The sequence below is a fragment of the Nelumbo nucifera genome, chromosome 5, assembly GCF_055504915.1.
Source record: "Nelumbo nucifera cultivar China Antique chromosome 5, China Antique-T2T, whole genome shotgun sequence".
Classification (NCBI taxonomy): domain Eukaryota; kingdom Viridiplantae; phylum Streptophyta; class Magnoliopsida; order Proteales; family Nelumbonaceae; genus Nelumbo; species Nelumbo nucifera.
In genome coordinates this window covers 59,872,957-59,945,045 of record NC_142653.1, presented here as the reverse complement: position 1 = coordinate 59,945,045, position 72,089 = coordinate 59,872,957, and the positions used below count along the sequence as shown (strand labels likewise).

General features: G+C 36.4%; 1 protein-coding gene across 1 annotated transcript; it reads left to right on the top strand.

Annotated features, from left to right (window-relative positions):
• The first annotated feature begins 17,095 nt into the window (after window positions 1-17,095).
• Window positions 17,096-64,132, top strand: LOC104586209 (ran-binding protein M homolog). Its single transcript, XM_010243370.3, has 10 exons — window positions 17,096-17,923; window positions 20,763-20,909; window positions 21,163-21,249; window positions 21,553-21,598; window positions 31,225-31,301; window positions 33,882-34,044; window positions 49,975-50,043; window positions 58,295-58,354; window positions 62,937-63,023; window positions 63,541-64,132. Exons 1-10 carry the CDS (start codon window positions 17,577-17,579, stop codon window positions 63,817-63,819), a joined length of 1,362 nt encoding a protein of 453 aa, XP_010241672.1. The 5' UTR covers window positions 17,096-17,576; the 3' UTR covers window positions 63,820-64,132.
• Window positions 64,133-72,089: the final 7,957 nt, after the last annotated feature.

Here is a 72,089-nt window from a genome sequence, read left to right as displayed (position 1 = left end):
TAAAATCAAGCAATGGAACTGGGAGGTCTTTGGGAATGTTCATCAGGCTATCAAGGAGGCAGAAAACAGGGTCCAATAAGCTGAATTGAATCACTTATAGATGAACTCTGTTGCTAGCTTCACGGAGTTAAGGGAGGAGAGGGAGAAACTCCATGAAGTTCATAAACAGGAGGAAATTTTCTGGAGGCAAAAATCGAGAATTAAATGTTTGAAAGAGGGGGATAAAAACTCAAAATTTTTTCATCTGTCTGTTAAGCTGAAACGAAAGTGGAGCAAAATCAGTAAGATTAAAAATTGTACAGGTGATTGGATTTCTACCCAGAGGAGTTGAAACAAGGTGTTATAAACTATTGTTGTAGTGTTCTCTCAAAGGAAGGAGTTGTTAGTGATGAGGAATTGTTGGATATCATTCTATGTGTGGTTAATCAGGAAGACAATGCCAATCTTTTGGTCGTACCTTCTGAGATAGAAATTCAAGAGGTGGTCCATGCCATGGATAGAGACCGTGCACTAGGGCCGGATGGTTTTACATGACATTTTTTTGTCTCATGCTGGGACATTATTGGAGCGGATGTGGTAGGGGCTATCCAATTCTTTTTTCATGGTGGCCAGCTTCCGGTGAGTTACACTTCCCCCTTTATTTCTTTGATACCAAAACGCAAGGTCCTTGAGAGTTTCATAGATTTTCGTTCCATCAACTTAGGTAATTTCTGCTACAAACTTATTGCAAAAATCTTTACTAAAAGACTGGCTAGTATTTTACCTAAGTTAATTTCACTATAGCAGGGTGCTTTTATTCAAGGGCGAAACATCATGGATAATGTAGCTTTGGTACAGGAAATGGTAACGGACATTGACAGAAAGGTTGTGGGGGGAAATGCTGTGTTGAAACTAGATTTGGCTAAAGCTTACGACCATCTTCAAAGTCCTGAGACGGTTCAGTTCTTAGTGAAACTTGGATTGATCTTATTAGAGAAATGGTTGTGAATTATTGGTTCTCAGTTCTTCGGAATGGAGGAATCATAGGGTTTTTTCAGTCCACTAGAGGCTTGCGGCAAGGGGATCCCCTTTCGCCGTATTTGTTTATCATTGCAAAGGAGGTACTCAGCAGAAACTTGTCCAAGCTAGGCATACAGTATCCCGCAGATGCTTATGTGACTCACAGGGGCTGCCCTCCTATCACCCACAGTCTCTATGTTGATGACACCATTATCTTCACAAGAGGGTCCAAGCAGGTGTTAGAGAAAGTAATGTCAATAATCCGAAGGTACAAGCAATGTTCGGGTCAATTGGTGAACAAGGCGAAGAGTTGTTTTTTCACTTCAACAAAAGCCTCTTGTAGTAGAATCCAAATCATAACTTCAGTCATGGGCTACATGCATAAGCCTCTTCCCTTCACCTACCTTGGGATCCCAATTGGTAAGGGCCGCATGAAAGCAGAAGAATTTGATGAGATTGTGCAGAAAGTGGCAGCAAAAATTTTGGGCTGGAAAGGAAAAATAATTTCAGCCGGAGGTAAGTTGGTCCGAATTACACATGTGATAAGCCTATATTTGTACATATTTTCATACCTCTAAATTCATGATTTTGGGTAATAATGTTTTTGGAATTAGCATGATATTACACTAATTATGATGAAATTGCCTTGCAAGACGATTTGGAGCTTAATTGTGCAATTTTAAGGAGGATTTCGATTTAATTGATCAAGGTAATCATAGAGGAAGGACCATGCAGCAATGATTCTCAATGATGTAGCCATGAAGGAGAGAATCCATTGAAATCGGATTTGATATGTATGCACAAAAGTCAGGAAATTTTCTGTTTTGATATAGTTCCCGTATTTTAGGCATAATTTTCTGCCTACAACTCGGATTGAGGTGATTCAAACGGATAATTAAATCTAAGAGATAGGGCTACAAATCTTGTGTTTATCACTCAAAGTAATTCCACCGGAAAACAAGTTCAATTTGAGCTTCATGTTTCGGGTCTGCCAGTTGGCAGTGCAGAACATATAGGAATTCAATTGAGATAAAGACTAAGAGACCTAATTTGTGTTGAATTAGGAGTATGCATTGAGAAGAAATTGAGGGGAGGCTGCACTATAAAAAGGACCATAGACTCAAAGCAAGGGGGCACATCCTTAGAGAGAATTCAGTAGAGAAGAGAAGAGGAAGCAGTCTCAGCACATCAGAAGAGAAGAGGAAGCAGTTTCAGCATGCCAGAGAAGGAGAGGAAGAATCCAAATTCAAGAGGGAGAAAAGCTTAGTTGCTGCACTTGTCTTCTACCTTCAAAGGCTAAAGTTTTCTTGTTATTCTATTCAATCTTTGATGTGTTCTTGCTGTGTTTCCCCTTTAATTTTCTTGAATATGTTGAATTTAATGATGTCTAGCTAAATTCTCTTAGCTAAGGTTTAGATGGATTTTGATCTTAAGATTATATAGTTATTTGTTTAATTCAATTCAAGGCCTTTATTATTTGCACGAGGAATTTTTATAGCTATGCTTAATGGTTTAAAAGAATTGGCCAATTTTTTAGTGATTTGATGATTCATGCATGACTGACCAAGGGACTGTTATGAATTAGATCCCTAGGCAATAAAAATCGCATGATAGACTATGATATCGAAAGATGATTAGCTCATGTGTGGGAGTCAAGGAAGCTTACTGAGTCAAATCCCCTTCTACGATTAGAGGTTTCCAAATAAATTAATGCTTATTTTTCCTTTTGACAACCACTTAGAAATTTGATGGTAGAGTTGGATTAATATGACTTGAGAAAGCTTATTAATTAATTTAGGCAAATCCACCATCACATGCAAGTAACTTTAATATACCTTAGGGTAATTTCGGTATTGAGTTGGATTAAATAGATAATTATATAACCTTGATTTAATGAAATCTAAACCCTAGCTGCATTCATCCATCAATTTAGTTTTTATTAAGTTCTTGGATTTGCATTTATTCATTCAATTGATTCACAAGTTCAACTTAGGTTAGTTTAAAATTGATTTGGTATTGTGATCTAGTCTCTGTGGGATCAACACTTTTCTCATCATTATACGCACATTTGACTAAGGTACACTTGCCTGAATTAACTGTGAATAAATCACACACAACATGTTTTGAGCAGTATTCCGATATACTTGATGTCGGCAGTTGCAACTCCCAAGAAGGTTATCAAGCGCCTGGGTTAGTTGATGAAAGGATTCCTTTAGTCTAATTCGGAGACAAGTAGTCATCACCATTGGATAGCTTGGAGGAAAATTGTGAGACCTTTTTCTAAAGGTGGGTTGCACATTAAAAGCCTATCTAATGTCCAAAAAGCACTCAGGTTGAAAGTTTTATGGCGAGTGTTGTTTCAAAATTCTTTGTGGGCTGAATTTTTTAGAGCCAAGGTGCTGAATGGTGATCACTTCTATACAGTCATCCCTCCGTGCTAGAGGGGAAGGCGAGAATATGAAAAATTGGGAAAAGAGACAAGCAGGAGGGTGGGAAAAGGTTGTATTTGTCGGGGTCAGTCAATCTAATCTTTAGCGATGGTTTTCAATAACTGCCGCTAAAGACTTAGAATTTCTATAGCATCCCCCCACCCATGTGCCAACTAAAGAGCTGCCACTAATACTACTGTAGTGAATCCTTGGATGGTAATGTATGTGAGATAGGAAGCGAATTCATGAAAGACCCTACCAAATCAATTGTCCCTTTACAAGAGCATGTTCGTAATTAGATGTCCTCTCCAACTACCTTGGGCCTAGAGGCCCTTTCTCTTGAGGTTTGTTAAGCTGTAATTCTCGAACTAGGGGGTCAATGCTTTCTACCCTGTGTCTCAATCCTAAAAGCAGTTTTTGTACTACATTGGTCCAAATGAAGTGAAAATCCTTTTGTTGAACTATGAATGGCTTGATCCCCCTCAAAAGGGTACGTAGGCAGCCTCGGTTCTTAGCTTGAGCCCAACCACTTTTTTTGAAAAATCTCCTTTTTGTCCAATTCCCATATTTATTCCTCATTTTCATCTTTTAGGAACTTGAATCCATCTCACCAGCCTATGACTTTGACCTTGAGTTAGACTTTGCTCTCATGGGGATAGAGGAGGAACCTCTTGAGGAGGAGATCCCTCAAAAATATCATTGATCAGGTTGAATGGCAAGAGATTAAAAGACCATAAATTGACTTAGAAGAAATTAATCTTGAAACTGATAATGATCCAAAATTGGTAAAAATTGGGAGCCATTTAATCCCATAACAGAAACTTGACATAATAGAATTGTTAAAAGAATTTAGGGATGTGTTTGCATGGTCCTACAAAGACATGCCAGGATTGGACACCAACTTGGTGGTACATAAGATTCCCATATATCCCAATGCAAAGCTAGTAAAGTAAAAGCTTATGAAGCTCCATCCAAAGTGGTCTTTGAAAATTCAAGAAGAAGTCAATAAGCAATTTGAAGCGGGATTTCTAGAAGTGGCAACCTACCCTGAATGGTTAGCCAACATTGTACCAATACCTAAAAAGGATGGGAAGGTTAGGATGTGCGTGGATTTCTGGGATTTAAACAGAGCTAGTCCCAAGGACGATTTTCCCTTACCAAACATTGACATTCTTGTTGATGACACGGTCGGATACGAAATGTTCTCATTTATGGATAAATTTTTGGGATATAACCAGACCAAAATGGTAGAGGAGGACAAAGAAAAGATGGCCTTCATAGCACCATGGGGAACCTTACGCTACAAGGTCATGCCGTTTAGGCTTAAGAATGCTGGGGCAACTTATCAGAGAGCAATGCCAGTGCTCTTTCATGACATGATACATAAAGAATTGGAGGTATACATGGATGACATAATTGCCAAGTCCAAGAAGGAAGAGAATCATTTAAAGGACCTCCAGAAGCCCTTTGAAAGACTCAGGAAATTCCACCTTAGGTTAAATCCCCATAAATGCATATCTAGGGCATCATCAAGAAAGCTATTGGGCTTTATTGTTAATCAAAAAGGGATTCAGATTGACCCTGCTAAGGTCAAAGCCATTGTTGATATGCTTCCTCCCCAAATAGAAAATGAAGTCAGAAGTTTTTTGGGAAAATTGCAGTATATCTGTAGATTCATAGCATAACTCATACCAATATGCGAGCCAATTTTCAAGTTGCTAAGGAAGAATACCCCGGTGAAATGGAATGGACTATCAAGAAGCATTTGACAAAATTAAGAAGTACTTGACCAACCTACCAATATTAGCTCCCCCTAGGCCTGGGGAACCCTTGCTTATGTATTTGTCAATACAAGAAGATTCTGTTGTATGCATACTGGGGCAACATGATGAGATAGGTAAAAAGGAAAGAGTCATTTACTACCTAAGTTGGAAATTCTATGACTATGAGACAAGGTACACCATGCTAGAAAAAACATGTCTAGCCCTTGTTTGGGCCTATCAGAAGCTACGCCATTACCTGTTAGCTCATTCAGTATTGCTCATTTCTAGAATGGACCCCACCAAGTATTTGTTCGAGAGACCAGTAGTTACTAGTCGAGTCTCCCATTGGATCATGCTTATTTTTGAATATGACATCAAGTATGTGACCCAAAAGGCAACCAAAGGGCAAGCCATTGCAGACCATTTAGCTGATAACCCCACCTCAGAGTATGAGGCAATCCTAACAAGTTTCCCAAATGAAACCATTTGGAAATACAAGTGGGGAAAAGTGGAAGGCATACTTTGATGGAGCATCAAAACAAAGTGAATGGGGAGCGGGAATGGTCGTGGATGTGGAGCGGGAATGGTCCTTGTGGACCCTTAAGGCACTCACTTTTCTTTATCTATCTGTCTGGACTTTCCCAACACCAATAATAAATGTGAATGGGAAGCATGCCTAAGAGCAGTTAGAATGGCACTAGACTGGGGCATCGATGAATTGGAAATTTATGGGGACTCTTTCTTGGTCATTAGTCAAGCTAAGAGTGACTGGGAATTACAGGATGAACGATTAGCATTGTATCATAACTGTTTCAAGGAGTTGATCAAAAAGTTTAAGTGCATTTCCTTCAATTACTTGCCTATACAAGATAACTGCTTTGCGGATGCTTTAGCCTCCCTTGGTTCAGCCATGCGTTTACCTCCCAACATGGCAGTAGAACCAATTAATTTAAATTGGGATAATAAGTCTGCCTACATGAGTAGCATACTAGCAATCACAATAGAAGATGAGGAGTTAAATGGTAAACCATGGTTCTATGGAGCACCAAGTATTTCTAGAAGGGGCAGATCCCAAGGTGAGAAGAACTATAACCAAGCTAGTAGGGCATTTCATCATAGTAAGAGGGATATTGTATCAAAAGTCCCCAAGATTACTTTGTTTGAGATGTTTAGATGAAGAATAAGCGTAAAGAAAGATGGAAGAGGTACATGGTGGCATATGCGGCCCTCACATGAATGGGCATATGTTGGCCAAAAAGTTGCTCCAAATGAGATTTTATTGGATGACAATGGATGGGGATTATTGTCGACATGTGCAAAAATGTCATGCTTGTTAAGTCTTTGATCGAAAGATAAGTGCACCTCCCTCAGAGCTATATTGTTTCACTATACCTTGGCCTTTCTCAATATGGGGAATTGATATGGTCGGTCCACTGCAACTTGCAACAAATGGGCATAAGGTCATCTTAGTCACCATTGATTATTTCACTAAGTGGGTAGAAGCAATGTCCATAGCCCACCCAATAATGACCAAGACAGTTTAATTCATCAAGACCAACATCATTGCTAGATACATAGCACCTTGCGAGATCATCTCAAATAATGGAAAGAATTTCATTGGAAAGGAAGTCACTGCCCTTTGTAATTATTTCAAGATTAAGCAGTTATGTTCATCCCCTAATCGACCTCAATTGAATGAAACAGTAGAAGCTGCAAACAAGAACATTGAAAAAATTATGAAGAAAATGTCTCTTACCTACAAGTCTTGGCAGGACATGTTACCATATGCTCTCTTGTCTTACAACGTGTCAGTCAGGACATCAACTAGGGCAACATCATATTCTTTAGTGTATGGCATGGAGGCAGTCCTACCAGTAGAAGTGGAAGTGCCATCTTTACGTGTGATATTAGAGTCAAAGATCCCAGAGACAAATTGGGCCCAAGCACGTTATAAGCAGTTAGCATTCTTAGATGAAGGATGACTAAGAGCTATGGCCCATACTCAAGCCTATCAAAGGTGAACGACACGTGCATTCAACAAAGGGTATGGCCCCGAGACATGCAACCGGGTGAATTAGTGCTTAGAAGAACCATTCTAAATCAACCAGAGACAAGGGGCGAATTCACTTCCACCTATGAAGGCCCTTACATTATTAAAAAGAGGTTATCTAGAAGAGCACTAATACTCAGCAGAATGGATGATGAAGACCTCCCAAAGCCAGTCAACTTAGATCAAGGGAAAATGTACTATGCTTAAATTGTAATCCATTCCATGTATCAATTTTTATCAATGAAATGAATGTAGACTATCTTTGGTCATTTTTTGTTGCCTTTTCTTTTGTCCAGTGCATTTATAATAATTCACTAATTAGACAGTTGAGCTTTGTGACATTTTCCTCGAATGTCCTAATATTTGGATACTAGCAGTCCTACAAGGTATTGCAAAATAAATGAAAAAGAGAAAAAAAAGAGGAAGAAAAAGAAAATAAGAAAGAAAAAAGAAAGAAAAAATGAAGAAAAGGGGAAAATTAACAAGGTTTTAAGAATTTTAGCTTCCTGGGCCAAGTTGTGATAGTATCCCACATACTCTTGAGCCTTAGCCACATTTCGTCCTACTACTAAACCTCCCTAATCAAAGATAAAAATAGGAACGCAGAATTGGATGACAAAGAAAGCATCTCCCCCATCCCCTTGTGGCAATGATGGGGGAAGGAGTGAACGGAGAGAAAGGGCAGAGTGAAAACCTGAAAGGGCGCTCTGAGTAAAAGTATCAAGTTGTGGCAAGATCCAATTTCGCCGACTCGGATGAAAACCAGTAATGGCTCCAGTGCACAACGATTAGGCGACACCCAGGCTTGGTGAAAACTCAAATCAGGGCACTAAGGGAAAAAAAGGGTAAAAAAAGAAAAAGAAAAAAAAAAGAGGAGTCCAGCTTATCAGTAGGTCGGGGAATCCTATCAATAATAGGTTTTGTCCTCTATTCGTATGAGTGCAAAGTCTTCTCCTTTAATTCTCTAAGAACCTTATTTTAGTGTTTGGCACACCTCCTAATTTCAAGAATTACAACGGGACTAAAGTTAGACCAAGATTATATAAGGGCTCATGACTGGACAAAGTTAACCTTAACCTTGCCCCTCTTCTAAGGTTATGCACCTGCAACTTTCTTCCAAAAAAAATCAAATACCATGATCAAAGATCAAAAATATCAAATTCAGCAAAAGTTATCAATTATCAAATATCAAATCAATATCAAATCATCAAATATCAAAATCAATCATCAAATCATCAAATATTAAAATCAAATCATCAAATTCCTCAAATATCAAAATTATCAAATCATCAATTCACCAAATATCAAATCAAAAGTCAAATATCAAATATCAAAATCAAATCATCAAATTCATCAAATGTCAAAATTATCAAATCATCGAATAATCAAATATCAAATATCAAATATCAAAATCAAGTTATCAAATTCATCAAATCTCAAAATTATCAAATCATCAAATAATCAAATATCAAAATCAATTCATCAAATATCAAATCGAAATGAAATCATCAAATATCAAAATATCAAAATCAAATTATCAAATATCAAAATCAATTCATCAATCAAAATCAAATCATCAAATCATCAAATCATCAAATTCATCAAATATCGAAGTCATCAAATCATCATATATCAAAATATCAAAATATCAAAATCAAATATCAAATTTATCAAATCATCAAATATCAAATATCAAATATCAAATATCAAATATCAAATCAAAATTGAACCCTCAAATATCAAAATTAACAAATCATCAGATCGTCAAATATCAAATATCAAATCAAGATCAAATCATCAAATATCAAAGTCATCGAATATTAAACTTCAAATATCAAATTATCAAATCATAAAAAATCCAATAACAAATTCAACAAACATCAAATCAAAATCAAACATCAAATTCATCAAATATCAAATATCAAATATCAAACATGAAAAATAAAAAATATATATATATCAAATTCATTAAATTATCAAACACCAAAATACCAAATATCAAAAATCAAAATCAAATAATCAAATTCATCTAGGTTATCGAATAACAAATTCATCAAATATCCAAGCGATCAAGTTTGAAATTATTAAATCAAATTCATTAAATAACAAACCTCGAAATTATCAAATTAAAATGATCAACAGAAGTTACCAAATATAAAAAATCGAGTTAAATCAAGAATAAGACTCATCAAATACAAAAATTCATTAGATGATAAAATTCAAAATCACGTATCCCAAAGTCACAAATATTCAAATCAAATTTAAAAATTATCAAATCTAGTCAACATATATCAAAATTATCAATGACTTATTCTGGGATGACACCACTTTACTGTTTGTGTGATGGTTGCATTTACCCGCTAAGGCCAAGGATGGTACCATGCCCTCTAAGCGAGGGTATTGCACTATATCAACTTTGACCTTGATCAAAATTCTAGCAGCTAAATCTCCTCCCCTAACCTCTTCTCCCTCACAAAGACCTTTAGATGCTTCTTTTTTGTCTTTGTTGTTCAGCAGCTCGCTACCTCCAACAAAGAGGGGCAACTGTTAGCACCCAATTTTTGTTTGGTCCCTTCTTTGACCTAACTCCTACATTCCGGATGCCCAACCAGACCACACCAATCACTTTAAAACATGCCTAAACCCTAAGAAACCAAATTTTAGCCCAAATGCCCATAAATCCATCGTTAAATCTACTTGATTCCCTTTTAATGGTCTTGATTATGCCCCGTCATCAGGCCTGATCCCCAATCAAAATCCATCACGTGAAACAAAATTCTCAAACAACCAATTACGCAAAACTTCAACCCTAAGTTCCTAGATTTAGCCAATCATCCATTAGAGATCCCATTTCAACACATATAACACTATGACACTCCTTGAACCTAGAACTCGTGATCTGTACATACCTAACACAATCAAACCCTTCCAACAGCCTTATAATCCCAAACTATATCTACCCACCAAATTTTATCCCAAAATTCCCTCATTTGACCTAACATCAAGCTTTGAATATGTTTTAGCGAATCTTATTGATGAAAAGCTCACATGTCACAAACCTCCATCATCCAAGCCTTATTTGACCAATCAGACCCCACCACCATGTTCAGATACCCAAAAAATCCCAGCACGTCAAATTTTAACACTAAACACCTCCATCTAACCATTGAAAAAGCAAGGTTCCATTCCGGACCCTCTCATTGATTGAAAAACCATAAGCTAAAAACATGATGTGAACTAAATTAGTCAATCCACACCTCTATCAAAGATCCATCACTTCCATTAGATCAATATGTTTGAAAATGCCTACCCACCAAATTTCATTCTAAAATTCCCCCGTTTGACCCTTCATCAAACAAAGATTTTATTTCAACAAATCTTATTGATCCAAACTTGTCAGCCATAGATCTTAGTCTTCCCAAGCCTGTTTGTCCGATCAAACCTCACCACTGTGTTTAGAGACCAAAAAAAACCCCAACACACCAAATTTCATTACCAGATTCATTTGTTTGACCGTTAAATCAAAGAGATACCTTTTTAATGCACCCAATTGAATCGCCACATCCGCTGTCTAGCCTAGGATCTTAAGTGGGTGGGGACTGACGTCAGATCCTTACTTAACCCCATTAAAATACCTAGAGCAATTATTTTGAGCCTAATTAGGCTTAAAAAGCCAAAAATACCAAATAAGCCCCCACTTAAAACCAATAAAGGACAAAACCACTTTTTAAATCTCATCAAATTTACGTTTTTTACCACTGTCAACCCCAAATACAGGGCTGCAACGTATGCTATGCCCCAATCTCTCATTGGACGCACGAAACCCATGAGAAACTACACAAAATCAAGAAGATTTGTTGCACAAAGAAGGAAGGGTCAATTGCAAGCCCCCTTCTCTCAAAATCCTTGCCTATTTCGATGAAAAAACTCTGCTGAGCTAGAGACACTGTAGCTGGATGAGTTTTACACCCATCTCCCTCCATTTTCTCTATAAATAGAGGCTCAGCTCGAGCTTAAGGAAGGAGGAGAGCTTTCCTATAACACACCTAGCTTGCTCGAAATCCTGGAATTCTTGAAGCTAAACTCAAGTTTCATCTCCTGTTCTCTAGACTCAACACCAAAAACGCCGAGCCTAGCTCCTACGTTGTTCAAGTTTTGTTTGAAGTCCTTTCAGCTGTTGGAAAGCTTGTTTCAAGGTCGTACGTGAGAGGTAAGCCTCTCATTCCACCATCTCTATTTTGAATTTAGTTTCAAGTTGCTTAAAGCCCTGAAATCCTAGGAAATTTGCATTCCTAGCTTCCTTCAGATTAAGAAAAAGAGGTAGAGAGGCAAGGGTCTTAGGGAAAACAGTACCTAAGACCCGATAACATCACCTCAAATCAATTATGGGCGAAGTTGGGAACGTTTTCACCGGATTTTAGAATCTTTGAGCAATCCTATTTGTTTGTGTTTTGCCAAAGTTTGAGCCTAAATTACTCCAATAGTGGGCTGCTATAGCAGCTTGGAGAAGAGTGCCTAACACCTTCCCTCTCCCAATCCTTTAAACCCAAGGCCTTTCGGTTCAGTACCTTTCCTTGGCCGAGAATGGAGTCACTATCAAGGCCAGTGAACTGTTTCCCAAACTCGAAAGTGAGGGCCCATTTCCTCTAAAAAATGGGTGGCGACTCTAACTCTTTGAGCCGGCCAAGAGCTTCCCAAAGCTCACAAGGGAGTCCAAATGAACGAATACTGTTGGGTGTCTTCAATTTTTTGGTTTTTGTTTTCTTCCAGCCTGGTTGAACCAGTTAATGGGTACTTAACGTTACGGCAACGAGGGAGTCTTGAAGGGGTGACGTGCACGCCTCTTATTGGAGGGTTCACACGCCCCGTGAACCCAGGGGTCCATTGAATTCAAACTCCTGACATTGTGCATATTTGAATAAGTTTGTATTGGTGTAATAGATGGCACCCATATAAGTGCATGGGTTCCACTAGAAGAGAAAATACCATATAGGGGAAGAAAGTTACAATACACCACATATGTATTAGTAGTGTGTTCATTTGATATTGCTAATCGCTTAGTTCTAGAATGACATGAAGTTGGATACGAGTAGATGTTGGCCGAAAACATCTCTCATTCACTTGGACATCATGTTTGACTATACACTAAACATTACCGTGATATTATAATATTATGCATTGTTATCCCTAATTATATACATGATTTATAATCAATATTTGGTGTTAATGTTATACTATTAAATTAATATTAGGGATGGTTGGTCATGTGCGTACACCAATGTGTTCATGTGGCAAAGGGTCGATGGAATTTGTTATGACAAGAACAAATGCCAATTATGAACAATGATTTTTTTGCTACCGAAAATGAGATAACCATGTTAATTCCTCTTTTTGGGTAGATGAATTTAACGAAAATGATGCCATGTGTAGATTATGTTTTTAATGAAAACGATGCCAATTGGATGCCATGTGTAGATTATACACTTCGTCACCAATATGTGGACCATCATGAAACCAAGAGGCATATTCATTTATGCAAAGAAGATATTGCCATATTGTTCTACGTCACTCTCCTACTATGTTTAAATCCTAGTAGTGAACTTGTGATACCATTTTAGAGATGTTAGTAAAAGCATACTTAATATAGATTATTGATGGTGAAACAAAATTTTAGATTTTAAACTTGGAAGAAACTATTCGTATTTAACTTGTAAACCTACATGTATCTTATTATATCGATTGTTGGCTATATGTTGTTAATTGGCAACTGAGCAATGTTTGATCGTAGTTATCTTTAATATTTTAAATCATAGTTAATTAATTTTATTTTATTATTAGTTATTATTGACGATGGGTGATTTGGTCCTCTAGTGATATCATGACACTTGACACTATAGAACCGTCAATTGGCATCTCGGTACCATGCAAGCAGACCTTGGACACCTCGCACCTGTCTCAACCTCCTCAACCCCACCTTGATAGGATGACCTACGAACAACCTAGGAGATGTTATGTCAATGTGAAGAGGCACTCTGCCTCCGTCGACCTAGCCTAGATCTAGTTATCAACCTGCCCAATGTAACGGGCAACTTCCTTCTTGAGCAGGTTACCGTCTTTGAATCCCTTGGGATCATGATGACATGATGACGGAGCCAACCTTGCTCCCTCCCGCTTCTAATGAGACTAGATAAGCATTATCAGCTTACGAGGAATCCGTCTCTAGGAGTGGAACTACCTTCGAATTAGATGGGATAGTGATCTCGGACATGCTTCATGGAGCTCACGGTAATTAGCCTATATAAAGGCGTCATCTTCCTTAGAGAAGGTACGTGCGATTTAGCTCTCAAATTCTACTAACTTTCTCACTTCCTAAGCTATTAATCAATTCACTAACTTAAGCATCAAAGTGCCCACCCTGGGTATAGCAACATGGATACTCTGACACTATTCTTTGCAACTCAACCAGGCAACCTCATCAACCCGGTGTTTGAGTTGTTTGCCAATAGGGAGCTACTACATCGCGCAACATCAATTATTGTATTAGTCCTTTTATGTATTTGTTTTATATTTTTATATTATTTTTTAAATTTATTTTTAGTATTATTAATTTTTAATTACTATTTTATTAATAATAATATTAATGTTTCAATTTTCAAATTTTTATATTTTATATTTTTTAATTATATTACTTTATCACATATTAAATTTATTCAAATGATTGATTTGCGTTTTGCTTAAAAACGCCAAGAAAATAGTATTCTTGATTGACGATGTAGATTACCTACATTGTGTATATGAGATACACAAAATCAAAATACATGGTGTGGCCTGAACTACAGATTGCAAAACACTTATGTAAGTGTGGTGTTATTCAGGCTACCAATTTTTTATCACAACATAGAATGCTTATTCTACTATGGTATGGTGTGGTTAAGAACACACCACCCAATTTCTCAACCACACTCCAAAACAAACCCTTAATCTCTTAAGAATCATTGTATATATTTTGCAAATAATTATTTCAAAATCATATTATAAAATCCTACAACAAGGACTAATTATTTCAACATAAGCAATTAGTTCTTTTAAAATCATATTATAAAACACATGATAAAACTAATTCTTTCAATATATAAAACTAATTCTTTCAAATAAAAAAATCAAAAAATATGACAATCAAACTATTTTTTTAAACAAGTTTCAAAGTCCCATGACAAAATAAGACAAACAACTATCTTTTTAAAACCCGGGTTGCAAAATCATGTGATAAAAGTTAAAGATTAAATGCATATAGATTATAATCATTTCAGATTTGCACTTCACATTTAATTAAAAAATAAGTAAGTAGCCACATTATGTTCTCATCCTTAGCTTAGAACAAATCAGATTGCTAAGGAAACAAAACAACCTTTCTATGAGATCATAAACTTCATCCTACTACATGGACATGATAGAATATTGAGAAAATAAATAATCTATTTGTCATTTTCAATTCTTATTTCAATGGTTAACTCAATTCAATTCACACTCCCTAACTTTCACTTATTTAAGAGACAATCTGAGGTGACATTATGGTGTACACTAAATGGCAACCAATGAAGATAGGAAGAGAAATTTTATTCAAGTATTTGATTTAACCATGTAATGATCTCTTTAAATGATCAGCTTTTGTATCATAATCATCAAGTGAATGACATTTGTAAGCATACAAAAAACTAGTCATCCAATGAAAGCAAATGCCATATCATGATAATTAGTACCATGCAATAAAATTGATGTTTAATGTTCTCCTTTTGGACAAAATAAAATAGAAATTTAAAAGGGAAACTGGAGAAATAGACTAACATTGTAGAAGCTACAATTACAAATGTGATTCAAATTTAATTGCCACCTGGCACTTGATTTGCATAAATTCCATTTATTAGTTAAAATTACAACATGTAACCCAAAACCCCAAGCATACAATGAAACTAAATCAAAGAAACAAAAACCTAAGTCTGAATTTTAAATTACAAATCCAATAGTAATAAAGATCATAAATAAACAACAAAACTAATAACAAAGTCATAATATTAACAAAACTAAAAAAAAAAAAAACATCTTAACATACATCAAATTCTGGTCATCATGAACCATAAATGCTAATTATCATTTGATTTAACCTAAAGGAGGAGAGATTGAGAGAGTAACTGATGGGGGCTGACCTACCTATAAACCCCGAAACAACATTTGATTAAACCTACAACAAACAAATTTTACAAAAATTAATAAACTATTAGAAAGTAATGGAGAGAAGAAAAAAGATTAATACCAAAAACCTAGTATTTTTCAAGCAAAACTTTGCAAAAATAGGTAAAAAAACACAAAGAGAGGTATACAATTCCATTTGAATTCATTTAATTGGGAACAAGGAGACATTATTATGAGGGCTTCATTTTTTTCTTTGCTAGTGGCAAAAATGGAAGAGCAAGAGGTATAATGGCACTGTGGGTTACAACAGAGTAGTCCAGATTAGTTGAACAAGATAATTGTTCAATTGGCTATGGAACAAATCATAATATCCCACACTAGTAATAAATTCATTGGCTCCACTATAAAAGGTGTTTTATTACTGGTGCAGAACATTATCATTGGTTCCACAACCTGCTAAACAGCCATTTCTCGCAACCGAGCACTAAGAGAGAAAAAGGTTGAAAAGTAGCAAGCTAGTGATTTCTTGATGCAAAACTAAACAATGTATTTTGCTTTATAAAAGTCAGGCTTGTGAGAATTAATTCAAGCCAAATATTTTATTAGTCAATTAGAATTGAACTCAAATCAAGTTAAATTAAAGCTCAATTTGATTACGTCCCAATCATATAATTGGGGAGTTTTTTGGAGTTTACTTTGGTTTTTATCAAAAGGTTGTTTATAACTATAATATTAGGATAATTATAATTGAATCTCTTCACAAAAAACTTCAATGTATGATGTGTACGTTCATGAAAGAACTTTGGCTGTCCACGTTCTGGTGCTTTTCACAAGTTGCCATTGCAATATGTCAAAGGCTTTTGAATTCATGGTTTTGGCACGCGTTAATCTTGTTGCAGCAAAAGTGGATAGTCTCTTATAATTCATTTCATGGTTTTCAAAATCGGACTGGACCGGACGGTAGGACCGGAAAAATCGGGAACTGGTCAGGTTTTATTTTACCCCCAGAATTATTATTTTGCCAAAAATCGTTAAATTGTTGACTTGGGCGGTTGAACTGTTTGAACTGTCCAATAGTTTTGATCATTTTTTATTTTTTTTTGTCAGAACAGGCCATTTATTTGATTTGAATGGTTGAACTGTTTGACCCGGGAACTAAACCCTTGACCGGTTCATTATCTGATTCAGTTTTAAAAACATTGATTGATTCACGTAAAACTTAAGTGGTGTTTGGTATTGAAGCAGTTGTTCAAGTTTGTTTAAACAATCAGGAGAAAAGCTAAATTTGACATAAATTCCCAAGTTTTATTGTTTATTTCTGTTTATTCCCGTCTCAAAACACATAAACATTATTAAATCAATAAATTCTACGTAAGAAAGCTGCTTTTCGTAACAAGAAACTTGAAAAAACGATTTTCAAAAAATGTGAATTACAACCAATTTGCTCCAATACCAAACACCTTCTTGAGTATGCACTATTAACGTGTCACGCAGGTAGAGCTCTGTGGACAGGCACGGGCTTTTCGAACGTTTGATTTAATACAAGCCTCTGGGCCTAGGCCAGGCATAAGAAGCCAGCGCAAGCCCAACCAACCGAAACTTGGGTTGGATTGGGTTTGGCCAGCTGGGTTCTTCCTGTTCAATTCGGCCCAAATCCATGTTTCATAATCGCACCATTTTTTAATTCGTTTCAAGATTCTTCTCTTCTCTCGCCGCTCGCTTCAGCAACAAGAAAAGTCGTAAATTTTTTCCTTCGTTTCCTTCTCAGTCCCGGAAATCCTTTCCTCTGCAAATTGAACATTTTTATTGGAGTTTATGCTAATTTCTCTTCCACAATTCGATCTATGCAGAGAGTTTTCTGATGAGGGTTTCTTCCACGCAAATGTCCGCTTAGTCACAGCCGTGAATTTAGGGTTTTTGATCCACTTCACACTCAGAACAGACCTGAAGTGCAATCCCTGTGAATCGGTTATATTCATCGAGGAGAATTTAGAGTCCTAGTACTGTACATATTTCAAATTCTATTCCGAGTTTCTGTATCCTTTCAATTGAAATTGGTTTGAAGTTAAGAGTACGGGAGAGGAACAGTTGAGATTGTGATACTGGAGAGAAGTAATAGGAGGAAGAGATTGGTGTTCTATTCAAATGGTAAATAATCAAGATTCGGGTGGTTGCTGTATTGATCTCTCTCAGTTCGGAGCGGGTCGAGGTGGTGATGACATAGACATGGAGGACGAAGAGGAGGTTCCCAGGTATCTGAATACTATAAATAGTTCCGGTGGGTTTCTGATGGTGTCTACGGATAAGCTCTCTGTTCAGTATACCAATGTTAATTTGCACGGGCACGACGTCGGTGTGGTACAGGCGAATTGCCCGGCACCAGTGAGAAGGGTTGTTTATTATTTCGAGATTTTTGTAAAGAATGCTGGGGCGAAGGGACAGATTGCAATTGGTTTTACCACTGAGCAATTTAAGATGCGAAGACAACCCGGGTGAGCATTTCACTCGTCTCTTGAAGTTTCTATATATTTTTCTTTGCCTTTTTTTTTGTGTTTAATGTCATGATCCTCAAATAAGAATTTTCTCTATTTCTATGATGTAATTAATAGGTCTACTGATATTTTTTTAGAGAAGTTGCTTACTTGACATATTTGTTGAAAGTTGAGAAAAGAAGTTGACAGTTAAGACAAAAAATGATTAAACATGTTGCAGCTCCTAGCGGAGATAAGATGGTTTGTGTATAATTATATATTATTGTTATTATTATTATTATTACTACTATTATTATTGTTTCTTTTTTCTTTGCATGCTTTACATATATTATTATTATTATTATTATTATTATTATTATTATTATCCATAGTAACCAACCATCAAGTAGAATGTCCCCCCTTGATCTATATGTCCCCAATACATTGTGTTTCTTGTAACCCCCTGTTTTTTCAACCCATCTGCTTTTCATTTCTGCTCCAGTTAAGTCCTCCTATACGAATAGGACCAGAGTAGAGAAGCAATATATTCCCCAAATGATTTCTGATCACTCCTACACCTGATGGACTTGGATTGCCCAAGCAGCTATCATCAATGTTCAATTTAAAAATTAAATGTCTGTAGTGTTCACCAGTTCACTTGTACTATTGGCTTACTTGGGGCAGATTCAACAACCTCTTTCCAATTTCTTATAATATCATCAGTTGTATAAGAGTCAAATAACTCTAATGTTTGTCCCAATGTGCCGCTTGATGGAGATATTGTCAATGGTTAACTTTTTTTTGAAGAGTAAAGGAAAACTTTCATTAAAATAAAATAAAGAAACATTACAGACCGATTGGTTGTCAAGATGACACACCAAAACATCTAATACAACTAATCAAACTGAAAATGAATCCCCATTACAAGGTTGCAAATCAAGAACATTCCAGAAGTTCTCTAGCAAATCAGATATATTAATTGGTCGAAATCTGGAAGGACCAAAACCCATTCTATTACAAGTTTACCCACTGCTTCTACAATTAATTCAATGCTCTTCAATTTATTCTCAAATAATCTTCTCTTCTTCTCATTCCTCTCAAATGGGTCATGATGTCAGTTAAATAATGAAAGTTTTAATATAGAAAAAAATACAAAATAGCAAGGTTCCAACCAGCTGGTTGGTAAGGTCTCCTGCTGGTCGTAGTGGAGACTTGGGACTGAATCCCGCTTGCACCTGGGTTGGGGGATGGGCTACCCCCCATTGTGCAGCCCTTCAAATGAAATAAAAAATAAAAAACTAAAAAAATTGGGCATGCCTATGCTATTTTATATTAATCATGGGTCAAATGTGTCAACCTTTGATATCATAAATAATAAAAATCTAAAAACAGATTAAAACACAAATAAATGAAAAGATACATAAATTTTGCAAAAAACATTTGGGCACATCTCTAATATTGTATATTCATCATATCAAACAAAAATAATTGTGATAAATAAGAATTATTTTTATACATATAGAAATATGAAAAATTGTAGAAAAACTGAAAACATCTATATCTATCTATATCTATATCTATACTACAATTAAAAGTACGAATGAGTTTATGGAATTTTTTGACTAAAGTACCCCCCCTATTTTTAAGTTTAGTCCTCTCCGATTATGTGATCATAAAATGTAATTTGAACTACTAATTTTCATCTGTTTGAATTCTTTCTTACAAAGTCTTATTTTTAAGGAATAAATCCCATTCTATCTCATTAAATCTTATATTTAAGGTATTTTTCTCACCAATAAATTGTTTTGATTAGATCCTTATCCAATACTTTTGACAATATAATTACCCATGTTTTTTAAAACTGATAAAAAATGAAACTGTTCTTCTTGACCATAAGCATTCAACTATCCTGGTCAAATGGGTCAACCCATGATGTCATAATTGAATAATAAAAATAAAAAGATAAAACATAAAAAAATATGAAAAAAATACATATATATTTATATATATATATATAAATTCATCATATTAAACAAAAAATAAGCGTGGTAAATAATAATTATTTTCATACACGTAAGAATACAAAACTATTTTGGCATTATTAATATCATCATCTTCTAAAATTGTCATGTGCACATTTGCTAGTACATTAAAATTTACAAGACAACAAGAGCATCCCAAGATGACAGGACCCAATAAACCCATCCTTGCACACCCTGCCTAGCAAGAAAATCTGCTAATGAATTGGCTAACATTGATTAATAAATTTTTTGTTCATTTATCAAAAGAAAAAAAGGCTAACATTTAAACCCATTGACTGAGATGTTCACTTTTAGTGGCAAGCTTATCAAGAAAATAGAGGCAAGGTTACCAGTCACAAAAGCATAAACAAGCCAGCAAAGTGATGGTTTTGGTGAAGCTTCTGCACCTTTTTTGTTTTTTTTTTTTTGTTTCTCATCAATGAAATTTTACAGAAATAATTAGGGTAGGGAAAAGAACCAGTGATATTTGTGCATGTGGAACTCTAACTTCTCTTTTCTTTTTTGACTTTTACAAATTAAGCAGAAAGATGAAAAATGAAATTGCTAGTAGATAAGCCTCAAAGAAAACAAAAAAGAAAATGATATTAAGATAAGCATGGTGTTGCTCTTGATTTTGTGTGGATTTTAGTGCTAGTACTTTGGTATTTCTTGGACTATTATCTTGTTTTCTGTAGGCAATTGTACTTCGGGTTTCCTAAATGTTATTAATACTCACTATATATGCCTGTTTTCTTTTGTTAGGATCATTTCATGATGATTAGTCAGATCTTATTTGTTATGATAACACTGTACAATAATCTCTGCCTTTCATATGACAGTTGGGAAGCAAGCAGTTATGGATATCATGGAGATGATGGTCTACTTTACCGTGGACAAGGAAAAGGAGAAGCTTTTGGTCCTACCTTTACATCCGGTGATACAATTGGCGGTGGCATTAACTATGCCTCACAAGAGTTATTTTTCACGTACAATTGCTGCCTATTGTGTTAAACTGTAGTTGTTTCTTTGCTGTTATTATAATGGTGTGTCTAGTTTCTATAGATAATTATTTCATGTCAACTTGGTTGAGTTGTTAGATCTAATTTTGATGGTCCCTAATCAATCTCTAGTCTTTGGTAGCTGGATTTAATTTTCTCGTTCATAGCATTACTAGTTTTATTTTTCTGTTAATTCAAAATGATTCTTATGGATTCAAATGCTGCTAATGTTGATGCACAGCAAAAATGGAAAACTGGTCGGAACAGTGTATAAGGATGTGAAAGGTCCCTTGTTTCCTACTGTTGCTGTCCATAGCCAAAATGAAGAGTATGCCCCACCTTCTTTAGAATGTAACTATGTTCTTATTTTTCTTCTGTAATCATGATACACCTGTTATTAAGGAAATATTAGAAACAGTGGAGGCAGTTTTTTTTCCTGATCAGTAACATTGCAGTCATTATGTGATAAGAATTGGTTTATGTGAGTTTTCATTTGAAATGCTCCTTGAACATGATGAATTTGTACACCGTTGGATACTGATTTCAATGTCACAGATTTCTTTGCAATATTTTGAAATTCAAAGTCTCTGGTCCAGTACTTATATGTGTATATATGGTGCTAATTTGTCAGGGTAAATGTCAACTTTGGGCAGCAGCCATTTGTTTTTGATATTGAGGTAGGCGATAACTATCTTTCATTTTAGTCCTGATTCTCAGTTATAGCAACTTATTAGCCATCTTCTTTTATTTATTTTTATTGTTCTTAAGCATATTTTGTATACAGTGTTTAAAGCAGTCACTTAGAATCTTTTCAAGGCTGAACAAATACATATGGAGCTAGTGCACCTTCTTCTCTGTATGGAATAATTGTGCCATTTTTTTGTTCTGGATTCTAATACAAGCTACACTTATTTTGAGTTTTTTTTTTTTTTTTTTTTAATTTCTTCATTGGTAGTTCTACCTAAATTATTCAATCTTTGAATTTGGAGGTCTTCTGCACTTGAACGGTTATTTGATCTTAACCTCTTTCCTCCTTCTTACATGATTAATAAAAAATAGTTGATTTTTTTTCCCTTGGTTTCATTAGTATTTGTTTTCCAGTTACATCCAGTGTACATTCAAGAGAGACAAATTATGGATCAGATCCTCATTGCAATGAACATGTCCATGAAATGGTTAGATCTGGAAACAAAGGCTTTACATGCAAATTAGATTTGGAGAAGCCTTATGATAATATTGATCGGTCTTTCTAGGATTAGGTGCTTGGACTAGGTGTAGATCTTGGATTAGGGTCTGCCTTAGGACAAAAAACATTACTTCATCTTAATTAATTATTTGGCCAAAGACTTATTTCTTGCTATGTGAGGCCTTTAGCAAGGAGATCCAGTGTCATCCTTATTGTTCAATTTGGTGGTTGATGTGTTCAGTAGGCTCACCTTCAAAGATAAGGTGGATTTAATTAGGTGTTTTTGAGGGTGGTCTTAGATAAGAAGCCATTACTTGGTGTAATGGTAAAAGCTTGGGCTGACAAGTGTGACAACATAGGTTCAAATTTGTACTAAAAAATGCCAATTGTTAGGTCTGTATCAAGTCCACCCCTTGCAAAACCCTAGATAGATGGGACCAACATTGGGTATTGGTCTTTCAGAGCATGCTCAGAGAGAATGCCTATTTCCCACCTCCTACTTGCTGATGAGATTATTATCTTTAGCCAGAATTGGGGTGAACAAGGAATGCTAAATCTTGTAGCACCAATTCCGTGTTTTGAAAAGGTTTTAAATTCGAAAATCAATCTTGACAAACATGGCAGGGTTAAAATAAGGGAATGAGTCAATTTTATTGTTGGGATATACTATACCTTAGGTTGTTCAATCTCTTCTTGGCCAATGAATTATTTGGGACTTCCTTTAGAAGCAAACCCTAGATCTTTATACCTTTAGGGTCTTATTCTTGAGAGAGATGAAAAGATTAGCCTCTTGGAAATGAAAACATGTCTCTTTGGAGGAGGGTAACACTTGCTAACTCACACTCTCCAATTTTCCATGTATCTTTTCTTTTGTTTTTTAGTCTCAATATAGGTGATTAGTATCATTTGAATATAAACTTGAGAGGTTTCCTTTGGGAGTGGGTAATTTGCATAAAGTTCTTTTGATCCAATGGGAGATGATGTGAATGAATGAATAGGGAGAAGGTGGTCTTGGGCTGGGTAGATTAGCTTTAAGGTAGTGGTTTAAAAGGTGTGTCCAGGCACACCTAGGCCCAGGTGCAGCACCTTTCAAAGGGTGCTTACCTAGTGCGCCTTGCATCTTAGCGTAGGCATGTGCCTTGGTTAAAATTTGTGTTTTTTTACCTGTTTCTTTAAGCATGGTGGTTCTGCCCCTAGACCCCCCAAAAATGCACCTTGAGGCAAGCCCAAACATGTCCATGCTAGTCTTTTTACTGATGTTGTTCATTCGTCGTTATTAATACAAGACATTTTTTGAAATTAAAAACAATCTTTTATGTATGAATTAAGAATTCAAGACCCAAGCATAGACATGTTTGGGCTTACCTCAAGGGGCTCAGTACAAAGTGGCTTGTAGAATTAAGGTAACGCACTTAAAAGAAATAAAAAGATTGAAAGTATTTCATTAATATAAACAAGAATATACAGAGAATTACAACCGGGGTATGAGTACCCCTAAAAACAGATAGAACAACTAAGCCCAAGACAATCATTCCCTACCCATCCCTTGCTCACAGGAGCAGGTGAACACTTGCTCCTTAAAGCAGCTGAGACCAAAATAATTGTTCCCTTTCAACTCCTTGCCTTGCTAGAGAATCTTATATCCCATTAGTGGCCCTTGAAACCCACTGAAAAGTATTGTTACACCTCTCAGATGCCACACAGTGTTTTAAAAGGCATGGGAGGCGTATGCCTGAAGGTGCACCGCCAGCTGAGATGCTCCCAAAATGTCCTGAGGCGTATGCCAGAGGCGCTGGCACGTCTGAGGCGTACACCTTAGGTGCAAAAGGCGTACGCCTCATATGCTTTTTTCATGAGGCATGCTAGAGGCGTACGCCTCATGCACACCTCATATAAAAAGACAAAAAAAAAAGAAAGAAAAAAAGAAAAAAAAAGGAAAGGAAAGAAAAAGAAAGGGAAGGGAAAGAAAAAGAAAGGGAAGGGAAAGAAAAAGAAAGAAATAAAAGAAGAAAAGAGAACCTTCAACTAATGCTATGCGTTTTCATTCTTAATATAAAAGATTTTTATTAAAAATAAAAAAAATGAGATCCTCTTTCCTCTTCTTCCTCTCATCCCCCTCCTCTTACACCTCCTTGTTTTTGGGAGGCTTACGCCTCTTGTGTTCTGAACCACCTCACGCCTCTAGGTAGTGGAATGCCTCGTGTCATCCCTCCACGTTTTAAAACGTTGATGCCACTTTGAATATATTTTATATGTTATGTTTATGTATTTTTATATGAGCTAATAGACTTTTTAAAACATTTATTTTAAAATTTATGTATGTATCTTTTAATTAATAATATTTTAATATTTTTTGAATATTTTAACATTTTTCATTTTGAAAATTAAAAAAAAAATTGTGCCTCATTTCAAAAAGGCATGCACCTCAAGTGCAAAATGCCCTTTGTGCTTTTAAAACACTACTTAAAGGAGTACTTTCTTGATGGGTAAGTAGCTTCAAAGATTTCCTATTAACTCATACAATGTATGGCTCAATGTAATCACTAGTATTAGTGATGCTCATCCTAATGAAATGAGACATAAAATTGGCCTTGTTAACTATGGCCTTCCTTTGGAAAATTATTCATTCCATCCTTGACCTTTTCCATATTCATTAGATATGGACCAGAGAAGGGCAATTTGGTTAGATTGTGGGAGGATCTTTGGTTAGGAGAGTCATTATGGATGCACAAATTACCATGGCTTTACTCTCTTTATATGAGAACATCCCTATAGCCTACAAGTGTGTTGATGATTGCATCTTTGTAGTTACTTAACACCTCTTTGTAGTTGTACTCAGTTCCTTTTTTATTTTAATAAAATTTTTCTTTTACTATTAGAAAAAAAACCTGATGATTGGAGAATTAATAGTATGGTGCCTATTTTAAGAACAAAAGTGGCATACAAAGTTGTAATAACTATCGAGGGATTAAACTCATGAGCCACACTATGAAACTTTGGGAGAGAATAATTGAACAAAGATTACGACTTGAAACAAGTGTATTAGAGAACCATTTTGGATTTATGCTAGGGGGATTAGCCATGGAAGCTGTATTTCTTTTTAATCGATTGATAGGAAAGTTTAGGTAGAAGAAGAAAGATCTTTGTGTGGTGTTCATTGATCTAGAAAAGGCTTATGATAGAGTTCCTAGAGAGATAACATGGTGGGTCTTGGAATAGAAAGGGGTTCAAAATAGGTATATAAACCTAATTAAGGATATGTATGAGGGGGCAACAACTAATGTTAGAACACTAGTGGGAGAGACTTTGGGTTTTACAATTATGATGGGTCTTCATGAAGGTTCAGCACTTGGCTCTTATCTATTTGCATTGATCATATTTGAATTGACTAAACATATTCAGGAAGATGTTCCATGGTGCATGTTTGCGGATGACAATGTTTTTAATTGATGAAACTAATGAAGGATTAAATGCAAAATTAAGCTTATGGACAGGTGCCATAGAAACAAGAGGTTTTAAAATAAATAGGACTAAAACAGAGTATATGGCATGTAAATCTAATAATAATAGGAGTGGAAACCAGGATACACTTAGGATTGGAGACCAAGAGACAATTCATTTTGACCATTTTTTTTTACCTTGGTTCAATATATCATAACAAGGGAGAGATTGAAGAGGATGTCACCAAAGAATTAGAGCAGGTTGGGAAAAATGAAGGGGTGCATTTGAACTTTTGTGTGATAGGAGAATACCACTTAGATTAAAAGGAAAATTCTATAAAACAGTTGGAAGACCAGCTATGTTGTATCATGTATAGTGTAGAGTGTTGGGCAGTCATGAAACATGTTTAGAAAATGAGTGTGATAGAAATTTGAATGCTAAGATGGATGAGTGGAATAACTAGAAACGATAGTATTGGGAATGGAGCCATCCATAGAAACCTAGGAGTAGCTCCAATAAGTGATAAAATGAGAGAGAGTAGACTAAGATGGTCTTGTCATGTGCATAGAAGACCACCAAGAGCTCCAATTAGAAGAAGTGATTTGTTACAAGTGGAAGGGCCTAGAAGAGCTAGGGGTAGATCATAAAGGACATGGGTAGTAGTAGTAGTAAGAAATGATTCAAGCACTAACAATTTAAATAGTGGATATGGCTTTAAATAGAATGGATTGGCGGAATAAGATTTGTGTAGCTGACCCCATATGGTTGGGATAAGGCATGGATGATGATGATGACTCAAAAGAAAAAAGGTCCTCTCCTAGCTTATGTTGTTCTGTAGCACACATCCTTCTCAAGAGGTAAGGAATTAAGATCCCAAGTATTGTTGGATTGAAGAGCATGGAATTCTTCATCCATCGCATTCTTCTAGTTAGGAGATGAGAGGGCTTCTTGTATAGAACATGATAGGGGAACAAAGGATAAAAGGGAAATAAATCCTTGATGTGAAGGTGATAAAGTAGAGGAGACATACCGAGAAAGGCGGTAATCTATGCAAGCATGCTTACCCTTATGTTGAGCAATAGGAAGATCAAGATCTAGGGGTGATGGATCTGTCAACGACAAAGACTCTGGTGGTGGGTCAAACACTAGAACTAGATCAACTGCTGGTGATGATTCTGGATGTTGATCATGTCTGGTGTACACCCTTACCCTGTGAATCGATGGTCGAATAGTTTCCATCATAGGAAGGGAATAAACACATCAATGGAGTCAAATAATCCTTATAAAGAGAGTTAAAGAAGTTTCTTAATAGAGTAAAACAGTCACCTAGAGCTTAGTTTGAAAGATTTCAGGCTGCCCTTTTCACCTTTGGATACACATAGACTTAGTTTGACCTTTCTTATTGTTTATGCTGATGACATTGTGGTTACTAGTAATGATGTACAAGAAGTTCACAACCTCGAGAAGTTCTTCAACACTAAATTTGAAATTAAAGATTTGGGGGAGTTGAGATATTTTCTGGAATAGAAGTTGCTTGGTCTAAGGAAGATATATTTATTCCTTAGCAAAAGTATGCCCTTGATCTTCTTACCAAGACTAGAAATCATGGAGCTAAGCTTGCATCTACATCTATAGATTTTAATTACAAACTCTCGATCACCGATGGTGAATAATTGATTGATAGGGGAGTGTTTCAGAGACTGCTTGGGAAGTTATTGGATCTTTGCATGACTCAACTGGGTTTTTCCTATGCAATAAGTTTAATTAGTTGGTTCATGCATTCTTCTAGAGATACCTATATGACGACGGTTGCTGAGAGAATTTTGTATTACTTGAAGGGAACTCCATGGAAAGGTATTCCTTTTGCCAAACATGGATATGTGAAGCTAGAGGCGTATACAGATGTAGATAGGGCCAGCTGTATTCACCTTAAGTTATTATGCTATGGTGGCAAGGAACATTGTTTCATGGTGGAGTAAGAAGTAGTCTATGGTAGTAAGATCTTCTACTGAGGAAGAGTGTAGGGCAATGACTCATAGTGTCTGAGTTAATGTGGTTTAGATCTCTTCTAGAAGAATTGGGCATTGATTATGAGAAGTCGATGATGTTATACTATGATAACCAAGTGGCCATCAACATTGCTCATAATCCTGTTCAACATGATAAAACAAAGCATATTGAGGTGGATAGACATTTCATAGGGGAGAGAGCCACTTAAGGGGAAGTTTGTTTCCATTTATTGCTTCTTAAGAACAATTAGCTAATGTCTTGACCAAGGGAGTTCCAAAAGGGAAGCTACTACACTATACAAGCAAGCTAGGCATGATTCTATACTCAGCTTGAGGGGGAGTATAGGGAGACTGGGCCGAATGGGCCCCAGTCCATTTTTATTTCTTTTCTTCTTTTATTTGTTATGTTTATGATAATGGGCCTTGTCCATATGGGCATGTTAACTGCTTTTTACTCTTTTTATGTTATGTTTGTGAGCTGGCTGTCCCATTAAGGGCATCTTTGTATTTGTGTCCATTGAGATTAGATTAATAAAAGTGATTAGGAGAAAGGCGATAGATTAGATCAAACTCTATTCTCCTTCTCCCTTCTTCTTTCACCATCTTCTTCCTCTTCTGGTTTCTGCTATCTCTTCCTCTTTTCTTCTACTTTCACATTGAAATCCTTATTTTTCTTTTGGGTTGATTTTCATCTTTAAGGAACTTTCTAGCACCTAAACTTTGATGCAGGATGATAATGCAGGAATTAGAAGGGTGGGCTGGGTTCCGTTTCTTACAGAAGTTGGAGTTTCTTAAGCGGAAGTTAAAAATTTGGGGAAAAGAGGAATTTAAAGCTTTCACCGAGGAAAAAAGCAAACTGATTAACGAATTGGATGAGCTAGATGGGAAGGAGCAAAATGGGACTTTGGACGACGAAGCTAGAAGAAAAAGAGTGGCAAGTTCAAAAAGATTGGGAGAAGGTAGTTAGGAGGGAAGAAGTGTACTGGAGGTAAAGATCTAGAATAAGATGGCTGAAGGAGGGAGGCTAATAGATTTTCTGTGGCAATGGCAAGGGAGAGGGCTATGTCAAAGGGGTAAACTCTACTAGAACATGGTGGCCCAAGCAATTGTTTGGGGTGTTTGGGAAGAATGAAACAATCACATTTTTAACAACAAAGCTAGAACCTTGGAAGACCTAAGCTCTCATATCTCTCACTTATGCAATTTGTGGGTGCTGAATTCAGAGATGTACAAAGACTTCTCTCTAAACATGCTTCATCCGAACCTGGTGGAGCTGCTGTTCTCTTCACCTAGTGCTATAAGAGATACTAATCTTCCCCAATCAAGGGAAGAGGAGGAGGTGACCTTGTACTTTGATGGAAGCGCTCTAGGGAACCTGGGTCTAGCTGGTTGTGGTTGTGTGTTTATGAAGAGGGATGGTAGTCCTTTGTGGTTCTTTAGTGGACCATTAGGGACAGCAGACTCTACAACGGCTGAAGTCGTAGCAGTGTTAAATGGCCTCCGTATCACAAGAAGACTAGGCCTGACCAACCTGGTGGTCAGAGGTGATTCTAGCAACACAATAAAGTGACTTGGGGAGATGGAAGGAGGACCTTGGAGACTGGCTCACTACCTAGATGAGGCTAGAGGTCTGTTATACTCCTTGAATGCATCTTTAATCTGGATTCCCAGGAATTTAAACTCTGTAGCAGATAAATTAGCCAAGTCTGGTGCTCACAGGGAAAACTTATATAGTAATAGTATAATGCCTTTGTAACCTGTGTGTGACTAGCCTTTGTACATCATCTCATGTACTCTCTTTTCTCTCTTTTATAAAGTTACTCTTTTTCTTGAAAAATAATGCAGGAATTAGTACCTAGATTTTCCTAGAAATCAGGACCTAATAGCTTCTTGAGGGAATCAGCAGTCTGAAGAAGAAAATTAATCCAAAGGCAAAATTGTATTTCACATTTTTTACTTTTTTTTGTGGTAAAAATTTTGTTCTTTTATAGATTTATTTTAAATTTCTTCAACTTTAAAGTTGGGCTGACTTCAAAACTGACCATAAGTTCTATTGGAATGATATAGGTGTTGCATAAATAATGCTTTTATGAGGAATGCAAGAGAGTAGTAATGGAGAAAAAAAAGTTCTTATGGGGGAGTAGGTTTATTGTGGATGTTTTTAGTATAGCAAGTCTCTTCCTGGAGTTTGAGAGGTTTGAAAGCCATAGATGTAAAGTTATGATGATGTCGAGAATGGGATGAGAAGTAGCTGTTGCAGGAATCCATATAAGAAGTTTCCTGTTGGTTGTTGTCTGCTGGAGGGTGGTTATGGGTGTTGAGCTATGAGATTTCAGGTTGCCAAATTTCTTAGCAATGGTCCTCTTTTCTGGTCCAACTTTAGCAATTGGAGTATTTTTTTCGGCTTCTGGGATTGGTTATGGTGGGGTTTATTGTTGTCAGAAATGATTGATGGTTTTTGTCTCTTCTTTTTTTTTTGTGGGTGATTCCTTGTAACCTTTTGATGCTCTTTTTCACTTAATGAATTTCCTTTTGTTATCAAAGAAATGTAAATCCCTAAACTACAAGAACTCTAACTCAAAAACCAACTGGTTGGTGGCCAAGTTGGTACATTCGTTGCTTTGCTGCAGCTGAGACCTGGGAATCTATTCCTGTTGCCACCAGGTTGGGTGGGGTTGGGGGATGGGCTACCTCCGTTGTGTTGTTCACCATAAAAAAATAATTCTAACTCAAAACAAAAAAAAGTAGTTTTTTTCTTCAAAAAAAAAAAAACTACTAGAACTCTGGATTTGAAAAACTCAGGTTGCATTGGAAGTTATCTTTTTTGTGTGGACTGTGGCTTGTGGGTAAGGAAAGAATATGTCTTCTCTCTGTGGTTCAGCATCTGAGGGGATTATTAGCAGGGTGGAGTGGAACCTGCGGAGGTGGGCTGGTAAATTCAAGGTTGTTTATGGGAGTTCCTGCTAGCTATTTCTCAGACCATTGGTGCCATTTTATTTTGAACTTATGTACATAAGATGAATGTAATGTGATGTGCATAAATACAAGCACACTTTTTGTATATGCTTGAGGGCTTCTTTCCCGCTCTTACATTTTATACTTAATACAATTACTTTTTTTTCCATCTTCCAAAAACAAAAAAAAAACCTTGGGCTCAAGGAAAACAGAAGGATACTGCTATGATTGTCTTTAAATCAGCCCAACCTGCTCAATTCATGTCCAAATTGCATGATTTTGGGCTTGTCTGATAGATAATAAAATAAGCTTTCTAATTGAGACTAAAAAGTTAGGCATAGAGATAGGTTTCAGCACTCCAAATTTTGGCTGCAAGTATATTGACTGACTGTATATGTTTCCTCTCTGGTTTCAATTTCAAGCATTTGTAATTCATTTTCAATTTTGGTTTTAAGTTCATTTGCTTATGGGGATAAGGCTTGGATGGTGATGATGATTTTAAGGTCACATTTGCTTCTCATGTCACCCTGTCTTAGGATAAGAGAACAAAATGAGCTACCATAGATGAAATAATATAATTAACCACATGCCTAATTACCACTTGTTTTGAAATGATAGTTTGGCCATTTTATCTATTTGCTTTTTTCAGCATTTTTCCATCTATAAACTTCTTTCTTTACATGTAAATTTCTTCTTGGTGTCTCCTGATTAGGCTTTTGCTCTGGAGGAAAGACTGAAGCAACAGATGATGATTGAAAAGATATCGTTGCCCCTCCATGTCAGTCATTGGTATGCTAATTGTAGAGTGCAACTTCAGTTGGATAAGACTTTCTCTGCTATTCTGGTGTAGTGGTGTTCAGTTAAAGTAGTCCACATTTAATAATAAAAACTTGGGAGTCACTTCCATTGGATTTTATCTTTTTTAGTTGTAAATTTATAATTGTAATCCTTCTATCTGATTCTTAATATACCTTAAGAACTATCTATTAATGTAATCTCTTCCCTCTGACTAGTAGGGTGTCCGTATAATGCAACCAAGGGGGATATACCAATCATTCTTTTTTTTTTTTTGTAGTTCTTTACATGGATCAATGTTTTTTAAACACCTTTTCAAAAGAGAAACTAAGAATTTAATACATATTACGTGTATGTAGGATGGATAAATTGGGTTTAAATTATAAACATCAAGGGTAATGTCACTCATTTAAATATCCTCGAAGTCACTAAGCAGTTAGCTTAAGTTTACTGTTGGTTTGGTTTACTCCTTAGATGCAAGGGTGACCATATCTGATTTGCTTATATCTTTTTGAAATGGAGTGCCATAAGAAAAGTGTTGCATCTTTGGGTAGCATTGTTCCACTGTATATAATCTGGTATAAATCAGGAGTGTAATCATTCATTTCAAGAAGGGCTGTTACCCAATATTTTTTTTTTTGATAAATGGCTGTTACCCAATATTGGTCCTTGTCATCCGGGTTTTGGGAGGGTGGAATGAACATGTGCCTAACCTTTGGCATTTTTTTTACAAAGTGTTTTCTCTCATACCAGAACCTCCCTTCTCACATTTGTCAGCCTGAGATTTTACCATTGCACCAAGCAATGACCCCTTGTATAACCAATTGTTGGCAGATCCTTTAATTGGTTTCCACCATTATTTTTGCAAATACTTTAGGCTGTTTATTAATCATATTGATTGAGGATCCATTTTCATAAGAATTAAGCAAAAGTTTTAATGCTATCTGTCAATCTGACAGAAATTATGTTGGTTTCAAGGAAATTGTGTCATGCATGTTAAAATCTATTCTGCCTCAATCCACTATTTCAAATGACTATCTCTATGGGTTTGAAAATCTGCTAAGACAATGGCAAACATGGCTTAAGATCCTTGAATTGTCAGGTTTTGCAAGCACTACTTACGGAATAAAACTGTACTTCTTGGAGACCTATTGTATCTGGGGGGCAAAGTTTTTTGTGTTTCTGTTATCTGAACAGTCTTTGGATGCCATAAATTTTGTGTAGTTGAATAAATACTCAAGAGTATTCTGCTTTCTTTTGCAAGGCCTAAAGCTGTTCTGTTATTCAGAATTTAATTGTTTTCTGATTGAAGATGTTTGCCAAGTACTGATAAATTGAACCTTAATGGTCTCTCAGGTTTGTTTTTTGGAGAGGCAAAAACTTTTGCTTCCCTCTTGAAACAGCTTATTCAGGTCATTCCTGGATCTGTTAATGCCTTAACCAACTTTTTGGCTAGAGGAGGGTTGGGCATGCTAATTAAGTGTAGTTAAGGTGGTAGGAGAGTAGGTGATTGCGTTATTTTGTGCTGGTAAAGTATCAACAAGAAGGCATCATCTAGGCAACAGAAATGAATGGCTAGTTGTGTGTGTGTGTGTCTGTGTGCCACTAGGATGGTTGCATCTATACTGCCTATCTGGTTGGTTGCTTAGGCGATTCCACGATTGGCCTCCAAAATACCTGGTCAATGCCTATGTGATGCTTAAACTAGATTGTAATAAACATTTTCTGTGTGCGTGTGTGTGTGGGGGGTGGGGGGTTGCTCCAGGCAGCAGAGGCAGACCAACAAGCCTGACTATTTATTTTGTATGTCTTAATTTTCTGTTTTTCTGTTTACTCATCTTTAAGCTGTTTTGTACTTCAGTTTCATTAGCTCCCCTGAGATTAGGTTTCCTTGTAGCGGGATGATATTAATCATTTTCATCATATGCATTTCTGATTGTTTTTGATAAGAAAAAAGATAGAAGTCAATTACAATTGCACATTGGCCTTCTTTCATTTCATTGTATCACCAAAATGAATGTAAAAATCATAGCTTATTGCAAAGCTAAGATGCCATTTACCATCATCAATATATTGGGAAGCTCCTGTCACCACAAGTAGTTCGAAACCTTCTCCTTACTGAATTTAGAGGCAGAAACAGAATTAACATCCTTCACTTACTTGACAGGGTTTTTATCTCAATTTCATAAAATCAAGGCAGGAATGGAATTCATTTCAAAATTTTCCAATTATCCAAACTCAACTTAAATAAACCCGAAATTGTGTAAGTGAAGATGTGGGTCCATGATCCCTTAGACATGATGCCAGAGAAGCTAAATCATTGGCATTAAGAGTGTACAACTCATTCAGAGGGAAAAATCAGCTAATTTACCAGCATGTAGTAGAAGTGAATTGTATTAGGGCTTAACCCTCCTCGGCTAGGCAGTCTTTTGCTTACCTGTCATAGTTGTACTAGATGTTGGACATGTAGAATTTCTCTTGAGGCTCTGTTTCCTTCATGTTTGGAGGGCTTGGCCATTATTTTTTCTCAACTAGTTGGCTGACTAACTTTTTTCCCATTTTTCTGGTTGTCAGGATTGTTCGCTCCTACTTGCTACATTATGGGTACCAAGATACACTTAATTCATTTGATATGGCAAGCAAAAGTACACTTCCTCCTATTCCTGTAGCTCAGGAAAATGGCTTTAATGAGCAAGGGGAGATGTATGCACTAGGCCACAGAAGAATTTTGCGTCAGGTAGGAAAATTGGTATTATTGGTTTGCAGTTAACTGAATAGTTCTGTTTCACTATGAATGCATCTTGGTTGAGAGTAACAGATAACAGAGGGCATCACTCTGATAGAGTGAAATGACAAGTATTGTAGAAATGCACTTCTCTTTTTCTTTACTGACCTTTTGTATGAGATTTTAAGTCTGAAAGATTCTTTAAGCATGTTTGTTATAATCTTCCCTCTTTTCTTCTTTCATCTTTGATGAATAACAGTAAAACCTTTTTTTTTTTTTTGATTTCTTTTGAAGAGCTACACAACGGGGGGTAGCCCATCCCCCAACCCAGGTGCAGGCGGGATTCGATCCCAAGTTTCTGCTACGACCAGCAGGAGGCCTTACCAACCAGCTGGTAGGCACCTTGCAATAACAGTAAAATTTATTGGAGTAGTAAAAAAGAATCAGTTTATACAAAGATGTCAGGCATCCCTGGAATAGGAGATAGATACCCAGGTGCAGGTGGGATTCGATCCCAAGTTTCCACTACGACCAGCAGGAGGCCTTACCAACCAGCTGGTAGGCACCTTGCATTAACAGTAAAATTTATTAGTGTAGGAAAAAAGAATCAGTTTATACAAAGATGTCAGGCATCCCTGGAACGGGAGATAGATACCCTAAAAGAGCTGTAACCTATCTAGCCTCTGTTTTGCCCATGCATTTGCCAGTCCACTGGGCATTGGCTGATCTATAAACCCATTGTACATCAATCACCACTTCATTAGCACTTTATCTCCTTTATGATATTCTTGTATGACCATGGAGTCATCTTAATTCTTCACCCATTGCACTACTACCTTGGGATCCCCTTCTATTATCAGATTTCTTAATTTACAAGCTTTAGTCACCCATAACCCATTATCCTTGCGATACAGTCGTTACCTCTGCTGGTATGTTGATACTTTGGTACCTTGGCCAGTAGGTTCTCAAAACATTGCCAAGGTATTGTCATAGTTGTCCCTAAATGCTCCTTTTATGCTAGAAAGTCATGGATTTCCTCTACAACAAATTCCATGCCAACAAGCCTTGGTATGACCTCCCCAAAGGATATACAGGGCTTTTCCATGTTTTTTTAGAACCTATCAATGATTGGATCTCAAATGCAATGGATTTGGGGTTTCTTCCCAGTGGCAGCCATAAATACCCCATTGACATTGTAGTCTTCTCATTTTAAACAAGGCCTGCTTGTGTTATCATCATAAAATATATTTTTCTGAAGTGGTTTCCAAAGAGATGCTTTTGTTTCTTGTTGGTCATGTTTTCTATTGCTTGTTTGGGAAAGGTGTTGCAAGTGGATTTTGGGGTGTTTGCAGTCATGTTGTTATTTCATCCTAGTCAATGGGGAGGTTAGAGATTTCTTCTTGCATCAAGGGAAGTGAAACAAGGAGCCCTGTTATCCCCTTTTCTTTTCACCCTCATAGCTGATGGCTCTAGCAAAATAATTTTGAGAGCGAAAAGACTGCAACTAATTAAGGGATAGAGGGTAGGTAGAGATAGTTAGGTGATTACAAACCTCCATTATGCAGATGATATTATTCTTTGTGATGGGAGATTGGGGGGTGATGCAGGATGGGGTAGGGGTCCTACTAATTTTAGATATGGTGGTGGGATTTATAAGGTGAAAGGAAGGCTACAGATGATTAGGAATGAAGAATGGGGATAGAAATGCAAGTAGTAGGCCTGCACACTGGTCAGTTCGGTTCAGTTTTATCCATTTTTGTCAACTGCATCGATCGTGTTGGATTGATTTAAAACCAACTAAAACCGACCGAAATTAATTTAAAACTGAACTGAAATTAGATATTACTGAGGTCGATTTAGTTGGTTTGAACTCAACTGAATCAACATTATCCTTTGTGGGGTCCAAGTTAAAAAAGAATATTTTGATATGCACGAATTGTTTTCGATTTCCATTTATATGTTTCCTTATTTTCTGACACGTTCTATTTGGTGATGTTTGTTTGGGTGGATTTTATAGATAGTTATATCCACATGTGTGCCATGTGTCAAGTTGAGGTGCATAAATTTGATGACACGATTTACTGTCAAACTGGGGTGGATTTTATAGATGGTTAGGCAGCTATATCCCACAATTTCATAAAACATGACAAGTGAAATGACTAGCAAGGGGCCCATGCACATAGGTGGTCTCCCACATACTATGCTCTTATATGTGGTTCACTCCATCCAAACACGTGGAACATGGGTCCCATTGGATAAACTAAGGTGAATCTAGATTGTATTAGTGACCTAAAAATCCCTTTGATGACCAGAATTTTATGCTGTGGTGTACATGCGTGTGTGTATATATTATCAGGTCAGGTTGGTGTTAAGTCAGGTCATGAAAACATAAACTGTAACCAAACCGAATGGTCGGTTTCTACTGTTATCAAAATGGAAACTGACTGAGCTTTTATAAAACCAGCCATCTAGGATTGGATTGGTCTGGTTTGGTTGGTTTACTCGGTTTATAATATTTTGTGAACCTAGAAAGTAGATAGCGTTCTTTCTACCAAACAATGATCAATAGATTAGATAGAAAGAGGAGAACTCATGCTGTTAAGGTAAATAGGAAAGAGACAGATCAATCATAAGTCATAAAAAGAAATAGGTGAGAGAGAGAGAGAGAGGAAAAAAGAAAAAAAATTCCTGGTAACAACCAGAATTCAGTATACCAATGTTTATTCATCAAATTAACTCTTCTTAAATTGCAATACAATGATTATTTATAGACTCAAGTTAGTGGATCCGTGTCAAATAAGAGATTTGGTTTTTAATGTATAAGGTTCTAAAATAATAGAGCCTTATTCTTAATGCACCTTGAACTAGAAAATAATAACCGAAACAGTTAATATTCTAGGTAGGGGGTCAACATGTTAATAAGAGCTGCTTGGTAGGAATCAATATGCTAAGAATTCTAGTTAGGGGGTCAGCATTGATTTGTTTACCCAAGAATTCTTTCCTTGCTTCCACATTTACATCTAGATAGGGGGTCGACATGTTAAGAATTTGAGGTTAGTGATGAAATTGTTCAAGGTGATATGAAACCTAAAAAAGAATCTTGATAAGAGCTGCTTGGTAGGAATCAATATGAGGACCGATGAATTTGCCTCTTGTCGTGGGCCAATGAAATTCTTTGTCCTCCCTTTAGGTGCCAATCTTAAGGAAAGTAGGCTCTAGAACCCTGGTCTTAATAGATTCTTGAAGAAGCTAGCTTTATAGAAAAGGAAATACATCTTTTTTTGGGTGGTCAAATTACTCTCACAAATCCAAACATGGCTAATCTCTTTATATATACTTGTATTTTTTTTAAGATTCGACAATTAATAGCCAAGAAAATGGAGAAAATAATGAGAGGTTTCTTATGGGAACTCTAAAGATGAAAACAGGATCATTTGGTGAAGTGGAAATTGTTAAGTGGGAGGAGAGAATAAGGAGGGTTAGGCTTAGGTAACTTGGGGAATAAGAGTATGGCTTTGCTGGGCATGTGGTTGTGGAGATTGCCTCTTGAGAGGGGCCTTTTGTGGCATAAAATAGTGTTGAGCATTGATGGATGGATAATGGTTGGGATGCTAGCTTATCTTCAAGGGACACTTTGGCTTCTCCTTTGAAGGAAATCCATGGCATTATTCCACTTTTCTTAAACCTTCTCTGATATGATGTTTGTTCACTTTACAAGGCTCTTTTTTGGGAAGACTCATGAGTGATTTCCATCTTTGTATTTTTTTGGATAGATAACAGAAACTTTTATTAATAAAAATATTAAAAAGGAGGATACAACGGGAGAGAGGGGTAAAATCTCTTAACCCTCCCTAAAAGTTTACTTCATATTACAGAGCTGCCCAGAAAAGAAAAGCTCTTCCCACCCCTTGCTTAGCCAAAGAATCTTCCCGGGAATTGGCACACCTTTTAGTCCACTGAAACTGAACTTCCATATTTTGAGTCAAATGTTTAATTTTCTTTTTCTCATTTAAGTATTTCCACAAACTGAAGTCTTCCTTCTGCAGCCACCTAATAACCAGGCTTAAGTCACCTTCCACCACCAGTTTTCTGATATTCAGCTGCCGTGCTCTTTTTAAGTTTTAATTCCTCCCAACATTGCCAGTATTTCAGCCCTCAGAAAATCCCCCCAACCAATAGGCCCGGAATACATTGCAATAATATGGCCTTTTTCATCCCTGAAAGCTCCACCTAAACCTGAAGGACCTGGGTTTCTTTCACTGCTTCCATCAAAGTTCAACTTAGTGTAACCCAAAGGTGGAGGAACCCAAACTGGAGAAGGGGTAGATTTCAAAGGAGCTAACCAAGCCATTTCTTTCCAGTTCTTAATGATATCTCTTGCTGTGTAATCTTCAAAAAACTTCAAGGTCTTAACCCAATGAGCCACCCTAATGGAAATTACTTCAATGATAGCTTCCTTATTTCTTTCTTTTTCAAGGAATATTCTTTGATTTCTTTTCTCCCACACTGTCCAACATAATGCTTCTCTTACACATCTCCACAGAAATTTACCTCTCTTTTTTAACCCTCTCACTAGTGTAGTGTTAAATAAGCTCTGCACACTTGGAGGAGAGGACCACCTACAACCAAAGAGAGAACAAAACCAGCACCAGATTTCTGATACAAAGGGACAGGAAACCATTAAGAGATAGCAGCTCTCACCATTCTCCTTACATAGGATGCACCAGTGCGGGGACAAACACCAATTTGGCCTTTTCCTTTGAAGTAAGTTGCAAGTGTTACACTTTTCTAAGAAAGCTTCCCAGCAGAAGCACCCACTCTGGAAGGAATTGGTTTACCCCAAATTTCCAAGACTGGGAAAGGGTGTCCTAAAGCTGGTTGGGATTGGGTTAACTCTTTGAAAAAGGAAGAGCAAGTAAAGACACCGAGGGGGAAGGAACCCAAATCCTATTATCCCTACTAGAGGGATCAATAACCACCTCATCTAGGATCTTAAGCAAATCTGAAATGGTGTTCAACTTGGAGTCTCTAAGAGCCCTTCTAAAGCCCAGGTTCCAGTAAGGAACAGACAAGGTAGGGGATATAAAGGTGGAGATAGGCTCATTTTTAAAACTCGAGAGAGAGAACAAAGCTGGAATTTGCTCTTTTAAAGGTGAGTTTTCTACCCAAGTATGTTCCCAAAATTTCACAGTATTACCAGAACAAACGTTGTACTTGATGAGCGGAAGGAGTGAGGGTAAAATAGCATGGATGGATTTCCAAGGGGAAGCTCTTGTAGTCCTAGATGAGACTCCCGCGTCCCAACCGTCCGCTGCTTGCCCATGGATACTTAGAATTACTTGAGCTCACATATTATCCCTTTCCTTTCCTTTGTCAATCTCCATAGCCATTTCCCCGATAGGGCTTCATTCTTTTTCTGTAAATTACCCAATCCGAGCCTTCCATCACTCTTGGCTTTGGTAACAATATCCCACCTAACTCTATGATCTCTTTTTTCCTCCCCTGGTTCCCATAGGAAGTCCCTCATTAATTTTTCCAAAACTTCGCACACTCCCATAGGAATTTTAAACACAGACAAGAAGTAAACAGGGAGAATAGCCAATGTGGACTTAATCAGAGCTATCCTACCCCCCAAAGATAGGTAGTTTTTCTTCCAAGACGCTAACTCCATCTTTGTATTCCTTATCCTCAAGGAGCCTGTGTTCAAACTCATTTACTTCTGTTTTCTCTTTTGGTTTTGATTAAGATTTGGGCTTTAAAAGAGGTCTTAGAAACTCAGAAGCCCTCAATGCCATTTTTTTGTGCGAGTCTTAGAAGGGATTTTTTTTGAACCAACATAAATTTGATGGTCACATTCCACCCCTTTGGTTCATTTTCTCTTGCTTCCTTCTATGTCCTTTTCTCTTCCTCTCCTTTTTGCAGCATTTTTTCTATAAAATAAATGTGGAGTAAACTTGTCCTAAAGTTGAGGCATTTTGCTAGTAGGTTTTCCATGAGATAATTAATACTTATGATTTTTCCAAAAGAGTAGGTCTAATTGGTATTTATCCCCACATATTTGTCTTTACAAATCAAGTGGGGAGATTTCTTATCATTTACTAATCTTCTGTCTATTTGTTACCTCCATTTGGGCTTGGATTTTATCTTTTTTCCGGCTGCAGCATGAAGTTTTCAATCAAATATGGCTAGCTTGTTCAGCTCATTAACTTTTAGGTGACCAAGAAAGAGTGAGTAATTATGTGGAGGTACACTTGAGCATCAGTCATTTGAATAATATGGGAAGAAAGAAAAGCAAAGATTTTGAAGTAGCAGAATAAAACCAAGGCAGCCATAATTGAGTTTATTACAGTGAGAGGGGTGCATTGAATCAAATCCATGGAGCCATGGAGGTATATTTTTAGCCTTCTTGATGGATGACATTTATAGGAGATGGAGAGAAATGGAACACTTATTCCAAAAGGGCCATGGCTCAATTGTACTAACAACTGCAGAGGTGTCTTAAAGTTCAACTTTGATGGGAGCAGTTTGGGTAATCTAGGTCCTTTTGGTGTGAGTGCTAGTGTTTTAAGTGCAAGAGGTGCACAAAAAGCACTAGGGTCCAAATGTGCCTAAGGTGTTTTGAAAATGGTGCACAAAACTTTTGAATAATTAAAAGATTAGAAAAATATAAAAATACATATACAAAATTTTAAAAAATTCAGAAAAATTACAAGAAAATACATCTATGTTTATTAAAAAAAATGAACTTGAAATTCAAATTTTCAAATGAAGTTAATTGATTTATTAGGCCCATTACATAATTAAGATTGTTACTTCAATTGGTCAGAGGCTTAGTTCATGCATTTAAGATATGACAATGCAATCTAAACAATTAAATAATTAAAAGGACATAATATCAATAATTCAAATTTATTCTATATGTTTTGCTAGGTGACAAGTAAAAGAGAGGTTCCCTGAGAGTTAAGTTGGTTAAATGAATGAAAGCTGTTTTCAACATTGGTGTGAATAGCATTGTTCAAGGCACCTAAAATGTTTTATCTAATAAAATATATAAAATGATAAATTAAAACAATTTAGATAAAACTTGAAATGGTAAATTCTTGTTAGTGGATTTTTTTGTTCTGTAAGAATATGGAAAGCATTATTTCTTACCAAGTACATTATGTAATAAAAATTATATAAAAATAAAATTTTGTCGTACCTGCAATTTGCACTGTTTACTATTCACACAAATTACAATTCATTATGAAAAAGAAAAGCCTATACAGCAAGACAGGAAATGGGACAAAGATACATGGGCTACCTACAAAGCTGAGGAAAAATTTTATGGGGTATAAGAACCTTGTGGTGTAAGGGCATTTACATACAACCATCATATGGGTAGTTACAGACTTTTGCATTTTCATCATCATATTTGGGTAGCTAGATGTTTATCTTTTAGCCTGCATTCTTCCTTTAGGCTATCAGGTTAGCATATGTTCAGCTGATGTTCTATTTTTTTTTTTTGAAGATAAAAAAGAAAATTTTATTGAAATATGTAGAGAACACTGATGTGGGCCCCACTGTTGGTCCCCACTGTGTTCGTAGGACAGCATGTGTAGTTATTTGTTTCAGTTATAGTAGTGTCAGTTTGAGTCAGTTTGTTAATTCAGTTGTTATTTCTTTCAGCTTTTATTTACTTTATTTATTATGTAAGTACTAAGGGAAGATGTGTCCTTTCCATTGTGTACTAAACATAACCTATAAATAATAAGAAAGTGGCGGCGGCAGATCTGTTAGAATCTGTTCCTCCTTTCAACCACTTGTGTTCTCCTGTTCCTCTTCTATTCTCTCTTCTTTCTCTCACTTTTCTTCTATTTTGTAAACCTAAAACCTATTAGGATTCAAGACAGATTACAGTCTTGATCTTCTACTTGGTATCAGAGCCTATCTAGGGCTTCTCATGTGTGTCTAGTCCAGCCGACCACATGAGGACTAGCTAGGGCTGGAAGCTTTGAAAAAGTATTCGGTGGCTGAATCTTGGAGATTACCAGGAGAGGTTCGCAGCAGTTGAAGACTTGCCGTGGCTTGCAGAGAGTTGGTAATCAGGAAGAAGCAGCGAAGGTTAGGGTTCAGGTAACCCTAGAAGACAGTAAACCGAAAGTACATAAGTTTTTTTTTTATTGAGTTTTCAGAGACTGCAATCAGTCGAGATAGGTTGAACCTGTCTAGAAGGAGGGGCCGAACTGTGTTCCAGTCTGTTTCTAGGGTTTGACTTGCCGAACTGTGTTTAAGTTTGTTTCTAGGGTTTGACTATTGGGCCGAACCCCCCCCCCCTCTCAGAGGTGATTAGTTTTTAGGGTTTCATATTGCCCTACGATAAGTCCCACTTGTGCGGACTGTTTGGAGAGTGCAGCTGCGCACTTATTTCAGACCTACAGTTGAAACCCTAATTTTTCTCTCGCAGTAGTGGGCCCCACAGTAGTGATTTCAGAAAATAGCATCTCAGATTGACAGGCTGCTTGATACTGTGCATGCCGATTGATTTCAGATCAGATTTGAGTTGATTTCTTGCATATACTGTGATAGGCGATTGTTTTCAGATCAGATTTCGGATCAGATCAGATCAGATTTCAGATCAGTTTTGTGTTGGTTTCAGATCAGATTTCAGACCTGCTTGTTTTACTCTGTTTTCTGGTATAGCAGTAGTGGCTCTAACAGTTTGTAGCCACTGATTCTCGATCAAAGATGGAGTTCAAGGGTCAGGGAGAAAGTAGTTTTGGAAACAACAGTTTTGGTGGTGTATCTGAAACTAGGTTTCAGATTACAACTATGAGATTTGATGGGTCAAATTACTTGGAGTGGGCTCAATCAGCCATGATGGCTATTGGAGGAAGGGGAAAACTGGGTTACCTCTTGGGAGATGTGAAAGAACCTTCCAATGAGGACCCAACATACACCAAGTGGGTTCAAGAGAACTATTTGGTTATGGCATGGCTGTGTAATTCTATGCAGCCACATATCAGCCGAAATTTCTTGTGGGCAAAGACAGCCAAAGAGATATGGGATGTTGTGAAAGAAACCTATTCTCAACCCCTTAATGTTGTTAGAGCCTATGAGCTGAAGTGTGAGGTGAACAGCCTTAAACAAGGAGAGAAGCCAGTTCCTGTCTACTTCTCTACCTTGAAATCCTTGTGGCATGAGATTGACCATCTAGAGACCCTTGAGTGGGAGAGTCCCAAAGATGCACAGACTCACAGAAAGCAAGTCGAGACGAATAGGGTATTTGAGTTTCTGGCTGGTTTGAATTCAGATTATGACATTGTGCGACAACAGATATTTACAAGAGATAGTGTGACCCTTTCTCAAGCATACTCCCTGGTGCATAGTGAAGAGACCAGGAGGAAAGTCATGATGCAGCCTCAGCCCTCTTTCCCAGCCTTGACAGCTATTAAACCTAAGCCAAGGGGTGACTCAGAAAGGGACCGGAAGAAGGAAGATAAACGGGATCTGGTATGTGAACATTGCAAGAAACCCAAGCACACAAAAGATACTTGTTGGAAGCTACATCCTCACTTGGTTCCAACAAAACTAAGAAATAAGAAGGGTAATGCTCATGTGGCCGTGAACACTGATTCAACATCCTCATCAGGCACATCCCTAGAGACTTTAGCTGCTGTTCGGGCTGCCCTCATACAGTTGGAAAAGGAAGTTGGGAGTTCAGCTCAGCCATCTCAGTCACCATCAGCTCCTGCCACATCTGCATTTGCACATTCAGGTACTCGAGCCTCAGCTTACCATGCTTCAGCTCCAAGTAATACTGACCACTGCCGGGCAATAGATTTAGGTGCATCTGACCATATGACTAGCTTGCCATCTTTGTTCACTTCTTATCACTTGTCCTCTGGCCGAGATAGAGTGTCCATTGCTGATGGCTCTCTTGTTCCCATTTCGGGCAAGGGGGGACATCAAGCTATCAGATACCATCTCTTTATCTTCTGTCTTGCATGTTCCTAAACTTGATACTAACCTGCTTTCAGTTAGTAGTATTACCACACACATGAACTGTTCAGTAACCTTTTTCCCCGACCGATGTGTTTTTCGGGATTTGGAGACGAGGAAGGTGATTGGGACTGGCCGTGAGACGAACGGGATCTATCTGCTTGGAGAGAGTTCTTGTCGGGAGGAGTCAGTGGATAAGAAGTCTTTTGTTTCCCAGTCTGTGAGTTCGGTTATGCCAAAGCATAACCGATTAGGTCATTTGTCTTTTAAGTCTTTGAAAAGTTTGTTTCCTGCTTTATTTGAGTTTATTGAGTTATCAAAGTTGAGGTGTGAGAGTTGTGAGTTTGCCAAACATTGTAGAGCCTCTTATTCTTTAAATAATAAAAGGAGTAATTCCTCTTTTGATATTGTGCATACTGATGTTTGGGGGCCGTATCATATCTCTTCGATGGGTGGGTACAGATATTTTCTACTGTTTGTTGATGACCATACCTAGTTTTCTTGGGTCTATCTTATGCGCTCTCGGGAGGAGGTTCCTGCTCTGACCCAAAACTTCCATCAGATGGTTCTCACTCAGTTTGGGACCAAAATCAAAGTCCTTAGATCTGATAATGCAATGGAATACTTTGCTCAGCCATTGACCTCCTACCTTCTTAGCCCTGGAGTTATTCACCAGAGCACTTGCCCTTATACACTACAGCAGAACGGCGTTGCTGAAAGGAAGAATAGGCATATCTTGGAGGTGGCTAGAAGCATTATGTTTACCTCCAATGTACCTATTCGCTTCTGGGATGATGCTATCTTCACGGCAGTTTATCTCATTAATCGAGTTCCTTCCCGGGTTCTTGATATGAGAACCCCCTTTTCCCTTCTATACCCAGAGGAGGAGTTGTTCATTGTTCCCCTTAAGACCTTTGGTTGTACCTGTTTCGTTCAGCTTCTCGGGCCTCATCATTCCAAGTTTGAACCTAAGGCCTCCAAATGCATTTTCCTTGGTTATGCACAAACTCAAAAGGGTTATTGCTGCTATGATCCGGTTTCAGGGAAACGGTTTGTCTCCATGGATGTCACCTTCTTTGAGGAGACACCCTATTATCCTAGGGTTTCTCCTCAGGGGGAGAGCAGTGAGGCTGGAAGTGGGGCTGTTTTTAGTTTCTTTCCTCAGGGGGAGAGCAGTGAGAGTGGAAGTGGGGCTGTTCCTTTACCTATTCCACTAGATGATGAAGGCTGTAGTGGTGAGGGTGGTCAGAGGGAGCCGGAGTTGAGAGTCTATCACAGGCGATGCAGGCAGGTTGATCCCAGTCATCGGCAGTTCCGACCAGCTTCAGTTCCTTCTGCGGCTCCAGATCCAGAGCCTACTGAGATACCCCTCACTGTTGCCACTTCCTCTCTTGTGGATGACCTTGATCTCCCTATTGCCATTCGCAAAGGGAAACAACATTGCACCACTTCTACAACTCACAGCATCTCACAGTTCTTATCCTATGATCGTCTGTCTCCATCTTACCGGTCCTATCTTACTTCCATTGCCGTTGTCCCTATTCCAAGAACAATGCAAGAAGCCTTATCAGTTCCAGAATGGAAAGATGCAATGCAAGTTGAAATGGATGCCCTGTTGAAGAATAATACTTGGGCACTGGTTGACCCATCAAAAGGAAAGAAACCGGTGGGATGCAGATGGGTGTTCACTGTGAAGCATAATGCTGATGGCTCTATTGAAAGGTACAAAGCCCGACTGGTTGCAAAGGGGTTCACTCAGACTTATGGTATAGACTACTTGGAGACCTTTGCCCCAGTAGCCAAGATGACCACCATCCGAGTTCTGTTATCCCTTGCAGCAAATCATTCTTGGCCCCTGTTTCAAATGGATGTTAAAAATGCCTTTCTGAATGGAGACTTACAGGAGGAGGTTTACATGCAGTTGCCTCCTGGATTCTATGATACTGAGACAGGTAAGAAGGTTTGCTGAGTAAACAAGACATTGTATGGTTTGAAGCAGTCACCTAGAGCCTGGTTTGATAGGTTCAGATTAGCCCTTGGAAAGTTTGGTTATGTACAGGCTCAGTCAGATCATACACTATTCATCAAGAGGGTGGAGTCCTCTCTGACACTACTTGCAGTATATGTTGATGATATTGTGGTGACAGGAAATGACAATCATGAGATTGAGTCCCTCAAACAGCTCCTTCATTAAGAGTTTGACGGGAAAGATCTTGGTGCACTACGGTACTTTTTGGGTATTGAGGTTGCTAGATCCAAGCAGGGGATTTTTATCTCTTAGAGAAAATATGTTCTAGATCTGTTGGCAGAAACTGGAAAGTTGGGGGTTAAGCCGGCTGATACACCCATTGAACAAAATCACAAGATTAGTGCAGAGGGCGGGGAGCCTCTTTTGAAGACAAAGTTATGTTCCAACGGTTGGTTGGAAAGCTCCTATATCTCTGCCTCATTCGGCCGGATATCAGCTATGCAGTTAGTGTTGTTAGCTAGTACATGCACTCCCCTAGAACTTCTCATCTTCCTGCGGCAGAGAGAATATTAGCATACTTGAAGAGATGCCCGGGTAGAGGTATACTGCTCAAGAACAATAATCACATGAGGGTGGAAGTCTATACAAATGCCGATTGGGCTGGGAGTGTTGATGACAGAAGGTCTACTTCTGGATATTGTGCCCTTGTGGGAGGTAACCTTGTCTCTTGGAGGAGTAAGAAGCAGAGTGTTGTTTCCCGCTCCAGTGCTGAAGCGGAATACAGGTCAATGGCTAATGGAGTGGCTGAAATCTTATGGCTAAGGTCACTACTTGAAGAGTTGGGTATTGACTATGAAAAGCCCTTAATGCTGTATTGTGACAATCAGGCAGCTATTAATATAGCCCACAACCCAGTGCAGCATGACAGAACTAAACACATCGAAGTTGATCGACATTTTGTGCGAAAAAGGGTCACATTTATCCTCGCAAAAACCTTAGAAACTGGGATCTGCTGCTGATTTCTTTTATTCCTTTGAACTGTGAATCTTCTAACTGTAATCAGAGTTCCCACAGCTTCTTCCAAATTCCCTGAATATCCCCGCAACCTCCAACACCTGCATCCAACTCTTCAATTATTGAGTTATCGTAATTGCAGTCAACCACTGGAGCTACTGTATTTTTATTCTCCTCTATTCTTTCCTCTACAGATCCTAATGCTTCCTTTGCAAATTCCTCCCCTCCTAGGAAAAGCAGACCCAGAATTTTGCTGACTTCCACTCCCTTATTCATCACTTTCTTGATGTCACAAGTCTTCTCTATCTTATGAGTCTCATCAATCATCAGTTCAAACTCACTTTCCTCCCCTGATTCCGCTTCCATTCCCTCCTCTCTGTTCTTCTCTAAGGGAAATGTTTATTTTTTCCTTTATATGTTTTAACCCCCCCCCCTCCCCATTTAATCCTCCATCCCCTTCTCTGTTCCCCAACAACTCTTCCACATCTCTCGTTTTCTTTGCTCCTTCAATCCTATCCACCTCACCTCCCTGTCTGCTCTCCCCTCTTCTGCAATTCTACTTTCATTACTTCCCGGAAGTCAGAATAGACTCTTCACCATTCTCTTCTTCCACCAATACTCTCTACCCTCCCCAATCCTCTCCCTCAATCCTTTCCAAAACTTTTTCCTTATTATCAGTGGCGTCCAAAATGTCTTCCCCATCCTCCCCTTTTATCTCTTGAAGAAAACTGACTTCAAAATCCAGCTTAACATCACCCTTCTCTTCCATACACCTCTTTTCACCCATATCAACCTTCTCTAAGGTCATTGAATTGTTGTTATTTTTAATGAAAAAATTTGCCATATTCCATACGAAACCTTTGGTATCACAAATCGCCTCCTCTGTAACCTCTTCTATTGACACTTCTTTAGACATTGAACCATCTGATTGATCAACAGCGCACTCACCACCTTCCGTCATCACTTGCCTCAATGTTGAACTACTCAACTCAAAAATTTTGTATGCATCAAGCAGCTCAACCCCTCTTAAAATCTTGGATTAATGTGCCTTTGTAAACAGACTCACCCTTCAGCCCAGAACTAAGTGACTTAATTTTGTTGGGTCCACCATTACAATCCTGCCCAAAGCCCATCTGTTTCCTGCCCAGCTTATCTCCCTCTTTTTAACCCACGTGCTCCCCAAGAGAATCACATGTTAGGAAAATAATGACAGGCCCAACCAGTTGTAAGTTACCCTTTTTCTCCCTTTCCAATCTCCCATTTCTCGAGATCAGCACCATCATCACATTTTTTTTGAAGATTGAACATGCAAATTATTCAGCATCTAACTTTTAACACCAACCCCTTCAACTTATTCCTTTTTCTCTGTTCCTTCCACTTCGTTTTTATCACGTGGGTTCCACAAAACCCAATCGGCATCATCTTCAACCTCTCTCCCCCTGGACCACAGAAGCACTTCATCTTCCGATGCCACCCAGAGCTTCCACCATCTTCCTTCAACAAAGAGATCAATCAAACGGGAGAACCTTTCCAGTTTAGCACCAGCAATTTTAATCTTTGCATCATGAAGATCAGCAGTACAAACATCTTCCAGAACTCCTCCACACACTGCTGCTATCTTATGAAAGGTGTGATCCATCCATAAGTTGAACAGAAGTCTAAAAACCTTCAATATCACACTTCCTTCAGGGATTGAAATTTCATTGCAGGAAGGTGTTCGGTTCACCATGGTAACCATGCCTTCCTATGCTTCAACATTCATAAATTCTGCCTGAACCTTCCATAAATCCAGCACAGCGTTACTGTCATCAAAAGGGATGAGCACAGCCGATTCCAAAGTTGAAATTCTGATCATAACGTGATTAAGGATCATTGTCCAATCTACTACTTTCTTCTTGGCTATCACAACCGTCTTTTTACTCCAGTCCTCCTTGCAACCTCCCAACATGAGCCTGGTAGTACACTACTCCTTGGAACCTCCCTGAAACATCTTCTTAACCCCCCAAACTCTACAAATTTTCCTTTTTCAACCAACACTATTCTTCAAACTCGTGCAACACCTTAGCAACTATGGCCCAGCCCTGACCATTCCTCCCTTCTAGCAAACAAATATCCTGTCTCCTTCCATCTCCCAACACTTCATCCAGTCTCAAAAACGTCCTTTACTATTAACTTTCTTCTCAATTGAAAAGAGAATCCCATCTTTTCTCCAAACACTCCTCTAGTCTGGTCTTGTCAACTGCATGGATTGCCCCATCAATAAAACCATTAATTCAACCCACCACAACTTGAGACAAGAAAAACGTGGATCTCCCTTTCTCTTCAAACTTCAGAACTTTTCCTCCTTGACACTCGAACAAAAAACTCTCTCTCTACCGAAAGTATCTTCCTCCAAGCAGTCATAATCTAAAATCATAACCACTGTAACTGAGGTTTCTTGTTCTGTGATGCAAAACTGCTTTGTCTCAGGGTTCTTTCGAGGGAGCCAACCTCCAGGACCAGGTAGGTAGGTAGGTAGAGAAAGAGGGAGGGAGGGATTTCCAACTGTTCATGTTATTCAGTACTTATTAGCAGCTACTTAGAGATTGACAACACATGAGACATGAGATGGTGAGATCTTGGTTGTAAATTCTGGAGAGGCCGGGTGGTCTATCAATGGATGTGATTGCATTCCGGGAAGAGTACCAGCAGTTTCTTTGTAATTTACTTGCTTATGAAAGAAAACTAGGAGTCTAGGACCACAAAACTTCAATGAAAGCACAGAAACACACTGACAATCTGATGGCAACTAAAAACTTTGATATGTTAATTGATCAGAAGAAAAAACTTTGATATGTTACCCTTTTCTCTTGGATTAATTGGAATTTGTGCATCTTATGACAAACTGTATACTAGTGTTACCTTAGACTCATATTTTCAGGTTTTTTTTTTTGTGCATGATGCTACTTTTCTCTAATCAATTTTTTCTATCAATAAAGCTTATCAGGAGTGGAGATGTTGATTCTGCATTTGGTAAACTTCGAGATTGGTACCCTCAGATTGTGCAGGTAGACTGCCTCATTCTGATAGAGTAAATTCTAATTGTCTCTCTTATATATATATATATATATTTCAAATAGTAAAATTCATCTGGTTTTGATCTTCTTGATTATTTCCATTTAACTATTTTACAGTGTTTATAATGAATTTGACTGGTATTGGAATGCATTTACTCTGTTAGTTGGAAAATGCAATTTCATGGTGTTATACTATAGGTAGAGCTAGAGGGATCTGGATAGTTCTATGCTATCTCTAATGACCAACATATCATCAACCCGAACCACTTTTAGCTTCTCTTATAATAATGTCTGATTTTAGAGAAGAAGTCTTGGTTGGCGCCAACTTTATATTTATAATCTACGGTAGCCAAACATAATAAAATAGGATAAAAAGACAAAAGTGCCCCTTAAGGCACATAACTACTTAATATTACATCACTCCCCCTCAAGTTGGGGCATAGATATCAATCATCCTAAACTTGTCACAAGATCATAATGCTGCAAGGAGTTAAATCCCTTGGTCAGAACATCTGCAAGTTGTTCTTCAGAACTTCGGGGGCAATCTTGAGAAGAGCTCACGGTAGAAAGACCATTTTGACGCTCATGAGATGCTAAGTTTGCTGAGGTGAATTTCTTCTGATTTAGTTTCTTTATTCCTGTGCTGATTTCTTGCTCAGTTTATCTTTATCATCCACTCTTTTTTGGCCTTCCCCCTTTCTTGCTGAACTTGTGTTGTTTCTCACTGCTAAAGCAATAGTCTCCCCCTCAGGAGCATTCATAGCCAACCTCCTACTTTCCTTAGATTGTACTAGGGAATACACCTCTTGGATAGAAGGAAGGTCCTCGCTGCCCAAAATCTGTACACGAATGGGTTCATACATGGGATTGAATCCCAATAGAAAAGCTAAGAGATGTTGCTGAGAGGCCAACTGTTTATAGGCTTTGGCATCTTTCTCACTTTCCCACTCAATACCTTGGTAGTAATTCAACTTTTCAGATTGAAGTGAGGGCAGAATAATAAGCTGATAGACTCCTTTCCTCTTGCTTACATGTTGAAGATTCTACTTGAAGTTGATAGGTTCTAGTATAATGTCTTTGTTCCGAATATGTTGCCTTTGCTTGTTCCCATATTTCTTTTGCTGTCAGCCCACATAAAGTTATGCTTAACGAAGGGTAATATGGATGTCAAAAGTCATGACATACATAATCATACAGTTCTCTTGGTCCCACTTGTCATGTTCAGCAGTACCAGAACTGGGTTCCTTTCCCATTGATATATCCTGCCTTACCCCTGGCTGTAATATACAGTCGCATCTCTTTGGACCAAGCCAAGTAATTTCTGCCATCCGAGGGAGTAATGGTCACTGGGAAGCTTAATCTATCATGACCACTGTTCAAACCACCCGGACTAGAGGTGGTTCCTGAAGTTTTAGAGTCTTTAGCAGCCATAAGCAATCACTTCTAAGAGAACAACAATTCTGTTCTTACAGTCCACACACACAGGATAACAGCCCTCTCTTTCTAGAGAACTTTATGTATCAAAACTACTTTCAATAAATACAGCACCTGCTGTTGCAAACATTCACAGGTCTACCAGACCTCTCCAAAGCTACTACGAGCCACAAACACTTCAATAGAGCTGCTGCAGCACTTCTACAAACTCAACCAGGTCACCCATGACCTACCGAGGTTCCACATTTATACAGTTCTGGATCTTCAGATCCACAAGAAAGTATCCAACTCCCCTTATACCATTCGGTCAAGGAAGACCACTGCCTCTTCTTGGTAACCAGACCAAGAACCAAAGAAAAAAAAAAGGGCTTGATTGTTGCCCTTGTTCAGCCCGAGTAGATTTCTGGAGGTTGCAATCCAAGAATAATAATTACCAACCTCTTAGTAGTATCTCAGTCATCCACTAATTCCTGGAAGCAATTTTACTGAGTTCTGATCAAGTTGTGGAAGGAGAAAAAACAGCCGAAGTGATCTCAGGGCTAGGTCGTTCTTCCATTCTCAGTCTAAAGAAGAGTAGACGGGGCTTTGATCAAAAAGAAAAAAAAGGATTTGCGGAGACCTATCCCACTCTGATACCATGATTTCAGAGAAGAAGAAGAAAAGAAGAGGATGGAGAAAAGAAGAAGAGAAGAGATTAGAGAGGCAAAAAGTATTGGCTGGCGGCATTTATAGTCTAGTGTAGCCGAACATAACTACTTAATATTACATCAATGTCTTCATGGACGTTTAAACATGTGATTAGGGAAGTGGAGAAGATTGCAAAAGAGGTTGAGGCGGAATTTAAATGGGTCAGAAGAAGTGCAAATGGGCTAGCTGACGGATTAGCAAAACAAGGGGCATTGAGACAGCAATTATTTTGGGCTACACTATAATGAGGGGTGAATAGAGTGATGAAAGGGGATCATTAGTCTCATCATCAAGTTGTATGAACTGCTTACAATCTGAATTTTAATAAAATACATATTTACTGATAAAAAAAATATTACATCAATGTCTTTGTGGTTATATTTACCTTCATTTGGTAGTGGTATGGCCTATTTGCTAGCATTTTCTTTGAAGATTGCCATGATTTGGTAAAATTGCATAATGCCTTGTATCTGGATGAAATAAAAATGCTGTTACCTATTGTTCCACACCCCCAGAGGGAAAAAAGAAAGAAAAGAAATAGACAACAACAAGAATATGCAGAAGAATTGTGATGAAAAATTGTCAAAATGATTTGTTTCCCTTATTTGTTAAGATCTCAGTTTTTGCTTTACATAGTTGCATTTTAAGCAAGGGAATAGAACATGAATGTTCACTAACAAACAAGAAATCTTGCAAACCAGTCTCTTTGGCACTTCCAATCTATAGTACAGATGCCAGTTATCCTGCTAGCTTGAAAACTGAATTAATTATTTTTATTAGCAGAGATCTTTAATGCCCATTTATTTTTTGAGCACAATATGTTATTTTTTTATTGGCAACCGTTTAGACTAATTTGTGTAAATTAAGTATATCTTACTTTACATTTATTCCATAGGCTGGAAGTGAAATCATCTATCCCTTTTAAACTATATATGTTACAATTGGACCTTGAAAAGTTGTTCCCTGTAGAAACCTTGCTTTGCTAATTGGTTGGTGAGTATTTGCTGACCTTGGAGTCCACGTGATTCTTGTGTCAAGGTCCATTACTAGACATTTAATTTCTCTCATCACATTTCTATATTGCCACATAGCCCAGCTGCTATTCCTCATCCAGTTCACCACTACTTTTGAATCTATCTCAATCTCTATTTTCCTGAAGTTTAGTGTTCTGTCTGGTTTCAATCTTGCAAAACAGTTAGCATTTAAGTTGCCAAGGAGCATTCATGACCTGTTGGATCTGAATAGATTGCTAGTTTGGTACCATCTCCTTTTTGGAAGACTCCACCTATCCCAGATGGTCTGAGGTTCCTAATTCAATTGTTATCCAAGTTTAGCTTTATTTGGTCATTACCAGGTGGCTCTGAATGGTTGCTGCTTATACTTTCTCATGCTTGAGTCTGCCACCATTTGCGATCTTCAAATACCAGCCATAGAAAAGGGAACAAAGATGTCCATTGTCTTTACCCAATGCACCACTTCGATTATAATTTTCTGTATGATTGATTCTTTAGTACAATTCTTGTTGATAAATCTTGAATTCCTTTTTTTAAATGGTAGTGGTAAAGTATATTTATTGAAAATGGAGTAATGTGCAATAAAAATTGAAAGTGAAATTGCAGGAAATAAATTGATTTTATTCATTGTAAAGTGAAAAAACAATTCAGTCCTTTTGCACAACAGTGTTCAAATTTGGTTGGAATTTAACCAAGAGTTCTGCTCTAATTGGGAAACCTGAAACTCAGTTTCTTGCTTTGAAATTGTTTCAAGGTAGCTGCTAGCAATCAATCATTCAGGTATATCAGGGATTCCCAGATCAATCAGGACATTGTAAGACAAGCCCTAGAAACTTTCCTAAGAGTCCTAGTGCCACAAGGACTCTTCCCATATTCATCTCAGAGGCTTTTGGGAGTTGATTACTAGAATCCCATCATGAATTAATATCAGAATTGGATCATGTCAGTGTGTATCCCAGATTACACCCACATGGTAGTCTAAAGTCTCACTTCAATGGACAAGATCCCATCACTCCACCTAGTAGAAACTATCCATGTGCTAACTTTTAAAGTGAGTGGTCCAGGCTCACCCATATCAGTGTGTATCAGAATTGGATACTAGAACCCTATCATGAATCAATATCAGAATTGGTCCATGTGCTAACCTTTAAAGTGAGTGGTTCAGGCTCACCCATAGTCCCATAGTTAGGATGTTTTAGGTCATCATGCTATCTGGATCTCCCATGATAGAACTCATCTATTGTTTGGATGCCCTACAATACTGCCAAAGGACACAATAGTTATAGAGAAAAAATAACTACAGAACATTGCCTTGGGAAAAAGTAACTTTTGTTAGCAAAGAGAATGTAAAAATAAGGACATTTGGCTTGGAAAGAACACATGGAAATCTCATTTCCAACAATAATTACATAAATAGGCTTGCCTCAACTACCTATCTCTTGTTGTACAGTTGTAATTACATCATGTTTCCCAAAAGTAAAGCATCCCTATTAACTTCTTTCCTTGCAAATGAGTTGGCAACATTGTTTGCAGATCTGTAAGTCTAGCTCCAAGCAATATCTAATTATTTAGCTAGCTGCTTAGTCTACCTTAATGTATGTCTATGTTGCCAAGTACCTTGGGCATCCTTTTTGATCCATTCTATTACATTCCTTTCCTTCCATATTGTCCAAAAAAAGTACTGCCCTAGTGCATTGCCACATGATTCTACTTCTTGACCTTGTGAAGGTGGTCAAAGAGAATAAACTGGCACGTCTGATGGAGGTGTTCATTGTTCATTTGCAACCAAAGAATTAGAAAAACCACTCCCATATACAAGAAACAAATGAACAATAGATTAGTAAATGATGTGATGTCTTTCTATGGCATTGCAAAGAAGACACACAAGGGGATAGATAACCACCAATTTTGCCACCTTTTTGAAGATTATTAGAAATATTAATTTTTCCATCAAATGCCTGCCTACAGAAGGCCCTGATTTTAGGGTGCATTGGTACTCAAAATCTCTTTAATTGGAAAAGTCTACAATTACACAGGGGAAGAGGTAAGAGCATGGAAGAAGGGAGAGCACAAGAGAAAGACCCCAAGAGATTAGTTGTCCAAATATGAGTATTTGGAATGGAGGGATCCAAGAAAAATATCATCCAAGACCTTCTACAAGTTAAATGACACTAGAAACTTCTGAATCTCTCGAAGTCCTTCTAAAACCAAGGACTGAAACAAACCCATTAGAAGAATACAAAATGAATTTTTACAACAGCGCTTGTATGAAGAAAGAGGATAGATAGTTGGAAGGCAATCTTGCAAAGTACAAATCCTCCACCAAGTCTTCACAACATCTGATTTTATTTCCTGAGTAGACATCATACTGAGGTTCAGAAAAATAGGGAGAATACCCAAACACCTTTTATCCTTTTGTCTACATACAACTTCTCATTTCATCAAATGATCTTTCTCTCCTACCTTACAATCTTCTTCCTTGTATAATTATATATCTGTCAGTTGGCTTTTAGTGATTAGTTTTCTTGTCGCAGATACTGACTTCATGATTGGATTGTATCATTAAAGGATTACAACCCTTTAACTAACTATTTAGTTGCATTAGCTTAGTGATTCTTCTAGTTTTGGCTCTGTATTTAGCTTCACATAATTTGGACAGATTGGTTTGTGGTGCAGTTCGGAAAACAAATCATGTTCAGAGAAGCTTCAAAGAAAAGAACCAAAGCTGAAATAAACAGGAAGAACAAGACTTCATTGAATACTTAAGAGAAAATCACCAAAAACTGCCCTATCTTTTCCCTAGCTACTCTGTATGTAGACTTCTTTACACCCTTATGCCTCCTAGAAGCTAGTTTCCTAATCTAATAAAACACTCCTTATTATAATCCTATTAAATCTCTTCAAAAAAGAAAGTCCTAATTCAATACAAATTCGGAAATCCTGTTTTTAACGCTTACTTGGTAAATACGAACTAAGATAGAAATTCTGCGATTGCGCTAAGTTGGTAAAAACGAGCTAAGATGGGTTGTTGAAGCCAACTTAGTAATTGCTTACTCAGTTGGGCCGAATCCCCATACTGCATCATCCTCCCCGAGTTGGAGAGAATTCGATCTTGGATTCATGTTACCATTTGAGAGGCTGCCAACATATGTTGTTGCACTTCCGTTGTACTTCTTTGTTTCTAACCCTCTCATAGATAATTGATGATGTAAACCTCCAATTTGAATTGAGATTTTTTCACCACATATCTTATATTTTGAAATATATCCGTTGCACTTCACATCAGATGATTCTTCCTTTAATAATCATTTTGAGTATTGCAAAATTGTTTGCCAATAAGGATCTCCGTAGACATGCATGAAGACAATATGATCGTAACCCCCAAGATAATAAGTGTTGTCTCCATCATTTTGACATTCATTGTGAATGATGGAAGATTCCTCCTTAGCAATTGGTTCATCAAAGATGGGGGGTTTGTTCCAATCAACAAGTTTTTCTTCAACAGATATTGTTGAGGAGAATGGCCATGCAAGATTTTCATTACAATCCTCACCAATATTAAAACAATCAATAAAGTCATAAGATTTGACCTTTCCCTTAAACTCTGAAATGGATAACTCTTCCATGGAACTCCAGCCCATGAATTCATTTGAGGCTATACCTCCATGAAACTCGGGAATTCAATCTTGAGATCTGTTTCCCATTGCTTATGTTCACCACCCGCAACTACAACCAGTTTAATTGCTTGTCGAGTAGAGAAACCTCCATGAAACTCTGGGATCCCAATCTTGAAAGCCGTTTTCCACTGTTTCTGGTCACCATCCACAACCACAAGTGATCTGGTTACTTGCTTTGATGATGAAAAGGAATGAGTGGAGGTAGTGAGGCACTTGCATTTGGAGTCGTTGTCCCCTGTTTTGGAACTAAAACATAGTGATCTCAACTCTTGAGCAAGTGCATTGACTTGTCTTCTCAACTCTGCCATCTCTTCTCTTGTTTCTTTGTTGATTTCCTGCTCCATGATGTGAGCCATACTCCATTGTTTTTGTTGATCTCAACTCTTGTTTTTTCTTGGTAGCCATACTCCGAAGAAATGTCAAACTTAAGCTTTAATACCAAATGGCACAATTCGGAAAATAAATCACGTTCAGAAAAGCTTCAAAGAAAATAACCAAAGCCGAAATAAACAAGAAGAACAACTCTTCACTGAATACTTAAGAGAAAATGACCAAAAACTGCCCTAACTTTGCCCTAACTACTCTTTATGTGGACTTCTTTACACCTTTATGCCTCCTACCAAGAAGTTTCCTAATCTAGTAAAACACTCGTTATAGTCCTACTAAATCTCTTCAAAAAAGAAAATCCTAATTGAATACAAATTCAGAAATCCTGCTGTAACGCTAACTTGGTAAATACGAACTAAGATAGAAATTCTGCGAAAATGAACTAAGATGGGTTGTCGAAGCCAACTTAGTAATTGTTTACTCAGTTGGGCCAAATTCCATACTGCATCAACTAGTGCTATGCATCTATTATCATTTAGTACGACATATGTGCTTCTGATTTATTTGAAAACAATTGAAGATATATGTTTCATTTAAATTTAGTTTATGTCTCTGGATTTTCATTTTGTTGATGCTTGTCAAATGCCTTAGCAATTGTGTTTATTTAGGAGCTTCTTTTAATTCAAATTTTTGGCTTATTGTTTGATTCAATTATTATGCATTTTTTTCTTATTTAAGTGTCCAATTCCTTGAGTGATATGAATGTTATAATCTAATGACAGATTGGCTGGTAATTATGATATTAAAAACCACTCTGTGAGTCATTTTACCTTTGTAGCTTCATCATGCTTGGCTTTAAAGTAGTGAAGCAATGTTTATGTTATTACTTCACATGTATAGTTCTACTGTTTTCTGCTGCACTTCTAACATTGATCAACTTTCTCAGTCACTCTTTAGAGATTTAACATCGTTTGCATTGTTAATGTCTGTATTAAAATGTTGTTCAGCATAACTAATGACAATCATAATTAGTTGTTTTCTTTCCATTTAGCATTACAATATCTTAGATCGAGGTAAAATGACTGAAATATTTATTTTCTGCAGAACGACACCTCAACTATTTGCTTTCTGCTTCATAGTCAAAAATTTATTGAGCTCGTTCGTGTAAGTTTTGGTTCTTTATTTTGTTTAATAAATGATTTAGTGGACATTATTATCAATTTAAATGTTTGTATTATAGAATATTTCCATTTGCATTTAACATATTTAAAATGGATGGAAATGTTTTGAAATGACTTAGACAGCCTTGCCCTGGTATAATCATTGATTAATTCAGCCATATTATATATATTAAATTTACTTTGAAGTGTCTTGAAAGAAGACGTTTAAGGCATGTGACAGGACTTAAGAATGCTACATGAGAGTCTTTTGCAGGGTTGAGATGTAGAGTGAGTTATTTGTATCTGGGTTTTGGGGCAAGGCTGTCTAAGTCCTCCCCTGTATTACATGGCTTTCCTTTTGATTTTGACAATGGGTTATAATTTATAAATTGTTATGGTGAGTGCCCCTCCATTGGGAGTAAAGTTTGGGGCTAAAAAGAAAAAGAACGCTACATCAAAAATTTTATTTCATTTATCCAGGGCGTCATCTTACATATCAAAAGTCATTTAACCATTTTATTTTCTTGATGGAAATTTTCTTCTTTGGGAAAGCAAGGAATATTGCTGGAGGTCTATCGCAATACATTCTGAGTGAAACATCCTACTCTTTTTTTTTTCTTTTTTCTGTAATTAGTCAATGATAGAAGTGGTGCTTTTCTGATTGATAGCTATTTTTTGCATAGTTTTATTATATAGCATGTTAGTAATAGTAGGAGGATTAAAACAGAATACCTTTGAAGTTGAGGTTTAAAAATAAGTAGGACAAAAACAGGATAAAATGCAATGTAAATTTTATCACAGTAAGAGTGGAAATCAGGGTGTTTTCAATGTTATATTTTTTGGGCTTTGATGACCTTTCATCATTGGTTAATGACTTAATGTCTGGAGCATATTGTCAAGGTGATGCCTAGGTGACAAGGCACCCTTGGAGTCTTGCCTTGCCTAGTCGCCAAGCAGTTTTGTGCATTGTGTTATAAAATACTTTTATATTTTTAATTTTTTGACATTATAATTATAAAATACACATTATTAAGCGAGAATACTCATTTTGTGTTTATATACTAATTTCTTTTTATTAATTTCTTATTTGCTAGGGTTTAATCAGCACAAACATTGCTAACTGTTGTGTTGAACCCATGGTTCAAAGCATCGATACACCTCATGTATTTGCAGAGGTGTATTGGTACTTGTAACAATACTCCCCCTATTTTTTAATTCTTTGGTTTTCAATTTCATTATATATATATATATATTATTTAAAAAAATGGGTCCCTGGAAACACCTGTAAACAGGTGTATCGGGACCCCAAAGTTACACTACAATAGACCCGATATGGGGCGTATCGTATCGAAATTTTGATCCTTGATTGAACCTTCAAAGATTTCAAAGCCTAAACCAATAAGCAAGGGAAGAACTTAAAATTTTGTCTAATTGACACATTTTCTTCTTCAACATCTTCTTCTTCTTCTTCCATCTTTTTCTTTTCTTCTTTTCCTATAACAAAAGTAGGGGTTCAGCCCTTATATTTTTTGAATTTTCTTTCTTTTGTTCTTTTTCTTCTCATAAAATGTTGATTTTCTAGACTTAAACATGAAATTTATACTTCTCTTATGAAAATAATGGATAATTATTAAGGAAAATGGTTATGGAACCTAGGGAACTACCCTAGGATATATGCTTTTACTTAAAAAAATCCATTGCCTAGGCACCCGCTTAGGCGACTAGGCAACAAGGCTCCCCCCTGTCGCCTAGCCTTGCCTTGGCACCTTGAAAACTATGGTCTAGAGGGTGGTAAAGCCATGTTTTATGCAGTGGTTTAAGAGGCGCGCCTAGGCGCACGGGCAAGGCACATTTTAGGGTATGCACCTCACCTAGGTCCTAGGTGCAGCCCTTTCAAAAGGTGCATGCTTGGTGCACCTAGGCGTGTGCTTGATGCACCTTGTGCCTCAGTCTAGGTATGCGCCTTTTGAAAATTCCACACCTTTTTGCTTTTTTTGAACCTAGGGGCTAGGCCGGGGGCTCCACCCCTGGACCCTCGTACCACGCCCCTGCAAGAACCCCCTATTTGCTAATATTGTTCATTCATCCATCCTAATAAAATATCTTCTTAAAAAGTAATTAAAATTATAAAGTCATTATTTTTGTGTGAGAACTAAGAATTTAAGACCCTAACATGGATTTGTTTGGGCTTGCTTCAAGGGGTGTGGCACAAAGGCAAGCCCGTAGAATCAGGAATGTAATATGTTTTACATCACATTAACTGCTTTAAGTAATGCAATTGAGGAAAAAAAAGAGATTGAGGGTTTTACATGCTTGAAAATGTTTTATATGTTTGATTTTATTTTTAAATTTTCATGTTATGTTTATGTATTTTAATTTTAGATAATAGGTCTTTTAAAATTTAAGTTTATATTTTTTTTGGCTTTTTTGAATTTTCTGACATTTCTTTTTTCGTTTTTTAGCATTTTTTTTTCTATTTTTGTGCCTTGGGCTTGTGCCTCTGGCGCAAATTCGCCCCTGCGCCTTTTTTGTGCCTTGCACTTTTAAAACACTAGTTTTATGGTTCAGCAGGAGATGGGAGATTCTGATAAAATGCACAAATTTACTGTTTTCCTAGGTCATCCATTTAATGATCAAGTAGTGGTTCCCATGGTTTTGGGTTTCCTCTTTCACCTTTTTCTACCTCTCAACTCTACTGCATTTTTCATTCTATATTGCTACTTTACAACTCTACTGCATTTTTTATGTTTACTAATCAGTTAAAATTGCTTCTGGGATATTTGGATACAATATATATAAATATATTATCTATAATATATATTATATTATATACTAAAATGTATAATATATATATGTATATATATTAATATGTTAATACATTTTAATATATTAATGAAATTCAGTTTTAACCAAAAACTGAACTGAAAATTTCGGTTTTGGATTGTTTTTCATTTAAAGCTTTGCTTTATTCAGTTCAGGTTTAAACTAAATAAACCAATTGCTCACCCCTACCACCCATTGCTATTGCTGGAAATGAACTGTAAATTATAATTATGCCCCTAGGTAGGCAGTAACTAGAAAACAAAAACCTATTTGAAGGCCCATAACAAAGGAAGATAAGTGCACTTGCTACTAGGGGTGTACAATTGGTCGGTTTGGTTAGGTTCAGTTACAACCGAGGACCTAACTGACTATTCAGTTTGAGCATTTTCTCCAACTGAACTGAATCGAATTAGAGTTCAGAACCGAACCGACCCTAACCGAATTCGGTTCTGTTTGGTTCGGTTGGGCCCTGATTCCACATAAATGATAAACATTCAACAACTAATGAATAATTAATAACTAATAAGTGTTATTAATTAAAAGTTAAAATGGCCCCCAAACCCAATAGTTTTAATTAATAAACTATTATTAATTAAAAGTTAGAATGACCCCAAAGCCCAATGGTTTTAATTAATTAGTTATTATTAATTAAAAGTTAGAATGGTTCCAAAGCCCTATGCCAATGGGGAATTGCCGAATTGGCCATTATTCACAAACAATTATTGATTAATGAACAATTAATAACTAGTCTAGGTTTTAATTAACTATTATTAATCAAAAGTTAGAATAGGCCCAAAGCCCTATGCCAATGGGGAATTGCCAAATTGGCCATTATTTACAATCAATTAATGATTACTGAACAATTTATAATTAGTCTAGGTTTTAATTAACTATTATCAATTGAAAGTTAGAATGGGCCCAAAGCCCAATGGGGAATTGCCAAATTGGTCATTGGGAAAGATAATTTTTAATTAGTTTAAAGTAATAAATAAACATTAAATATTTAATAATTCAGTTTTTGGTTTGGTTCGGTTGAAAATCTCAGCCAAACCGAACCAAAACCTGATCACTGATTTTTTAAAAAATCAAAAACGAAACCAAACTAGCTTATTCGGTTTGGTTTGGTTCAGTTTTCAGTTTATCAACTGAATTTGAACACCCCTACTCACTACCAATGTTTTAAAACACGGGAGTATGACATGAGGTGTTCCACTACTGAGAGGCATGGGGCATGGCACAGAAGCCTCCCAATCACAAGGATGCATAAGCCTCTTGAAGATGAGGAGGAATTCTTGTTCTTTTTTTTTTCCCTGATGAAAGATTGTTTCAGTCAGCATCATAGAGTTCTACTTTGTAGAACTCTGTGCAGATGGAATGGAGTTAATTATTAAGATGTGCAGCTGACCATCAAAATAGTTGGGACAAGGCCTTAAGTGACAATTATAAATTTAAGATCTGAAAATTTTGATAAGTTGTGAATGAATTGCATGACCTTTATTTTATCATCTACAAGGTCATTCACCTTAGGTTGTTTAATTAGAAAATCTACAACATGGTCCATCCTGAGATTTTTAGAGGCCACATACATCAACAATGCTTATGTGGAATTCTACCACATGATTTAACTTCATTCCTTTTATTCCATTCTTCACTGCAAATTTTGTTTAGTTGTATTTTTTATTTTTGCTATCAGCTTACATGGTCAGTATTATCACAAAAGAAAACTATGACAAGAAATCTTTTGACATATATTTGCTCCTTAGGCTGGGGAACTAGAGCAAGCTGTGAAATATGCAAGGGCTGAACTGGCAAAGTTTTTCGGGATTAAACCATTAGCAACTCTACTTCAGGTACTAATGTTGTACATATTCAAGAAATGTTGATTTATATCTGCACTTTGTGGATGTTTGCATACTGAGCTTAGCATTCCACCAAGTAGCTCCATTAAAATAAAACTGAGTTTCAGTTACTGCAATAGTGCAATTGACATGGATTGAGTGACAATTAGGGCACATCCTTTCTGAATATCGCTTTTGGCCTATTCACTAGGGATGTGCCCCCTTATTAAAAATGATGTGCTCTAATCACAACTCAAAAATTATAGATACATTGATATGGTGATATGAAGAAAGTATGCATGTTGTATATTTATTCTTTTATAGTATACATTGACATGTCTTATACACACATTTCTGTCTATTCAACTTACAAATATCTTCTCATTGCATTAATTCTGAATAAGGTGTACGTATAAATGGGCTTAATGAAGTTTATTCCTAATCTCTGGACTGCTGTATATTTTCGTACTATATGATTTGGGAGTAGGATTCAGATGATGGAATCCCTCGTTGAATTGCCTGTTCTTAGGATTGCATTGCTTTGCTGGCATATGAAGAACCTGTGAAATCTTCTGTTGGATATCTACTTGATGCAACCCAGCGAGAGGTTGTGGCAGATGCAGTCAATGCTATGGTTTTGTCGACTAATCCCAACATGAAAGATTCACAGAATTGCTTACATTCGTACCTTGAAAAGTTACTGAGGCAGCTGACTGCTTGCTGCTTGGAGAGGAGGTCCTTGAATGGGGACCAAGGGGAAGCATTCCATCTGCACAGAGTTCTACAAAGTGGAAAGGGGGAGAAGTGATTATTTTATTTTATTTTGCTGAATTCTTTATATTCCTTGTTAACATATCAAACTTTTTTTTTCCTGAAGATGGCCTACATGTATAGATAATATTTGCTTTAGCTTCTGGTATACAGCACTAGAGTCCTCAGATGTTCTAGTTTCTGCTTCATGGGATGTAACTGATATGCATGGAAAATTGGAGTGATCTGTAGTTGTCTGAGAGCTTGTAACCTTGGACACCAGTCACCACCATTGACATTTCCTGGTTGGACATCTGAAGCGAGATTGCTTTATTTGCAACGAGGGATGTGGAGTTGATGGAACCTCTAAATATGGTAGCTGTGATTGCTTTATTTGCTGGAATACTTTTCTATGCTATCATTCAGAACATGGACAATCTATAAAGGATCCATTGGGATTAGCCCCAGCCCCCAGGTGGCCTTTTGTTCTGAATTTGACTTGGTAGCCAGCTCGGTCCATGATGAATGCTTTTAGTTGCATTGCTCGGATGCAAAATGTTGGCACTTGGGAGGACATGTTTATTAAACCATAGAACAACTTTGTGGATCAGAAATATGGCAAGAAAAATGGGAACAAAAAGAGCGGTGCAAACTGCAAACGCTTATTACTCGATGAGATTGCACTGTGATTGATCTTCCATGGTTCCACCGAATAGTCGGTCCTAATCGTGTAGGTAAAACTCAGACAACCAAGAGTTATCATCACCCAACTCCTAAATATATAGGGCCGCCACAACTGAGACGTGAGGTCAGAAGATCACATCAGCGCCCCATACATTGGAAATATCTTTCTGTACTTGTCACTGGGAGATGTTCCCAGTACATGGTTGTGATGCGCTGTGGGGTGCACCAATGTGAATTCTGAGACTTGAGTTTGAGTCAAAAGTTTGAAAGTGTGAGTTGGGCTGAGTCAAATATTTTATAAAAAATAAAAAATTATATATATATATATATTATTTTTTATTTTGATTAGGCTTGCAAGTCTTATGATATGAACTTTATTGGGCTTGAGCTTGACTTGAAGCTCGGTTTAGATCAAACTGAATCGAGTTTTTCATGAGCCAATCTCGAATAACTTGTGAAAAGCTTGTCTCGTGGCTCCCCTATTTTGAGGTCAGAAGTATGTAGTCGGTTGGTTCCTGTTTCTAGTCTCCCCAAGTCATTAATATCCTAATTTGAATATGGTTGCACATCATGCAATGGATTCCCAAGTCTGATATATTTTGGCGCATTGTTGCATAAGATGACATTTAGCAAGATTTGAAGTATCGAAAACTATTAAGTTCTGATGTATTTTGGCGTGTTGTTGCATATGATGACATTTAACAAGATTTGAAGTACCGGAACTATAAATAACATCAGAAGAGCAATTTTAAAAGGTGAATTTGGAGAGTTGGGATCACCTACTACAAAAGACCTTCAACACTCTCCCAACATGATCAGGCATCATGCATCTTACCATGAAACTGGGACCGACCATAAAAGTGGGACTTGTTATGTATGAAACAAGGATTAAAGTATCGTTATCAGGTATCGAGCAACTTGGATACGGATACGAATATGGATACGCTTTGGAAATGCACGGATACGGATGAAAAATGCATGGATACGCTATGAAAATACATGTAAATTACATAAATACAGTAATATCAAAATAATCACAAATAGTATATAAATACATAGGAAATGTATATTTTAGTGATATATATGAAAAAATATATTATATTTAATATATCAGGATGCATGGATATCATATAATTTTATCTACAATGCATCAATCAAGAGTCCAAGGCACTAAACATATGCCTTATTTTTATTTTTAATTATTATATAAATTATTTTTATTTTTATTTTTAAAATTTTTAACATTAACAAAAAGTTAACTAAATATTAAATTCTCAAAAACAAATTAAAATATTAATTATTAATTTATAAAAATCTAATCTTAACTTAAAGTGTTTCAAATTTGTTAAAATTTATAATATAAATATCATAAAAAATTCATAATTTTTAATTACTAAAACAATCATTCCTTTATTAATATTTTATTTATATAATTTTCTAATATGAAAAATAATTTTTAGAAATAAATGTAGATTAATGGATTTGATAAATTCAATTTAATGTTATAGTCTTAAATATTTTATAAATAATATTTTTTCTTTTTTATAAATAATAAATATCTTGTTATTACTTATTAATATAAATTAAAATATTAATTAATAAATTGTAAAAATATATAATAATTTAAATATGCATATCATTTATAAATTTATAAATTTTAAGTATTAAAATAGTTATTCTATTCTTAATATTTTATTTGTATAATTTTCTTGATATTAAAAATCATCTTTTTATATAAACATGGATTTGATAGATTATTTATTGTATAAAATATTGCTTTTGAATATTATTCTTTTGAAATTTTAGTTAGAGTTTTTTTTTTTTTGGTAATAGAGATTGAAAAAATCGCATGTAGAGACAAAATTTAATAAAGTCTATTTTATTTTATTTATTATCACAAGGACAAAGGTGGAATAGTAACTTAGAATTTTATTTAAGGTGTAAGCTTTGGGCGCGCTATGGTGATCTGAGTTCGAATCACTACGTCTGCACCTTTTTATAGAGAAACACTATGTACCAATGAGTATCGACTTGTATCCATTCGTGTCGACCGATACAATGCGATACAAGCCGATACCAATACAACTCACGGGACACGCTTTTGTTCGTAGCATATCTTATACCAGCATAGGCCGATACCAATACAATATGTATTGATATTTAAATCCTTGGCTATAAAATGCATGGTGTCCAATCATGTTGGTAGGATGTTGGAACGCCTTTTGTTGCAAGTGTTGCGGATCTGAATTTGGATATCTATGGATACTATAGAAAAATTAAGATATGGAAACTAAGGTCTAATGTCTTCTCTCAATAAAAAGTATTGATTATGTACCAGATTGTACTTACTTGGTATTACAAAGTGCATCAGTAAGGCCAAAAATGGTTGGAAGTATAGATCCAAAATTTTCAACATCATACCTTCATTTTGATAATGAACATAGATATATAAAATTGGATATTACATTTGTACCTTGAAAACTGATATGTATTGTACAATACATGCAGTATGATATGTATCAATATCTATACGTTGAAATAATAAGAAAATTCATGAATTCTATACATTAATGACATTAAATTTACAGTTGAAATAGCTATGAATAAGGTATAAACATTATAAGAAACATATACTTTAATATATGAAGAAATACATTACGATCAACATACTGGATTGTTAGATAGTTCATAATATTTTGTGTATTTAACAACAGTAAGCATGCAAATGGATATGTATTGCAATATTCTTATTTGCAGTGCAAATGTTGGTTTGATGTATATACTTTGGTTCAGTTCTGAAAGCATTTTGTAAGGACACATTTGTTTACTGAAAATAATGGTTATCACAACTTCCAAAACATGTTTATATTTAAAATGAGAGCAAAGTTAGTATTCAAAAAATGGATACAAGCTTTAAACTCAAAGTTGGTTAATGTAGAAAATGTGGATTCCAGTCTTCGAATTTTGTATTTGTACTTATTACAATTAAAAACTGCTTGAGAAGAATACAAAATTTATCAATGTAAAATTGAACCAACTTTGTACTGAACATATTTGTTTTTGCACTACAAACACAGCTCTAGGTATGTATGCATGCAGTGGAAAGAACATTCAATAACTTGAATGATAATGCATAAACCAAGTGTCTAATGAACATGTTATATAACAAATTGCTAAATATAAAGATCCATTGATGTGTTATTAATTAATTAGTTAATTTAGTTTATTAATAAAAATGAGATCTAAAAAATATACTAGTACCATGAGAATGTAAAAGATCTATGACACAAATTATATGCATGCATTATATTTATTTACTAAACCAATTATTCTATGTGTTATCATTTTTACTTTGTATATTTCCAAAGAAAGTTAATTTAATCTCAAAATTTTAATATGCTAGTTAATGGTTATATAGCTAAGTAAAAAAATTAATGTAAACTAAATTATTATTGTGTTTAAATTTTTTATTTCCACAAATATGTTATTATTTATTGTAGTATAATTAATAAATTAAATGAGATCCATTAAATTTTATAAGATATATAACAAATGCACTTCATGAATTTTAATTAGTAAAATAATTATTCTGTTTTCTATTATTTGTATTTATTTTAATTTCCAAAAGTTAAAAAAAAAACATCATTTGACATAAATTGCTGATGTATTAAGGGATTTGACTTATTAAAAAAATTGATACAATACACCTCAAATTAGGCATATTGTATCCATTCGATGTGTTCAGGTATGAATGAGTACGTTGGTGCAAAAACATTTTTAAACATTTTAAACATTAAAATGCTGGGTTGGGATCCTCTAATGATTGTAAACTAAAAAAATATCAATACACATGGATACCCAACTTTGGGTATTAGGTGTATTGATATTTTAATCTTTAATCTTATCATGATATTCATTTAAAATAATTTTTTATATATTTTAGAATTTTACCAGTTTTCAAGTAACAAAATCCATGAATCTACTATTACAAGCAAAACCATCTTAGATCCAACAAAAAATCATTGTATCCTTTCCTTCCAAATACCAAAATATACATATCTGTTGCATTTGTGGGGCTTTCCAATGAGTTTTCTTTCATTTTAATTCAAGATCTCAAGTGTTTCTTGTATATAAGAGTCTTCACAAGCGTCTAGGATGAAGATAGAAAGCTTGAAAGTGGAAAAAAAAAGCTAAAAAAGTAAAACCAGCAAATGTGAATATTGGCACTTGGTCTGCACCAACTCATATCAGTCTATATCAGCTGATACAGGTTGGATGACACCTACAAACACATGCGGAACGAACAGGAAGCAACCCCACTCATCTATTTGGAAATGGAAATGGATATGTTATTCTCAATACAAGGCGTATTATATTGATATCTTCAACCAGGTATCCATTTATTGGGCCCTGGGGTTAGTGGTAAAGCAGAACATGTGAAATGTTTGTAGGGCTGCAGGAAGAATATGTTTGTCCAAGTTTGAATTTGAATTTGATCCAATTAAGGGTGATATAAATTACATTCATCGATCATCCTCTTATAAATTGCATTGAATATGGATCTTCCACCATCAGCTCCGATATGATTAAACTGATTCAACTTAAATATATGTGTTTATACATAAAATTTATATTGTATTGCTAGTAAAGTTGATCTAAGTATTGCAGTTTTACAATTACTAATAAGTGATAATTTGATCATTTTGAGAATTTGAGTTTAATATTTATTAATGTTATTCAATATTTGATTATATCCAACGGATACAATTCTGACCATTTCTTAGTGAAAAATCTTTTTTCTAGGAAGATTTCACATTGAGTGCTCAATGTGAAAAACAACTAGGCATTTAACTGAGTATGATTCAGTTTGACCATATAATTATTACAGAAATTGTTGGTAGCATAACCATGGTTTTCAAAACTGGTCCGGACCGGAAAAACTGGGAACTAGTCAGGTGACCAGTTCTATTTTTCCCTGAATTAAGATTTTTGTTAAAAAAATGTTGATTTGGTCAGAAAACCACTGACCCAGGCGATTGAACTGTTTGAACCGGGAATCGGACCCCTGATCAGTTCATTGTCCGGATCAGTTTTAAAAATCTTGAGCATAAGAAAAGCCAACTAATTGTTCTAATAAGAACAAATAAATACTGAAAGTGAAAGAGACAAAGGGAAACAATGTTAGTCCTGGCTGTACGTGGAACCATTGTCTTTCCTAGGCCAATGAGTCCAATCCTAAGTGTTCCTTAATTTGTGCTTCTATTACTACTAAATTTACATTGCATACTGTAAGTGGTGTGATAAAGCTAAGTGTGATAGTCTCCTTGAAGGACGAAGAAAGGCTAGGAGTCTTGGGTAACAAAGGTAGGCTATGACATTCTCTCGACAAAATTATGTGTTTGTTATGGTCTATGCTCCCATTTATAAGGGGAGATCTCGAGGCCCTGAAGGGAAGGAACCAAAAGGGATTTAACTCTTGTTTGGAAAGGGGATTTGTGGTTCGATATTGGCTGTCAGGAGGGCACTACTGGGGGTTTGCCATGTGTCACATGATATCTTTCTAAGGCGGAATTTCCTTTCGTCCAAGGATTCTCCTGGTGCACGTGTGCTACTTCCTTTCACGGGTCCCCTTTGTCCACGTGGCATGGGTGACATCGAAGTTAGTCTGACGTGATGGCCTAGTTGTTCCGTCATCAACTAGTTCTTCTATTGTGAATAGTCTTTGGCTTGTTGTTGATGCACGTAAGTTCTTAAGTTTGTTGCAAGTGTACGACGTATACCCAGGAAAATACATTTTTCATAGTCCCCACATAAATCTAAAATAAGAATATAGGTTTCTTGGTCAATGGGAATCAAAATCCCATTGGCCAACTTTCCCCCCTCTCAAAATCCAAAAAATGAATGCCCCCATAGCACTTATTAGCTTGCAGGTTGGTCCAAAAACCAATAAACTTCAACAACCGGCTGTACATTTCAAATTATAAAAACTCCGCCATGTCATCGAAAGCTTATGTGGCTATTGCCAACATGAGACTCTTAATCCATGCTGGACACAACAAAAAGCCTATACTGAAAATAGGTTTTTAGTTTCTCTCCCACTCCCTCAGTCTCTTGATCTCCCTCCCTTCTCTTTCACTCTCATAGTCATCTCTTGATCTCCCGCTCCCTCTATCTCTCCCACTCTCTCAACTTTGGTTTGTAACCAAATCAAAACCTCTCTCTCTCTCTTTCTCTCTCTCTCTCTTTCTCTCTCAATCTATCATTCTCCCTTAGTCTTTCTTCCACTTCATCTTTCGTTCTTTTTTTATTTTATTTTTCTTACAAACTTATACAACATTAAGGGACCAATCACTTATACAATCAAGTTATAAATTTCTATCAACTTGGTGTAAATTTCATAGCCAAGAGTTTCTTGTGAATTTTTATCAAATTGGTGTAATGATTTTTGAACCAACCAAATTGGTCTCATGTTCTTTTATACAATCAAATTAATACCATATAAGTGTGTAAGAAAAAAAAGAAAAAAAAAAGAGAAAAATTGATAGAAAGAGTGTACATACAAAAACCAAAAAACCATTATTTTCAAATCACACAGTCGTTGAGTATAGAGAGAAGACTTTGAGAATGAGAGAGTGTATGAGATAAACTAAAAACCCATTTTTATTTTCCAATCACCCAACATTAAAGGGCAATTTCGGTATAAGCTTTTTGTTATGTCCAACATGGATTAAGTCCCATGTTGGCAACAACCACATAGGCCTTCGATGACATAGTGGGGGTTTTTATAATTTGAAATATAGAGCCAATTATTAGAGTTTTGATGGTTTTTGGACCAACCTATAGTTTAATTTTAAATGTACAACTGACTCTGACTATAATTTTTCCTAATTTAAAACTAATCCAAAAGCAAAGCTAATTTCTTATCTAGATAGTGGGTCAATGATCCACCTTTTCAAAGAAACACATAATGTCATAATTGAAAATTAAATATTTAAAAAAAAAGATAGAACACCAAAAATGAAAATGTACAGAATTTTGTCAAGAACATTTGAGAACATTTCTAATGTTATGTATTCATCATATTAAATAAAAGTAATTGTTAAAATAAAAGTTATTTTTATTTATGACAGAAATGGAATACAAAATTTAATAATAATAATAATAATAATAATAATAATAATAATTTTTACTTTTATTGAATTTCAATTTCTATCTTAACTATGATATATCTAAAATTCAAGTAATTATTAATATGAAAAAAAATTTCTCACATAGAACGGATGTGCTTAATTACTAGTAACTTAAAAGGACTTATACCTATAGCATAAGACAAACTACATTATATCAATTAAAAATAAGAACCTTATCTCATTAATGAGGGTTTCAAGTCCTTAGTATAAGCGAATAAACTAATAAAATACCAAATTATCGCCGTGAACTATCTATAGTAGTAGGACTACAGGATTTGCGTTCATCTAGATAATAATGTTTGTCTAAGGAGGACCACTGACTCTCCCTATAGAGACCAGCCACAACTTTGCTCCACACTTAAACTTGAATTGTAGATACCTTTCATGGGACATAAGACAAAGCAAATACAGTAAAATACAATCTAGGAAGCAAATAACTAAAAGCACTATTGGT

Coding starts and splice junctions, on each gene's coding strand:
- LOC104586209 (XM_010243370.3), top strand. CDS start 17,577: ATGGTAAATAATCAAGATTCGGGTGGTTGCTGTATTGATCTCTCTCAG. Junction 21,599..31,224: donor CATTTGTTTTTGATATTGAG/GTAGGCGATAAC, acceptor TCTCCTGATTAG/GCTTTTGCTCTGGAGGAAAG. Junction 31,302..33,881: donor CCCCTCCATGTCAGTCATTG/GTATGCTAATTG, acceptor TCTGGTTGTCAG/GATTGTTCGCTCCTACTTGC.